The following is a 72,089-nucleotide window of genomic DNA, read 5'->3' as shown; positions in this document are numbered from 1 at the left end:
TGTTCCAAAATTGTAATATTTTCTCAGTTTTAAGTATAATATATTTAAGCGAAACAAAATCGGCAAAACATAAATAAATATAATAATTTCAATAATTTCTATCCAGTGATATCATACCGACGAGTTCGAAAAGAAAGCGATGAATTATCGTACACGGTTCGGTCACTCGTTACTGTCCGCAGTCAGTTGGTAGCGCAAGTGGTTTAACCTCTTGCGCTGGAATGACGTGTAATATTTCCTCAGTTTTAAGTATAATATATTTAAGTGGAACAAAATAGGCAAAACATAAATAAATGTAATAAAAAAAATATATATATATATAAATAAATATAATAAATTTATTACTTCTCAATAATTTCTATCCAATGATGTCATACCGACGAGTTCAAAACGTAAGAGACGAATCATTGTATACAGTGTTTGGTCACTCGTTATGGTCCGCGAACCAGTTGCCAGCGCAAGTGGTTAAATCCAGCGCCTAGATTTTGGAAAATACCGGTGCGAAAATGTACGGTAGCTAGCGCCAGAGCGTGCATTATGCAGAAAAACGCGTTACGGTCGAGTTTAGGAGTACGCGCGCTCGCAGCCGACGCGGAGGATCGTGAAAACGACCGAGAACCACGAGGCGACGACGGGAAAAAAGTGCATCCGACACGGTGGAAGGCACGGTCTCGCGCGATTGCAGGCCATTGTTCTCGTTTTTCCCCTCCAGTATTTACTAGGTCTTCTTTCTCTTTCTCTTCCCCCTCACCCCCGCTTCGTTCTTCCGTTTCTCGTTCTCGTTTCGTCTCCAATTTCTGGCGCGCGCTCGTAACGAGGCCGACTGGATGATTCCTCCGACGCGTCTGACGCGATACTCCCTTCGACCCCCTTTTTCCTTTTTCTTTTCGGTCCCTTTTCGGTTCAACGCATTTCTAACGCTGGATGGCGTTTCTATCCTCTTGTATGTACGAAAATTCCTCGCGTTTTCTTCCATGCTTTCCCCGCATCGGGGATCTATGGAACAACAAACCGATCGAGTGGCGATGCGAAATGGGTCGTGAGAATCTGGAGAATTCGGAACTGGAACTCGCTTCTAGTTGGCTAGAAGAGATCCGAGAGTGTGAATCGTTGTTCTTCTCACACATTGATGTGCCATGGTAAGCGAAACGCAAGATCACAGTACGATCCAGCGTGCAGGGACTTTTGTCAGGGAATTTTGTAAAAATTGTTACGAAAAAGATACAACACTGTTGGGGAGAAATATTAGTAGAAACGTAACTAAGAAAGTGACAACATTCTGCGTTGGGTGCAAAGGAAAGCCTAAACTGTTTTAATAAAACCCATTAAAATTATTATATTTTATATTATATAATAATTATATTGTTATATTTTTATATTTATATTATATAATAAATATCAATAAAAGCAATATTTAGCTATTTAACTACTATTCTTTCCTTAAAGGTTTTCAATTTTTAATATATGTATGTATACTAAATTTGCTTTTTTCGTCCACCGGAGACCGACACTTAACGTAAGTTAACGTCTTGGCTCTGAATGACGAGTATAATCGTCATCACGTCGTTCCGGCGACACAATAGAAAGTAGGAACACACATTTCTAAAAATGACACCACAGTTTACAATATTACTGTTATTCGTTACAACAGTGAAATATTCGTTAACCTAAATTTCATCGAGATTTCATTGGACAGAACGGAAAAACAGGGGTGACAAAGATTTATGTGTGCCAGAGTTGCCAGAAGGGATGGCTAAAGGTGACTTCGAAGTGGAGGTACTGTTCTTTGTAGTAGATGAAAGACTCCGGTTGTCAGACATCCGGCACACAGCAGCAGTCCAGAGAGTGTCTTGGAAAGTGACTTTCAGAGTCTGCTTTTCAGTTCCCTTTTAGTTCTCTCTCTCTCTCTTTCTCTCTCTCTCTCTTTCTCTCTCTCTCTCTCTCTCTCTCTCTCTCTGTCCACGCTGTTACGAGTAACTGCAAAGATAATGCAATGAAAATAAATCGTTAACGAAAGAACTAAATGAACAAAAATTTTTAATAGATTTATATATCTCGCCTTTGGTACTGTGCTGCAGTTACTTTCATCGTGTAAGTTCATCTCTTTCGAATTTCTTTCTTCGTCGTTTTTATCTATTTCTGCTGCTGTTGTACAAGGTGTCTCATAACTAGTAAAAGGTGATTCTACGCAAAAGAATGAGTCGAAAAGAAAGAGTGAAATCTTTTTTCATTGAAGCTTTCGTTTTCGATTATTATTTATTATTTTATTATTTACTTATTATTTTATTATTTATTTATTTATTATTTTATTATATACTTATTATATTATCATTTATTTATTTTTATTTTAATATTGTCCTTGTTTTTCCCACGCTTGTTCTTCTTGTCCTCTTTCCTCTCTTTCTCTTTTTTTCACGTATTCGAACAAATTAAAATTCTCTCTTCTTTCCTCTTTCTCCCGCGTATTTGAATAAATTGAAATTAAAATTAAAATTGAAATTAAAAAAATATCTCGACGCCTCGCGCACCCGTCCGAAAATTTCGCGTCATCCTCGACAGCTTTCTACACCAACGCGGTCTGTTTCGGTGTGACGAAAACCGCTTCATCCGGTGGTACAGCGGAACGTGCTGAATATGCGTATACATAACAAAATTAAACAAACCAGGGGTGTGTAACATCACTCTCGAAACGTCAATTTTGTCTCCGTGTAATTGCGTTTTAAAACCGATCAACGTGCAAACTGCCGTTAATTTAGCTCTTCAAGTACGGCTAGATTTTCATAATTTGATTAGCAGCGAGGAACGCCAAAAAAAATTTATCACTTTGTGATAATTTAACTCATTAAATTTATATAATTATCATATAATTAATATACAAATTAATATATAAATAATTTATATAATTATCATATAATTAATATATAAATAATTTATATAATTATCATATAATTAATATATAAATAATTTATATAATTATCATATAATTAATACATAAATAATTTATATAATTATCATATGATTAATATACTACTCATATAATTTAACTCAATCCTACAGCAAGTGCATTTAATGTGTTTTCGTCACACCAGTGCACGTTCTCAAAGTAAAACAAAACGCTTGAGGGGTTAAACGAAGATCGTTAACTTTCGACTTCGTCTTTGTCACTTGGTCCCGATACAGGAGATCGTCCTTGTCATATTGGTCCCAATATCGGCGTAACAAGGAGACTCGCAATCAACGATTCAGAGGTTCCGATTTTCCCACGATCGTCACGTATACGAGCTCGCCGGATCTTGGCGCGCGACGAGTAGTAGACGGGAAGCAGCCACGCATCGATCTCCACGTATCGTGGGATGTACTCTAACAAGGAGCATTGTCGACGCCTCGGCAACCACCCCGACAGCCGATACACCTATGCTCTGCTCTCGCCGTTGCGACGCTTTCATCCCAAGCGAGAGCTTCTGCATCGTTCTCGATTAATTTCCATTTATATTCGCCCCGGTCGACGGTGTTTACAAGAGCCGGTAATTGCGCGGGACCGCGTACAAATCGGCTCGTCGATCAGATCCCGACGTTTAGCCACAAGTCTCGACCACAGTGTCTTCTGTTGTTCCTTGTCTCGAGGAACGTGGCGCACATTACAGAGACACTGAATCGTGTGCTATCACACAAAATGAATAACTGCGGCTGTAACTTGAATATCTGAGATGGAACGTCTTTAGATCGACAGGACTGTGCTCGCGGAACACATTATTTTCCATCGTCGTTAGCTGTATTTTATAAATGTGTCAGTGAATGACAGAGACGAACGAGGGAAGCAAGGGAAGTTTGAATCGATGGGATTTCGTTGTGTCTCGGCGAAATTGATTACGGTTAGTCACCATTATTATTATTTTCGTTATTGAAGCTCCCTCTTGCGCTGGTAACTGGTTCGCGGACCATAACGAGTGACCAAATACCGTATACAATAATTCGTGTTCCTTTTGATTTCATCGTTATATCGTTGGATAAAAATTACTAAGAACTAGTAAATTTAATATTTGTGTTGCCTTTGGGTTATATTTCAATGTGTGTTTCATTTAAAACTGAGAAAATACTGCGATTTTGGGACAAAAAGTTTTCTACGTAAGAGGTTAAAACGGAGCAGGCTAACTGGCGGCCCTTTTCCCCCACTCTTCTGATTGCTAGCGCTACCCCCTCCACTGCATCCATCTCTCCACTACTATGGAAATACTACGTATTTGCCATTTCGTTAAGAACTCATGGGTATCACTACAGTTTCAAAACTCCTTAGATAAACATTACACCCGCTACATCATAACGTCATGTTAGATGCAAAGTATTGAAACTTCTGATTCTCGAGTTAGAGGATTTAAATGTAAAATTCGAACACGGATTTCAAATCAAAATCAAGGTAAACCATAATTCGTGACACGAGCCATTCAATATTTTTTAGGTAAAAAACTGGGTATTATGATTATTCGTAGAATGTTCTTGTAGATGGGTTTTAAGTTAAAGTTAAACCGAGATGCTTCTGAAACGGAAAATTAACAAAGGCAGCCGCGAAACGAAGAGTGTAGCGAAATTTCCGTTGATAACGTAATCCCGCATTTATATCGACGAAGTATACGCGCCACACAAAATCCAGCGTAACGAACGTGAACATTAAATTATTCGTAACGCGCGCGTTACCAACAACTAAATCGTGGCCGGAGATTTTTATCACTTTCGATGCCGGCTGCATTGCGCCGTCATCCATTACAAGACAAACGAGGAAACAAAACCGCCTAGCCGGAACCAAACGTTTCGTATTATTCTCGCGACGTGCGCTCGCAAATAATATTTTAGCGCGAAACCACGGCCGACAACAGTTCGTAGCAACGCGACGCCAATTTTACATATCACGTGTCTCGATATATTTGTCATTCGTTCGGCGGGAACGCAGCTGCTCTGTTATTTGAAAGTCTCTGTCATACGTTTTACCGTGAATATTACAGGGATAAAGCCTTCTCTATTCGTACATTTACGCAGGAGGCTGTAAATAAAATATTGTTAAAGTTAAAGGAAAATGTATAATATATTAGGTTGGTCAAAAAGTAATTGTTTTTTTTTTTTTTTGCATGTGAATTTTCCATGAGAAACAAAAATATGTTATAATATTAGATAATATTAGATAATACCATTTTATTCGATTATTTTCTATGATCTTTTAGGTGATTTCATGCTTCCTCGTTTGGCTAACAGCGACTTTACGGTTGGATTAAGTTTCACTAATATTTGATTTATCACATCATTTGTAACATCGGTGTGAGTCTAAATAATTAAATGACAAAATTAACTGTTAACATTATATTCGAAATATAAACATTACGTAATATAGACATTCACATGTCCAGATAAAGTCGCTGTTAGAACGCAGTGTTAAATTACTAAGAAACTTTTTCGCCATTTTTTGAGAAAACTATTAGGTTACGACCTATGGAAAGTTCCTTTATGAAGTTTTACTTTCGTGACGAGTAGAGTGTAATACAAGAAAAAGAAATTTTTTGACCTTGAAATTCAAGCAGATTTTTTACATGTATTTCCATCAAATCGAAAGTATAGATAATAACCACAGAGAAATTTTTCTTCCCACTTTGTACAATATGACGCGTGACTAACAGTATCATTAGGTGTACGATTTATACAACTACGTTAATAATTATCATTTTATGCAACGACGATTTTCAACAATCCTTTCTCTTTCTTTTTCTAACTGCGTTTGTGTTTCACACACCTCATGCACCCTCTTTTTACATCCTTGCATCCCCCGAGTGACGATGACGTTTGGATTTCTCTCGCTACTTGTAATTAAACTAAGGTCATGCTGTATAATTAAAAGTTCCATCACTTGTAATTAAATCACAAGCTAATCTTGTCGTCCAGCACCGAGTCGCTTCGTTAGAAGCTTTTTCGAAAGTTTCGCTACTGTAGAGAGGGCTTTTTCTTATTTCTTGTCGTCCATTTTATTAACGTTCTGAAAAGATCGCTGAACGTGAAGTTTCAGCAGCCGGAACCCGAGTCTGAGCTTTATGAATGGCCCATCGTAATCTGTTTCGATACTTTCGAATCCTACTTACCTGTAAGTAACGTACAGCATCATCTTGGAAATATTTTGAAAAAGTAAAAAAGTCTTTCTGTCGGATGAACGGAAAATTTGTTCATCAATGTTGAAAAAAGAGGTTGTCAATATTTGTGGCAAAGACTATTCAATGAATAGTATTCGAGCATGAAAATGGATTTTTCACTAAACGTTTCTAAACTAACTCATTCCCCTGTTCTGAAGTAACTTTTATTATACAGATTCCAAAATATCTATTTCGTGAGAACTAGTTTTATTCAAAGCTAATGCTTCTAATTGTAAGTGTAACGCTCTTTTCTATAAAAATTTCACAGAAATGTGATCTTCAACTCTTCAAATAAAATGTTATATATATAGCATTCTATTTGAAACATATATATTAAAATATATATTAATATACATATATATATTATAATATATATTAATAATCAATTATATTATAAAATATATATTATATATTTCATACATTTTATATTTATATTACATATGTTACATATATATATATATATACATATATATTACATATATATATACATACATTATATATATATACATATATTTTTTACATTATATTATATAAAAGCGAATATCAAAAACAAATTCAATGATTTCACATTTGCACGAGCTCAGAAACGAAAGAATTTCGTACGATTTACACGCATTACGATCACAGCGAAAAGAACGCAGTAAATCAGTAAATCGCGAACACTCAGTACATCAGACTCTGAACATGAATTTTTAAATTCGTGATCGCACGGCGCCGAGGGTTTAAGCGTTAACGACGAACGAAATTTGGAACAGTGGCGGTTCATTCCGTCTCATTAAATCGCATCTCGCACGATATGCGATCAAAAAATTCCGCGATAAATAAATTTCCCGGGCTCGCGATGCATCACTCGGCTCTGATCTGGGGATTTCTGCGCGACGTTGCACAACGGACGGGCGTTCCTCGTCGTCGTTGACGTAACCATGCCTGTCGTTCCTTTCGACGACCGCTTCCCTTTCCCTCTTTTTGTTCACGGCGTGGCGCGTGCTTTCACGCAAACGATCGATCGCCGTGGTATGGTGATCCATGCGACACCGACGCCACGCGCGTCCCGGAAAATGGATTGCATAAGCGTAGAATATAACGCGCGAAGCAGCTGAACCAAAAGTTCGAAAAAATCCGCCGACTGTTTCGAACTTGCTGCTTCGAGAAAAATTGCGACACTTCTTTGCGGAGAAGCCGCGGAAATTGTTGTTTATCGATCGATGTTAGAAATACGATTGAAATTTATTTAAATATATCGTCGACGCACACACTGATGATGTTCTGTCGTTACTTTTCACTTAATTGTTAATAAAAAACGCGCAGAGCCCAATGAACGAGTGCACTCGGCTCGAGTGGCACTATCGTTTGAAAAAAAAATCAACTTGAAGCGAGCATCATACTGCACACGTTTTAATTAAAATATCTTCTGAGCTAACGATTTTTCGGTATAGATGGTTTAATATTTTTTTTTTTTTTTTTTTTTTTTTTTTTTTTGTATTTTTGAATAACGAGTTGAATCGAGTAAGCTGTGTTAAAAAATACAATACAACTTCTCGTGTGAGGAAGCAAACTTTATTTTCAAATGCCTTCTGTATAAGATAATTAAAAGATGATAATTATATTAATTAATAGCCCCTCTCGAAACTATTCAATTTTTGCAAAAAAACATTTTCTGATGCGATTTATCTTTTCGAAAATAGATGGTTTTAGTCTTAGGCGACTCATCCGATATATTTGTGTCACTTTACAATTGAGAACAATGTTTTCAGTTCTTTAGAAAATAGTGTTGGTACACATTCGTACCATATTTAGAAAGTTAACAAATTTGTTATAAAAAAAATGGTGACACTCGTACAATTTAATATTTAAAATTTATTAAGAAAATATAATATATATAAGTTAAGATGCGATGTTGTTACAATTTTTTTCTTGGATAACGTTCGAAAATCGAAACGAAATCTCCCGTTTTTAATTTCACTCGATTATAATTGTGATATAAGCGTCGCAAATTAATAGAAAAGGAAAGAAAATTAATAAAAAGGCAACAAACTCGAAACCAAGTTGGTTTTAGCCAACTCGTATTTTTCATTGACACTTTAGAACTACGAAAGTGATAGAAATGATCAGTTTATAATTTTCCAGAGTACAACTTTACGGATTTACAACGTTGTATTTTTACAACGATTTGGATAATTTTCACGAAAGTTCGTGCCCTTGTATCGTTGTATCGTAAATTTTTTGCCGCTCATTTTTCCGCTCTAATTTCTCCTGACACGATCTTTGTGCTTTGGTCGTCGGTAGTTCCAGCGTTAAACCAATATTTCTCTATTTTATAACACCGTGACCGGTTGTGATTCGAAAGAATAACGGCACGCGATTCCCCCTCCGCGAATGGGCGGAAAATTCGCCATCAGGATGACTCCGCACGTAGCAGAAGTTGGAAAAGGAAACCACTCAGTACCAATTGCTTCGTCCCGCGTTTCTTGCTACGCTCGTTCCATTATTTCTCCCGTAACGTTTCAACGAAAATATTATTCATACAAAAAAAGAAGAAAAAAAAAAAAAAAAGAAAAGAAAATAGAACAACTTTTTCAGTTTGTCGCGGCGCTGATTCTTACTTCGTGGCATCCAAATATCTGTATAAAATATACCGGGGGAAGTTCGACGCTTCGGTTGGCGTGGAAAAGTTCCCCGGAACTGCAGAGTTTCGCAACTTCGAAATGCTGAAGTTTCCAAGCGTCCACGAGACCGTGACTTTTACAGCCGGTGGCCGAGCAGGAGTTCGACGTTTCACGTCTTGGTGACCATTCGCGACAGTTTGTGTTATTTTAAATATTCGTCGAAATAAATTTTCCTTCTCTACCTCGTTTCCATTTTTTTTCTTTTTTTCTTTTTTTCTTTTTTTCTTTTGTTTTTGTATCTATCTGTCTGAGATAATATTTCTGACTCCTTTGAAACAAATGATATTTCCGTGTTCTCACCGCTTTCAGAATGCGCAACAATGATTGACGCAGAAAATTAACTTTAATTAGTTAACTCTGAAACGTTCACACAGCTCGTCTGTCGCTCGATCATAATATTTCCACGCTGAAAACCATATTATCACTATCTATAGGAATTGAAACACGCACGATGCGCAGGATATTAGTTTAATTAATCTTTCCGATACTCTAAACGATCTATATAATAATTAATTTAAACAAGTCGCCGGTAGTTGATTTTAAACGGCGATGCATTGCACAGGCAATGCCAGTCGAACTTTCAATTGCCAGCGGGACAAACATATCCCTGCATAATTTCATTAAGTTATTCAAACACGTTCGTATACGTTTCGACAGCGAGAGAATCCCGAATTCAAAGCGCAGATTAAAGCGCACCTAGCAACACAAAAAGCTCTCGCGAACGTTCATTAAGAATCATTGAGGGTTGTAGGTTTGCAATTTCATTGTAGGTGCAATCTCATAAATTAGAGTACCGTTTTCACGAGAATTAGATGGATCGATACACGCGCCTCGGTTCTCCTTCGCGATATATTTGCGGAAACAAACGATACGTTTGTGAAAATTTGTTTTCACAAATTGTTTACCACGTGCGGGGGCAATTTTCAATAAACGAGTTATTGACGAGTTATTGATAATGATATAATTAATACGTGAAAATTGGAGAATCGAAAAGGTGCTCATACACGATAGTTTTATTTTGCAGCTTTATCGTGTATGCATTTTGAAATTTTTAACGCTTCGAAGACGATATCACGTTTGATAATGTTGCAGTACTCGTAAAATATTAATTAAATGATAAGCAAGGAAATTATAAAACGATTAAGAATTTTATACATATTTGTTATTACATGGAAGGCGCAAGAGTTAATTAATGTGAGTGACTTTTTATCAAAGACTGCCTGTGTCGTGCGAATATTTTGTTATTGAAACTATCAAGTTTAGCTATTATTTAGTTCAGAACAGATAGTTATTATTTCTAATCATTCGGACAGTAATGATCATTTTAATAATATTTTCAATAAAGTTTTTAATACTTATCAATTGTCAATAGTTACTATATTCTAATCATTATGTTACAGTGGCCATATAATAATGACTAAACTGTTCTATAATACTATAATATAATAATATTTTCAATAGTTTTTAATACTTATCAATTATCAATAGTTACTATATTTTAATCATTATGTTACAGTGATCACATAATAATGACTAAACTGTTTTATTAAAGGTTACGCTTCGGTTAGATTTCTATTGAAGGTTATGTAAGAGAAACGAGTATTTTCATAGCAGAAAATTGTTGTTAATCAAATGTAACTACTCTCCATATAATATTACTCTCGTATTCTGATATTTCATTGCAATCAATTGGCAATTGAATTTAATATTTAAATCGAGACTCGCTAAATTCTAATACACGGTGGACACGTGCAATCTGAGCCGTGAAATCTAAATCGTGATGCAAACTGAGTTTAAGCACTGAAACTATAAGTGCATCAATACTTTTCTGACTCTCGAATTTTTCTGCTTCTTGTACAATTATCATATAACTCACTATTGGAAATTGTTACTCTTGTGGCTATTGACTAAGACTTTGCTAAAATATCATTCGTTTTCAAATGTTGTCAGAAAACTTGGTGCGCCATAGAAGTCACTGCGCGCGAGAAAAAAAAAATTCGGAGAATATGAATAATTAAAGAGACGAAACAGCTTGTGAAAGTTGAATCCGTTGTAAATCCCATCGAAAACTCGCTGTTTCTATTCCGTCACGGTTGTTCGACAACGGGGGATGTGTTTGTAAAGCTCAAATATCTCTCGTTGCAACAGATGGTCGATGAATGTTTAATCTCTGCTATTTTCTCTCTCTCTTCCTCTGTTTTTTAAATAAATCTCTATTTACCCATTTTAATATATTTCGCTAAACGACTCCTCGATACGTCTGGAATCGTTTACGCCCGCACGAGAGAAAAAAGGAGGGTGGGGCGGCAAAACGCAGCAAACTGGGGGATGCAAACAGCTCCCAGGGGCGGCGTTCGGGTCTTGGCTCGGATCTTTTATCAAACAGTTCGCTTTAAGTGCACCATGTGTCTCCGGTTATTTCCTTGGACGCGTCCGACCGATGCACCGGAGAATTGTGCAACGTTGCACTTTCCTCTCTCTCGTTCGTAATAACGTTTTGTACGTCTGGATGCGCGATATCTCTGCAGGAAGAACGGTGAAATCGAAAGAACGAAAGGAAAAAATTTTTTAGCTGGAACGTTTTGTAAAACAGATTAGCTTTTGTTCTTCGACGATAGATTTGATTTAGCAGTTTTAAAAGCGATAAATTCATGACTTGCCGTGAATTTATCATCCGCGTGGAACAATGAGGCGATCTCTCTTTCTCGTTGATGTTTGAAATATTCTATGGAATTGATAAAGTCGCAATTTCTCTGACTATCCACCGAATCGGATATATATATTTATGTACATGGTATTCTGTAGGCGATTAAATAAATCAAAGGAACATAGAACGAAATTTCATCTGGCTCCATTTTCGACAAACATTGATCAAATGACTTGAGCTCGACTAAGTTTGAAACGTAGCAGAAAAGAACGATAAACAGAAAGTTATTCCACGTGCAAAGGTGGACAGAGAAAACGTAGAATAAAATGTTTCCGTTCGGAGCTTCATTCCCGAGGAAACATGTTTCGCTAAGAGTTGCCTCGATGCACGTATATACTTGATAAATTTTCAAACTCAATTTTCTCGAAAACGAGGCCTTAGACGAAGAAATTTTACTCTACGGGTCTTGCGCTCTAAATTAACCCTTTTGCAGATCATTTTCACTCTTTTCCTATAAATTAACCCTTTTTGCAGATATTCATCTTTCATGGTATTCATCTTCCTGCAAATGAAATTCACCCTTTTACCAGTATAAATTCATCTTGCGGGTGACTCGAAAGTGAAGTGACACAATGATCTTTCAGACTATAAATATTCAGTGAATGTTGTTAATCTGTTGCAAATATCATTTCTACAAATTGTCCTACAAATCACATACAATTATTCTATCTTCTACATACAATTATTATATGAATATATATTATGTATATATATATATATATATAAAGCTACTAATATATAATAATAATAATAATGCTAAATATATAATATATATAAAACTAGACTGCTATATTATATAAATATAGACTAGTAATATATAAAACTAGACTAGTATAATATATAAATACTATATTTTATATAAATATATAAAGCTACTAATGTGTAATAATAATAATGCTAAATATATAATATATATAAAACTAGACTACTATAATATATAAATATAGACTAGTAATATATAAAACTAGACTAGTATAATATATAAATACTATATTTTATATATAAATATTATATTTTATATATATATATAAAGCTACTAATATATAATAATAATAATGCTAAATATATAATATATATAAAACTAGACTACTATAATATATAAGTATTATAATATACATAAAAACACCCGCCACAGCGGTAAGCTTGTAAATACTTTTAGCGTCAAACAAGTATTTTATATTAATTTTATGTCACTTTATGTTAACGCGCGATAAAATTTTGATCTCGGAATAACAACTTTTACTTTCGGATTTTATTTTTATCGTAGAAATTATTATTTTACTATAGAAACTTGATTTGTAAAAATTTGAAAATTGCAAAGAAAGTGAGAGATTAATTTTGAGCGCAAAATCTAAACGAATCAACCCCTATTCTACTCGCCGCTTGCTACAGAACCCTGTGTGTGAAGCAAGTTCAGCTGCCTGCTGCAAATCACTTCGCACGAATTTATCTTTGTCATTCAGCCGGTGATACTGGATTGGTACGCTCAGCGTCGATATTCGAACATATGAGTGATCTGTTCGTGGAAAGAACAGGCAGGGAAAGAGAGGAGAATATTACGCACAAGAGGGTGAACACATTCCGCTCGATTAACCTTCCAGAATAATTCCGAGGAGTCTACGGTTGAACAATCGAGTTAATTAAAGCCAGACCTTCGTTAGTGTCGTCGGCGGTGGCCCGTTTCGTTCGTACGAACGCGCGGATCGAAGATTAAATGATAAAACAGAAAGAATTACTTTGAAAACGGCCGGTGTCGCGAGTCGGCGAACGAAGCTAACAATAAGGCGGATTTAATTTCGTTTGTTCTCGTTCGGATGCAGGAACGTGCCTGGCCAACGTGCTGCCACACACGCGAATGAAAAGCGAGGGAACGGAAATGAAAACGTGTGCAAGAGGTGAAAAACCAATCGTAAAAAATTTTCTCCCGAGCTCTGTCTCTCGTCGATGAGATGTCCACGAAAGAGTAATGTCAACGTTTCGGTATATAATTCATTATTGAAACCTACGTTTCTGCATCGCAGAATTCTTGCAATCTGTTGTTTAGTAAGAGCAGGATATTGCAACTGCGTGTGCCTTAAATTTGAAGTAATCTGTCTTTGGCTGAAAGATTTCGGCCTTTCGACCTTGTTCAGCTTTGTCAGTACTCATTGCAATTTATATCAGCGTAAAATGTGCGATAGAAAATAAAAGCGCAATGCAAATTAACACGATAGAAAATAAAATTGTAAAGATACGCGTCGTCGAACGTCACACGTTCAATCTGTTCAGTTGCTGAGAAAATCGATATTTGTTTCACTTCGTTTCTTCAACGTCGAGGCGCGAACAGAGACATACACGAAAAAGAAAACTTGCTTGCATCTCATTGTCAGCCACAGCGACGAATTATACCGCGTTAATTCTATGGGGGAGAATGATATCTCGTTACAAATATCCAGTGGTGATAACCAGCGGACGAGCCAGCAGGCGAATATTGAAATTTTTAATTTGAATTTAAAATATCCAGCGGCGGGAAGAACGAAACGAGGAGAATGTAAATTATAGAGGGGTGAAAGAGGGGGAGAAAGTGCTCGAGGTGAAAGAGGTGGGGACAGAAATTAGTGTCCTTGACTCGACGCGGACCTTCCAACAGGGTGGAAAATTTAGAGGAGAAACTTCGTTTCCAAAAGCACGATTTCGAGGACGTGAACGTTGAATTAAAGAAGCCGAGATCATGACGCAATTGTACATCTTTAATTACTGCTAACTCCTTTCAGAGCGCGGAACCATCTTAATTGAAACTTCGTTATCCAAAATTTCACGGTGAAATCTCGTTCTGTTTCTTTTCTTTTCTCTCATCGTTGATGTGTTTCCCCAGTTTTCTACTACTACTAATCGCCACGAGTGCAGTCGAAACGACCAGTTCGTCACCTCTCGTAGAAATTTTCTGAATTTGCAACTTCGCAAATTACAAAACATTTGCTTTTTAACTCCTCGCGTTATATTTAAGAAAGTTCGGTCGATCGGCAATTTCGTGGCAATTCGATTCGCGTTGCAAGTGGCCTCCCGAACGAGCACGATTTATCGCTCGAATTTGGAAGTTCGCACCTTGGCCAGAGTTTGGGCTTGGACCACAAGGTGGATTGCAGTTCTGGGATCCGGACGGATTCTTGTTACGTTTTCAGACAATATACGACAATTCGTGGCCTCATAAAATTGGAATAATTGTCCTCGCGGTGGTTCAGCAATGCGTCGTTAATATGCAGAATGTTTCGCAATGTGTAGCAAACTGGGTCGCGCAGGCAATAAAAGAAGACCGTTGAACTTTGGCTCAACCGATAGTACAACATTATCGCGCAGCTGTTCATCGAGTTTTCCGTCAGTCTAATCACGAGACTTGATCTCAAACGGCATTCGTTCTTTGAATCACGGAAATGCGCTTTTCCAGCGAAATGAAATTTCATCCATCGGGGAGTGAAAACATTGATCGTGTCGGAAGAAGGAATTCGTTACCTGTAACAAAAATTGTCTGATTGACAAAGGGAATCACGGTTGAAAGGCGAAATTAATTTGTCCCTTCGAGCAAGATACTGACCTGGAATTCGCAGTCATCCAGCGGAATGTGAATGTAACAAACTCAGCAAACGCTGCAAATAACACGCTCGTTGCAAATATCAGATTCGTTCATATTTGACGTCTGTACGCGCGCTAGTTATCGGCTTTGAACGCACATTCAAAACGCTCGGCGTCGAAATTTTCAAGCTGCACATTTCTCTGTTTTAATGCAGAGCAGGCTAACTAACTGGCGGTCCCTGATCGCTAGCGCTACCCCCTCCACTGCATAGTAGTGGAGAGATAGATGTAGTGGAGGGGGTAGCGCTAGCGATCAGAAAAGTGGGGGACAAGTGGCCGCCAGTTAGCCTGCTCTGTTTTAATCTCTTGCGCTGGAATGACGTGCCTCGCACGTAGAAAATTTTTTGTCCCAAAATCGCAGTATTTTCTCAGTTCTAAGTATATTGAAATATAATCCAAGCAAAACAGATATTAAATTTATTACTTCTTAGTAATTTCTATCCAGTGATGTACCGATGAAATCAAAAGGAAGACGAGTTATTGTATACGGTTTTGGTCACTCGTTATGGTCCGCAATCAGCTGCCAGCGCAAGAAGTTAATGAATACCTTTTTTTCAAATTTCGTTCATTTTGATTGTTCGGAGACACGAAACTGTCGAAGACTCGCGGCTGCAAATCGTAGAGAGAATTTATCATTTCGCGTGTGAAAACTGTGATGGAAACCAAGGGAAAATGCCACGTCGACGAGAACAAACGAGACAGGTTTCGTTTTCGAAGGATGAAACTTTCCTTGCCTCGGAGAATTGTCTCGAGTTCGCTCAGCCATCCTCTCTCTCTCTCTCTCTCTTTCTCGGAGTTTAATTGAAGCTGCCGCTGCGATGACTTTATCGTCAAAGGAAAAAAAATGAAACGTTCGTTGATCTCACTCGGACGTTGCGCTTCTGTTTAATTAATCTCATTTGACGAATCTCCGTCGCGCTCTTCAGGTTTCTCCTCTCGTTCTCGTTCGTTCGACGAACGACGTTCTCCAACAGACGCGTGCCGTTAAATTTCTAGAACAGCGCTGACTTGATTCCTCGACTCGGCTCGAGATTTAAATCGTCGTTACCTTTCGCCTCGGAGGCGAGTTTCTCGGAGAAGAAACGGAATCCCGAATGCGAACGGAGAGAAAAGAAGAGCCAGAGGTTTCCAAGTCTCTCTCTCTCTCTCTCTCTCTCTCTCTCTCTCTGTATGCCTGTCTGACATAGTTATGCAAAATCGTCAAATAATTCGGCTGATTTCTTGGAATAATTTCGTTATCGGCCACTTCAGACTTCGTTTTTTCGTGGTTTTTTTCGCGGCGATTCGGACGATTGCCCTTTAAATAAAATTGAAAACCGCCAGCTCGGCTCGATCTTCTGGCGAAGTGAAACGCGTGCGACGTGCAGAATCGACGGGTGTTCATGGAGAGCTCACTTGCCGTGTAATTTTCAATTAGATCCCACCAACGTGACGCGGCAACCCGCGCCAATAAAAGGCGCAAAGTTTTTTAATTAGAGATCTGTCGTCGGAGTTTTAACTGAGTCGGAGCCGGTGACGGGTGGTGAACCGGAAGTCGTCGTGGGAGAACCGGGCAAAAGAGAGAGGAAGGGGACCGAGAGAGGGAAACTGCGGTTGATGACGAAAGGATTAGTAAAGCTGAAGTAATCAGCAACAACTGCGAAATCGTTAACGCTGCAGCGACGACCGAAATTTTACTCGTTTCATTGTTGTTCTGTTCATTGATCGAAGGAAACGCGGGACAGGAAACAAGAGTATGGATAAACGGAACATTCGCTGATAACGTTGTTTTTATTTTTAACCCCTACGTGAGGTTAAAACTTTCATCGTTCTTAACATGAATTTTTTTTTTTTAACCTCTTAGAATGGCACTGTACAAGATATCTTCTCGAATCGTGACGAAAAATATTTTTCGTTTATCTTCTACGTTTATTCAAACATAATTACGTAGCGTAAAACATCCTTTTGAGGATGTTTTACGCTACGTAATTATGTTTGAATAAACGTAGAAGATAAACGAAACGAAGACTATAACATAGTGTCGCGAAAAATTTTGTCGTAACTAGGATAATTAATTCTGAATTTTTATCTGAAATTGAGAAACTTGAAAGAAAGACATCCAGTTTGTTCTTTTGTTCTTTTTCTTAACAGTTCGTACAAAAGCTCTTGGGGAGTTCAGTTCAGTAAATTCTTTCGAGCATCGTTTTGACATTTCGAAAATGTTGGAAATTGCACGTCGATCGTTTCGCGATAAACTCCGCGAGCGAGACAGTGTCGCGCAGAATTCAATCGGAGGTATCATCGCCGGTGCGATTGTTCTCATGAGATACGAATCGTTGCCCCGAAACTGTTCCATTCCGTGGTATTCATTCTCCCTTTGCGAATCATTCTCGCTGCTCCATTTACGCGGTTACGGGTATGTGGGTCTCGGTCGTAATCTTGCTCGATGGAAGTTGGGAATTTCTGTCTCAAAGTCGGCCATCGTTTTCTGTTTCCACGTGTCGAGGCTCGTTCTGTTCGAAGTCGCCGCTGAATCCACGACTTTTCTATTTACATCGCAATCACCGTGTGAAATTGCCGAGTTCCGGCGGTAGCTACTCGATGCAGATTCCCACGGAGAGGGCCAAAAGTTTCTTACCATTCGTTCAACGAGCGTGGAAAGACACGTGACCGATCGTCTCGAGGTTTCAAAATCCTATTTTTACATGTACTCTCGTGAACTGACATATTCTTACAAAATAAGCTCAAGATAAGACAGGCACTCGATCGATGAGAATTCTCAAATGATAGAAGAGAGTGTGGTAAGTTTTGTTATAGAGTTATAGAATGTACGTGTAAAGTTAGTTATTGCAAACTTTCTTAGTGTGTTCCTTGTTCCTTTCTCGAGCGTGGGAAGACACATGATCGATCGAGATATCAATATTCGTATTCCATAACTGTTATGAATTCCTAACCTTATAAAATAAGTTGGGACAAGCTATTGAGTTGTTCGATCGAAAAGAATTTTCAGGTGAAAAATTTGCATTTCACAGCTTTTATATATAAATTATATATATTATAATTATTAATATATATATATATAATTATAAATTCGTTACCTTACAAAATAAGTTAAGACAAGCAGTTTTTCGATCGAAAAGAATTTTCAGATGAAAAATTTGTATTCCACAGCTTTTATACATAATTATATATATTATAATTATTAATAATATATAAATTATATATATATAAAATTATAAATTCGTTACCTTACAAAATAAGTTAAGACAAGCAGTTTTTCGATCGAAAAGAATTTTCAGATGAAAAATTTGTATTCCACAGCTTTTATACATAAATTATATATATTATAATTATTAATAATATATATTATAATGTATAAATTATATATATATATATATATAATTATAAATTCGTTACCTTACAAAATAAGTTAAGACAAGCAGTTTTTCGATCGAAAAGAATTTTCAGATGAAAAATTTGTATTCCACAGCTTTTATACATAATTATATATATTATAATTATTAATAATATATAAATTATATATATATAAAATTATAAATTCGTTATCTTACAAAACAAGTTAAGACAAGCAGTTTTTCGATCGAAAAGAATTTTCAGATGAAAACTTTGTATTCCACAGCTTTTATACATAAATTATATATATTATAATTATTAATAATATATATTATAATATATAAATTTTATATATATATATATATATATATATATATATATATATATATAATTATAAATTCCTTTGCTTACAAAATAAGTTAAGACAAGCAGTTTTTCGATCGAAAAGAATTTTCAGATGCAAAATTCGTATTCCACACCATTTTATGAATTCCTAACCTTACGAAATAACTTAAAACAAGTAAACATTAATTATTCGATCGGAAAGAATTTCCAAATGAAAAGAAATGTGGGAAGTTTCACACACAGTCTTATCACACTAACTATGAAATATACAATGTACATATAGAGATAGTTGTCACAAGTAACTTATTTTTTTTGAGGTTAGGAATTGGTAACAGCTGTGGTGTCTTTTGTCGGCCATTTTGATCGTCTTGAGATCTCAAAATTCGTATTTCGTAGCCGTTACGCATTCCTAACCTCAAAAAATTAATTATTCGACAAGCAAATTAATTATTCGATCGAAAAGAGATCTCAAATGATAAAAGGGAAGCGTGGGAAGTTTCACATAGAAAATAAGTTGAGCCAAGCAAATTAATTATTCGATCGAAAAGAGTTCTCGAATGATAAAAAGGAAGCGTGGGAAGTTTCACGTAGAGTTATCGTTTCATTTAATTGTCCGGCGTTTGGTTGTCAATTAGTTCAGCGACTAGCTCGATGAAATCGAATGGAAGCTACTTTTGCAACAGCCAGTCGACGGGGTAATTTTACAGCAAATCGAATCGGTTCGTCGGCATTCGAATGGCATTCGTATACTGTTCGAATGCATGCGAAATCAAAATTTGAAGGGAAATCGAGATCGATAAACATCGTTGGGAAATGTAACTGTAAACGGATTAAACGTCGATTCTCCCCCGAAACGTGGATTCGTTCTAAAGTGCGCCGAAATCGGCATTAGCGCTTCGAATCATTTAATCTCGGTTTGCCAGTTTTCATTTGTTTCGTTCTCGTTTTGTGTTTCGATTTATCGCTGCGTTTGTACGAGCGAGTGTCATCCGCTCTGCGACAAAGTCCCACTAGTTTCCAAAATTCTCCACAAATTGCGACAAAGACTCGTATAAGAGTGTAACTTGAAAAATAAAGAAACAAAAAAAGCATTCAGCATTTAACTTTCAAATTTGTGTTTTCACTCTGTTCGATCTAATTAGCGGATACGTCGTTACACTCTTTTGATCGCAACACTTCGATCATTCTCTACGCATAAATCGATTGATTTTTCGGCTTAGTTCGAAATGTATTCTGCAGTTTCATTTTAATTTTCATTTTGGACTTCCTCTCTAATGGAAAATTTCATTTGGACACTTTCGTTCCGGATGAAATTTATTTTTAAATAAAATATTTCCAGCGATCGACTCCAGCATTCAAATTCAGCGAGAAATATTCATTTGGCTCCCCGGTGACCTTTTTTTCGCGAAAAAAGGAAAGAAAGACGTGGGAAAATGGCGAGGCTTTTCGAAGACGCAAGAACAAACAACGTCAAATCACAGGGTATGAAAGACACGACTGTCGACATTCGTTGGTAATCGGATTTAAACACACGAACGATCGTTGGAATCGCGGACACGGTGATTCAATTTCACCGCCGACAGCATTGATATTGCCGTAGCATCGTGTCGTTTCATGTATCCTATCTTATCAGGCTCGCGTCCACCATAATTTCGTTTTCGAAATTGGTAGTTCGATACACCCTGCGATATAACTTGCGGCTACACCGTTCGAAATATTAACTATACGTGTTCCAAATGTTTAAATAAATATGTAACGTTGTAAATAAATATACCTCTTTATTTTTTATATTGATACTGACGGTGTGCCAACACATCTTGATACGTATTATATATATATATTATATAACAATTTAATATTGTGTGTAATAAGGATATGTATATATTATATATATAATAATTATATATATATTATATAACAGTTATTTATATATTATATATTATATATATAATAATTATATATATATTATATAACAGTTATATATATATTATATATTATATATATAATAATTATATATATATTATATAACAATTTAATATTGTGTATAGTTTTATCTTTGCCGACGACACAGCCATTCTTAACCTCTTGCCACGCACGTCGAGAATTTTTCGTCTCAAAATTGCAGTATTTCCTCAGTGTTAAGTATATTCAAATAGGCGAAACGGGTTTAATCATAAAACAGTTTTATCCAGTGATATCATACCGACGAGTTCAGAAAGAAAGCGACGGATTATATAGACGGTTTGGTCACTCGTTATGGTCCGCGAACCAGTTTGTCAGCGCAAGGGTTAGTTAACAGAATTAGTTAATTAGTTAATTAACTATCAGTTAGGGTAGTTAACAGAACTATTGAATAAGTTGTTAGACTTCAGTCTAATTTCTGAATAGTCTAAAAATAAACACGCTAAAGTTGCAACACGTATTTTCCAGTAGCACTCGCACAGTTATCATACACCAAAATACACAAATCTTTACCATAGAATGCAGAATATAAAATATACTGTTATTCACATAGATGCTTGAATATCTCGAAAACATCTCATCAGTCTTCTTTGTAAAAGTTTACGTGCAATTAACAGACTTTGTTGATCAACCGACATTTGGTCGACGCACGTCGTTTGGATCTCTTGGAATTCTATGAATTCGATCGAAAGGTTTGCCATTGTCGGAGATTTTTGCCAGTGTCGTCAGGTTAGAAAGAAAGAGACCTCGCTCTGTTCGTAAGATTCATCCTTTGCAACGCTCGACAAAGCAGAGTAACAGAGTTTCGCCGAAGAAGACTGCAGAAATATTAGAACACCGCGGCGGAAAGCGAGATGCGAGGAATCTCGTCAGAGTTGCCGACGATCGCACGCGAATAAAAGAAAAAAAAAAAAAATTGAAACCGCGTATTCACTTTGCAGCGGCAAAAGTGATCTGATAACGTCACGAACCTCGGCGCGCGAACGTCACGCTGGCATAGGCTCGGCCTGATCCGAGCGATCGTCAGTCTTTGTTGAGAAATGTCAAAGGATCGTGGGCTCGCTACCAAGTTGTTCGCTCTATGCAGATATCTTGCGAATGCGTGTATACACATCAGTTTTTGTTTCGGGAAAAGTTCGCTTTCAATGAAATTCTCCCTCTCCCATGAAAATGAAGTGAAATGAAATTGTCAGCTGAGAATTTCCCGTTTAATAAAAAAAAAAAAAAAAAAGTAAAGTAAATCTTCAATTTTAATTTTTAAGTTTCTACGAAGTTTCTTTCATTTCTCGAAGCTGTACTTTTATTCGATTCGATTTACTTTGAGTTTATGTTCGTTTCGATTCGTACGTGAACGATAATTAATAATTTGACCGGATCAGGTAGTATCATTAGGTCATCTGTCATGTATAAAATTGATTCTTTCTTTTTCTTTTTCGTTTGTTCATGTTACGTTCATTATCTTGTTTAAAGATATGTCGATTGTGTTACACTCGGGACCACTTTAATATTTCAAAGCAAATCAAATGAAAAATCATTGAGAATATCCGTTTGAACTGTTGCAACTTTTGCACCGAGTACGATGTTTCTCCGCCCTCTTGAGAGCGATCTTCTTTTTTTCAATTCTCTCAGTATCGCGTCTGTGTCGTCACGCGTTTACATCACTTTAGGGATCTCCCAAGGAACGCTGCGGCTGAGAGAAGCAACTGAGAAAGTTCAGAACTTGATTCTAACCCAGGGAAATATTCCCTTACGAAGAAGACTTTTGAAGGCAAACGTCGTTGCATTTGTTTCCTTCGTATTTGCTTCGATTAAACGACGGAAACGGAACACGAAACGAGTGAAATTTCGAAAACATCTTATTCAGTACAAAAGTTACGATTTTTAATGGTCAAACGGATATTTTCAACGATTTTTCGTGAAGCTTGCTGAAATGAAGTGGTCCTGAGTGTCACATGATTATGTGAATATGAAAGTATTTTTACAGAAGATGATGAATGTCACAGGAATCTGAATAAACGAGAGAAAAAATAATCAATTTGACACCATTTGCTCGAAATTTTATGTAGATTTTGACGAGTATAGTAGTGACAAATTTCTTACTATAACAGAATTATAAAGAATCACAAAATTTTACAAATCGGCGTGGAAAGATATTTTTTTTTCACCCTGTATCGAAGAAATTTACCAAAAAATGAGGCTTAAGAATAATATTTTTTAAATTAGAGGCCCAAATTAGAGTATAATGTTTTTCAAATTTGAGGAGCTTTCAAATTAAAGGGTTAATTTCAATGGATGAAATTAACCGGAAGTGTTAACGTCAATTTTTAACGAAAGAGACCGACTCAAAATATTAAGTGTCCTCACATTTTTCACGCGTCATTATCTTCCCATTTTTCTACTTTCAACTGTCTACTATCTAGTCTATGGGCCATTATTTCCTCGTGTATCAACGTAAGAGTCTCGAGGCTTAATCCCAACTTCCGCTCGCGGAGATAGAGGAGAAAATAAACGGTTGAAAGAAAGCTTGAAGAGCAGGAAAGCCGAAGGAGGCTTCTTCCTGCGGAACACGGTCGAACAAGCAGATCCTCGGCTGCCAAACTCGATACTAGGACTACCAAAATGTCCGATTTGTAATTTTTTTTCTAGAAATTTTGCAGATGCAAAGCAATGTAATATTTTTTAGAGATTTATATGATTTTTCGTAAAATGTGTAAAAAAGTTTGTCCGTGGCTATCGCTTTCGATTTGATGGAAATACAGACAACGAACCTGCTGTAAAATTGTTTTTTCATTGTATTCTACTCATCACGAAGGCAAAACTTCCCCAAGGAACCTAATGGTTCTTTTGAAAAGTGGCAAAAAATATGCGTGTTAACAGCGACTTTATAGATGTAATGTTTATATTTCGAATAATGTTAACAATTAGTTTTATCGTTTGATTATTTAGACTCACACTCATGCTACAACTATAATAAATCAAATGCTGGTGAAACCTAATACGAAAATTACGTAATGTAAACATTCACGCGTTCAGAACCATAAAGTCGCTGTTAAGACGCACGCATCTACAGCGTTAAATGATTAAGAAACTTTTTTGCCCTTTCTCAAAAGAACTATTAGGTTCCTTGAAAACGTTTTACCTTCGTAATGAGTAAAATACGATGCAAAAAGATTGACCCTGAAATTCAAGCTCAAGATCCATTTTTCTTTGCACGTATTTCTATCGAAAGGCGTAGAATTCATTTATGATAGCCACAGACAAACTTTTCTTTCCACCCCATACAAATCAAAGTTTCTACACGAGATTGCATTACAAAGTTTTTCCATTCTTTTTATTTTAATGTTTCTGATGGAAATTTTATGCTTCGATCATCGGTAATTTTAGCGTTATGGTTCTCAACGTGGAGCCCATTCGAGAATGATTTATTAACAGTGAATTTTTTGCATTTCTTTGAATGAAAATGTAACTTTTTAATTTTTTTTTTCTTTTATGGATGTCGTATTTTTTGGAAGCTTGTTTAGACCTTTTAGGCTTCCTCCACGTCAAAAATTCACTTTTTGAACAATTGATGAAGACCTATGTTTCTTCAGGGGTGGAATGTCAGGATTTTAACTTTTTGCGCTGGAATGACGTGCCACGCACGTCGAGAACTTTGTGTCCTCAAAATTGCAAGTATTTTCTCAGTTTTAAGTATAACTTAAGTATAAATATATATTATATTTATGTATAAGCCAGGCAAAAACTATAATAAGTTTATTACTTTTCAATAATTATTACTATAATAATAAAGAAAAGTAATAAAATTATTACTATTATAAAGTAATAAATTTATAAGTATTATAAATAATAAATTTATAAGTATTATAAGTAATAAATTTACAAGTATTATAGTAATAAATAATTACAGTAATAAATTTGTACTTATAAATTCAATAATTTATTACCATAATAAATTTGTTACTTTTCAATAATTTCTATTCAGTGATATCATACCAACGAGTTCGAAAAGAAAGCGGTATTGTATACGGTTTTGGTCACTCGTTATGGTCCGCAATCGGTTGCCAGCGCAAGTAAGTAGTTAAGGGACGGATCACGGACGAAAGAGGGGTTGGGAACCACTGTTCCAGCGTTGACGCGTCCCGGAATTGACGAGGTGAGTTGGATCCGTGTCGTGCGGCGCGCGATTCACAGCTACCCCCATGGTTTCGCCCAGGGACTCGAGCGTCCGCTCTGCTGGATCCCGCAGGAAGCCCGTCGAAATAGGTTGAACCGATGCAATCACCGGTTGGTGCGCGAGTTAATCGTCTTCGAGGAACTTGCTTGTCCACCGGAAGTGCCTATTGCCCCCAGGCGATACGTACTTGCGCCCGATACGAGGTTGCGCCCCGGCGGAGCCGAAAGTTGCCGATACAGATTGTCGAAGACCAGATAGCCAGGCCTCATGTCCTCCCTCGTAGATCGAGTTGATCGAGGGGCATCGATCGAAGGATCTCTCCGTAATCGGGATCGGTATAGCAGTGCAATGCGCGTTCCTCTTAATCTGCGATTAATCGGCTGACGGTTTCGACGCCGCCAGATTTCCTGGATTAAGCTCGACGAGTTATCTCGAGGAAGGGTATAAGCGGCGTAAGAAGCTCAAGTTTCTGTGCTTTCGGGGTTTAGACAAGCAGTTTAAGATGTTTCGGCGAACATCGAGTATGTGTCGGTTTGCGTGTGTCGTACGATGTTCAGCAAAGAGTGTTGACAATGGAAGATTTGTCGATTTCGACTGACACAACTTTGTAAGAAGAGATCGTGTAAACATCCATTTAGCGTGAAGCTACCTAGAATCGTGATTTTGTGATTTCTCGTCGAAGATGGTTTTACATCGAGTGCAGCGAGTGGCAAGGTAAAGATATTTCTTTTCACCGAACATCTTGAGGAAAGGTATAAGCGGCGTAAGAAGATCAAGTTCTTGCGCTTTCGGGGTTTAGACACAAGCGGTTTAAAATGTTCCAGGGATTGTGCCAATGACAATGGAAGATTATCGATATAACTACAATTCACTTAGTTTTGTTATATTTTGTACCGCGAAGCTACACCTTAACAATCGTTAATTCGTTCGTTTCAAAGATGATTTTCCATCGTGCAGCGAGTGGGAATGTTGAGGCATTTTTGCAAAAATTCAAACGCGTGTGAAAACATTACAACTCCATTGTGGCCTTGAGAATTGAAACACTCCCTTACGGGCTTGCCAACTTTTTCTTCGTCATTTTATTGAGCTCGAAACTGGGCTAGAGTTTCTCGTTTAACTCTAATAAAGTGATATAAAGAGAGTGATATATAACAAGTTCCTTGAGATCGTTGTAAAAAGAAAACTTCAATAGAGTTTTGAAAGAGATGAGATCATTTTATTTTATAAAATGGATTATTAATCTTTTTTTTTTTTACGAAGTTAAAAATCCAAATTATTTTTAAGCTTTAAATATTATTATATATATTTAAAGCTTATATTATTATTAAATATTATTAATATTTAAAGTTTATATTATTATTGTATCTATATTACTAAATATTATTAATATTTAAAGTTTATATTATTATTATATCTATATTACTAAATATTATTAATATTTAAAGTTTATATTATTATTATATCTATATTATTAAATATTATTAATATTTAAAGTTTATATTATTATTATATCTATATTATTATTTTATTATATTTCATGAAATATAATATAGTATAATGCGATTCGTGTTATTGGAAACTGGCAATTCGTCGCGTCTGTATTCGTTTTATGTACAGATTTTTGTCTTGTTTTTTTTTTCACTCCTATATGTACATGAGATATACGGATAAGTTTCTAGTTTAGCGACTTTTTTCAATCTTTGTTTTCAATACTCTATGCCTTTTAATGATGCATAAGTAAAAAAGAAATGTTGGATCTCGTATCTCTCAATATGGAAGATCGGATGAAGCCGTTCGGGATAAAATTTCTTTATTCTTTGTTCTTGTTTATATATTGGGTTGTAAAAAAAAAGATTTTTGTTGGAATAACACAAATAGGTTACTAAACCGTTAATAGAAGGTTAATACACTGAGGATCATACTTTGACGAATAAATTCGTTTTAGAACAAAAGTGTGTTAAAGCTGCACATTTTCACTCTTGGAAAATGGAATAGAAATTTTTCTGGACCTAATATTTAACCCTTTACCTTCGATCGTTCCTTTGTGTTATCGATTTAAATTTAACTAACGGTTCGAATTTCCACTTTTTATAATTTGCTGACAATTATAACATATACATTTGGTGTTGTACGATGCGAATAGAGTGAAAGCTATAACAACGACGTAAAAAAGAACAAAAGAATTCCAGAAAGAGAGTCCTCAATTAATTGACACTCGACGATTCATATAATTCGGAATATGTCGCATAAACTAGACCTCTCGTCGTTTCTTACGAAAGTTGACAAAACGGTGGGGGATATTATTTCTCCAGAGATTGAAACTATTTATCTATCGTTAACTCCTCGTATACTGTACTTGTAAATCCGCAATACACATTGACGGATTGCTTTAAATTTCAACATCACATAATCAACAAAATTTCGCGTTGAAATGTTTCGAATGCTGTGTCATTCTATTCGAGGTGACGCCTCGTAAATAAATGATACAAAAAAAAAAAAGAAAAGAAGTTTGTCGAGGGCAAAAGGATTAAACGACATCCACGAACGGTGAATTACTAGAATTCGAGGCCACATTTTCGGCTACATTTTCACCAGCTGTTGTGTACATTGGCTGTTAGAAGAAACAAACGATCGGAACCGTGAATGACCGTTTCAGCTCCGAGCCGGAATTACCCGGTTGGTGTTAATAGATTCCCGAGGGCCATGCTATCGCGCTGATCTCTCTGTTAAACGGAACCGCTTATCGGAATCCGATGTCTAATTGTCGCCCCGGGCCGGAGGCTAGCGCCGAAGTTTATATTTAGATCTCGGCTGATCCTACGGGGCTGTATTCAGCCTCGGGAGAGAGATCGTTTTAGATTAGAATGATCGACGAGGCTCACGCTCGCGTTGCGCGTCGTCGCGAGTTGCAAAGCGTCTCGACGATCGTGCTGAGACACGACGACACGAGCCGCGTAATGCGACCGGCTTGGAGAGGAACACGCGACATCCCGGTTTTATAGGATTTCGCGGCGACGTGAGTCGTTGAATCGCGTGAACAGGAGGTAACCACCCTCTCTCTCTTTCTCTCTCTCTCTCGCGCGCGCGCGCCCCTCTGCTTCCTTCGATCCAAACAATTCTATCAGATCCATCTTTCCAGCTCTTTCTCTTTTTCCCCGGGTTCCCGACAAATCTAACAGTAATCGCATTCGAATTGAAGCGTTTAGGATGCAACGGGGATAGTTCGTGAGACAGAAGCCGCCTGGGTCCATTGTTGATGATTTACACTGTACAGTTTGGCGATATTTTGTGCGATCGACACTTTTTTTGAAAGTGAAATTAGTGTAGAACGAGGATGGGAATCGTACATTATTGTATTATTAATTCTAAAGATTTTTGTGCTAAAACAGTTAGCCTCTTGGCCAGTGTTGACGCCTATGGACGCTTTAACTCACTTCAGTCCACTGAGACGAAAAGTTAACCTAACCTATATCTAGCCTATAGGCGCTCACTTCGCGTTGCTTTTAAATTAAAGACACTCGGTCGGTAAATATTATCGACAATAATTGCAGCGAACCTCACTTGAATCAGACGTAAGTGAATGTCTAATTCAATAATTATTTAAACGTGATTATTTTACAGTTATTTTGTATATTATTATTTACGTTATTTCATGTAAATGTTATTGACAATAATTGCAGCAAACATCACTCGAATCAGACGTAAGTGAATTCTAATTCAACAATTATATCTTCCGTTAGCCATATGTTACTTAAACGTGACTATCTTATAGAAATTTCATTTAATGAAAACCTTGAAATGAAAAAGTGTGGTATCAAATTAATCACAAAAAGACGCAAATGTGTAACGTGTGAGAAACAACGGAAGAAGGAAGATGCATTACGAACGCAAGAAATGTGATGTAGGATTATGTTTCGAGTTGTACCATATTTTCACTAAATTATTAGATATATCGTGAAATAAAGCTTAAAGTTACTGTTAAATTTTTTGTATAATTCAATACAGAATACGAATAAATAAATAATATTCATTTAATGTAGTGCAACTCAGTGTTTTGATTATGTCAACATACTTTCTGAAAAATTTCGCCATTTTCACAATTCTTATCAAAGGGGTTAAAATAAATGAAAACAAAAATATTTTTAAACATATAAGTATATTTAATAATTTTCTTTCACACGGTAAGATTGAAAACACGAGAATATCTCAGAAAATTTCTTCCCTAGAAAAGTAAAGTAAAGTAAAGTAAAATAAAACCGTATCTGTGCGTCAGAGAAGATACTTAGGACGGTTATAAACAAATACCAAACATATTTCTTTTAAAATGTTGCGATAAACTTCCCCTTTTATGGCGCCAAACAGGTTTATGAAAGCTAAAGTTTTTGACGATGCATAGTACAAAGGGTTTTCATATCATGTATAAACTAAAATGGAAAATGTAAAAATTTTGCTATTTTTGTTTTTATGAAAAAACCTTTGTTGGAATGTGTACAGAATTTTCAATATCTGCTTCCTTGACGATACATGATGTTAATGTGTAATAATGTTTTAAACGAACTTAAAACTTAGAATTGGAATCGCGAAAGTGCGTCACTTATCGGCTGCTAACCACTATTTTACAAATGGCGCGTAGTGTTAAAACAACAAAACATCAACAGACTGTTTATATCGACTGTTTCTCAACAACTCTTTCGAGGAAATTCTCCTTTCAAAGTTTGATATTGTGGCTTTCCACGGTATCGTGTTCAACGATATATCCACGTACGAGCGCACACTAGTGAACTGTTTGTGTCACTGGAGCCTCGTGGCCCCAAGTCGCGGAATTTTCGAACGTGTAATTGCATTATGGAAACCTTAAAATCCGGCAAACTCAATTTCAACTTTTCCCCGGGTTTTGGTATCTCTATTTCTTTGTTCAATTTTCATACTTTGGTTTTGGAATTGTATTTCATCTTCGTCGGTGGGATGAACGAAATACAAATGGTTCATGGTTCGTGAGTAAAACACAAACTCATTTTTTTCATCAAGAATCTTCTCACATTCCTACAAGACGTTCCCTGTATATGTGATAAGAGTACTTTCTCGTAACTGTTTCGTAACTTATGGGATCCACTTCGGGAGCTAATTGTACGCCTAAAAATAATGGAAAAAAAGTCATACAAATATATGTCCAATCTTTCCTCGTTTATGAGATATAATGAAATTTCTGTTTTAATTACTTTTACAAAAGATGCTCGAAATGACCACCTGCATTTGAAGACAAGCCTGCACGCGTCTTGTCATTCATCTGGTTACTCTCTCTATCATTCCTGGTATTTCTCGAATTTATCGGAAGCCTTGCTCTATTCTATTTCGTAGTATTTCAGCATGTTCAATCGACGTTGCGTATACAATCGATTTTAAATGTCCCCACAAATGAAAATCTAATGGATTCAAATCCGGAGAACGAGCAGGCCATGCAATAGGACCTCCACGACCAATCCATTTATTTGCAAAGCGTTGATTTAAAAATTGCCTAGCCACTCGGCTAAAATGCGACGAAGCTCCATCATGCATAAACCGCATACGAAGTCTAATATCGACTGGAACTTCCTCTAATATTTCGTGTAAACGCGTGCTNAGTTTCCCATCAAGAAAAAAAGGTCCAATTAAAAATTTATCAATTATTCCTGCCCATACGTTTAAACTAAACTGGTGTTGATATCTTGAATGCACAATAACACGTGGGTTTTCTTCATCCCAATTATGATTGTTATGAAAATTGAATATACCATCCCTGGTAAAATTAGAGTTTGCTCTGTTTATAAAATTCATTATATCTCATAAACGAAGACAGATAGGACATATATTTATATGACTTTTTTTCATTATTTTTAGGCGTACAATCAGCTCCCGAAGTGAGTCCCATAAGTTACGAAACACCCTGTATACTAATAATAACCCATTTGATTCTTCTCTCTGTTTCAGGTACGTATGTAAAATCCAGAGCGAGAGCTAGCGAGTTTCCGTGAGTATTACTACCGTGGTTTATGAAAAACTTTGTCGAAAGATACTCGGTCGTTTCGATATGTTAGTTCCGGTCGAACGGTCGCGTTCACGTCACCTCTCTCGGGTTCTTTTATTACTCTTTCTCCTCTTATCAGCGTATTGTGTCTCATCCCTCTCGCGCAGTTCGCGATGAGATGGCAATTAAAGTGAAGTTACGTATCCGACTTCTGTGGAGGAAGGCCGCCATTGTACTTCTCCAACACGGCGAAAGGGATCCGTTCGCGTTTCTTTCGGAATAAAAGTAGAACGAACTGTGGAATTCTCATCGCTCCGGGTCTCTCCACTCTCTAATATCAAAGATTATTATTTCGCGATAGAATCGTCCGCGCTGGTATAATGGGAGTAGCTGTTACACGGAATTTTTATCGCACTTTATCGAGCTACAATTATCGTAGAATTCGGACGAGTTTTATCTTTCGTTTAATTGACGACGATATTTTATCGTCTTGAAGTTTGTATAAAATTCGTGCGAAATCTCAAGTAGTATGTTACTTCTCATAGAGTGAACAAGGAACAAAGAATAGATACATAGATATAATAATAATAAAAAATGAACACAGAGAATATAATAGTAATAAAAAAAAAATGCAATATACATTTATTATAAATACGTAATATACATATTTATATTAATGTACATAATAATATGCAAATAATATAAACGAAGAATATTTTATAAAATAAACAGAGATTAAGAGCTTCGAATAATAGGGATGGTAGTTAATAATTTGGAATTAAGAGTTTTAAATAGAGTTTTAATTTGAAGACAAGGATGTTTAAGATAACATCTATGGGAGTTTAGAACAGAGGTTTCCAAACTTATTCGGCCCTTCATACAAGATAAAACAACTTTACAAGAAACTCTTTTATACAAGATAAAAAATTATTCAGCACCCAGAAAATTCTTGAATATCTACCTCCTTCAAGTGAACAAATGGACAAATTAGCATTTGTCATTTTATATCTATATCTATATTTCTACCTACGTCCTCCAACATAGTACGCTTTAAATTACAAAATTATCTACTCGATTACAACTCCAGAAATACACAGCATTTTGTGTGTTTCCCTGGGAAATAAAAATATCTGATCAAGTACCGACTTCCTACACAACAAATGAAACACGAACGAACGAAATTTTTCGAAATTCTCTTATCTTCTCCTCTTCCTTTATTCTTTCAACGCCTTCCAATTGCACTTGAGGCTGCTATCGCCTCCCTTGAATCGTTTCAGCGTTCACCAGGGGATGGTATCTTGCGTAATCCTCCCCCGCCAGTGATGCTCGATACACTTTACGAATCGCTGGTTAGAGTAACAAAATCGATTGTTATCACGCAAACGAGATCTTTTCGTATTTCGATGGTTGGTGGATCAGCCACTGAAGATCTTCACTCCGCAAGCAAATATCGTCTTCTGTCAACTATTTTCGTTCTGAGATTCATCCACGAACTATCTCCGCAAGTATGTAGATTGCGTTCCGCGGCAGATGGCTGCGAATTCTCCGCGAGTTCCACGCAAGCGGAAATGGAAAAAAGACGCGCAATAAATTTTTCAGCGCCGTCGAGCACTCGGAACAGTCGCGGAAAATGAGATTTCTCGCGCTTTCAAAATTCAAAAGCCGCGTTGCGCGGGAGGAATCACGCGCTGGTGATAAAAAAGAGAAACTTCGTAGAAGGGGCAGTAACCGAAGAAAATCAGTTGCCGCTTAAGCGATAAGTTATTCGGCAGGGGAAAGACGGAATTTGTACGTTGTCCTTGAACATTTCGAAGTCCTTTCACACAGAACAGAATATATATATATATATATATATATATATATATATATATATATATATATTTTTTTTTAAGAAGAATCCAAGAAAAAGGATGGCGTTTGTTTTTAACCTTTTACCACGCACGTCGAGAATTTTTTGTTCCAAAATTGTAATATATATATATTACAATTTATATATATTTATATTATATATAATTATATTATATTATATTTATTATATATATTTATAAATATAATTATATTATATTATATTTATTATATATATTTATAAATATAATTATGTTATATTATATTTATAAATATAATTATATTATATTATATTTATTATGTATATTTATATTAATTTAAATATATATATATTACAATTACAAATATATATATATTTTTTTTTTTTTTTTTTAAAGAAGAATCCAAGAAAAAAGATGGCGATTTTTTTTAACCTTTTGCCACACACGTCGAGAATTTTTTGTTCCAAAATTGTAATATCTTCTCAGTTTTAAGTACATTTAAGCGAAACGAATAACAAATATATTACTTCTCGGTAATTTCTATCCAATGATATCATACCGACGAGTTGAAAAAGAAAGCGACGAATTATTGAATACGGTTCGGTCACTCGTTATGGTCCGCAATCAGTTGGGTTGAAGAAGAATATTCGATGGCGATTTTATTGTTTTTATTTTTTTTAACGAGTTTGTTGTTAACGCACGAATCAACTGAGATTCGATACGACCAAAAAAATGACATTTACTTTTCATTTCAACATTTGCGCAAAAGTCAACAAAGTTAACTTTTATACTCTTGTATTTATACTGCAAAGTGTCATAAACACAACGTACTTATAAACGAAATTAATGAAAAAGTGATGAAGGAATAAATTAATAATTCAATAGTTCTCAGGAAACGGGTTAAATGGGACAATTAATTTACGAGTAAAGTTTAATCAAACTTCGATTTCACATTAACGAAAGGAATTTGTACGAAAGAATACGTCACGTGCAGGTTTCGCGACAGAACTTTTCAAAGAAATTTTCAAAGGAAAACGTCCAGCTTTTTCCTAAGTTTGCTCCGAGGAGAACGAAGAAATCCCGTGTGGCACGTACGCGCAACGACAATGCAAAATGCGACAGGAAAAAATGGAAACTAAAGCAATCGTAGCAACGCGGGATAAAGGCAATTTTTACCTGCCCTCGCGTCCTCGGGATTCTCGTCACGTTGCCGTGAGCATGAAGGAGGTTCAATGCAACCAACTCTTTGAACCTCGTTCTTTCGTTCGAGATATTGGCCGATTATTCGAGATTTTGATAATTTTCTCATCTGGATAGATCGTACACGTGTATATCCTTGATCTCGAAGCTCTTTCGAACAAACCATTCCGCGTTTCATAATTTCTCCTTGAAGAGAAAAAAGAAGAAGAAAGAAGGGAACGATAATTTCTCTACTGTATCCACTTGTGCTCTTCGTCCAGTTTCGCTTCCATTAAACACACGACGCAACGCTAACCTGTATTCGCTGGCTGCCGTAAATCAACGATTTCGTTCACGCCATTACTTTGCGATGTATATACTTTGAGAAACATAGTCTCAATCTGAGCGAGCGAGTCGACATCGATCGGCGAAATAATTGTAGGCAGACATGGGCGATATATATTTCGACTGAAAATTAAATTTTTGTAAATTAAATGTTCTTTGGTATTTGACAAATAATGGTATTTTGATCGATAGTATGTTTTCGGTCAGTTATAGGAATTTGTTATGCGAGTGATTGGGAAAATGATAAATTGAAGAATTGATTATTGGAGAAAATAATATGTGTTTGATTGTTGAAAAATTTGTCTTTAAAATAACATTCGAGATAAGTATCAATGAGACCAAAATACTTAAATGAAAAACGAGAAATCAATAAAGATCAAAATAATTTATTAATGAGCATTAATGAACAAAATTCGAAGACATCTGTGTTAAAATTGTAAATGAGAATATGCGAATTTCTTTACTGATGACAAAAAGAAACGAAAGAAAGTATCATATTTTATAAACATAGTTGTTTGGAGCATATTTAAATTTCTTCCATCGTCATCAAAAAAATCGAGCGATATTTATCTTTATTTGTGTCTGATTGATAAGCGTAGTAACTATACCGTAGCCGCAGAATAAGAATTATATATACAAATAATATAAACATAAGAATAATATAATAATAAGAATATAAACATTGAAGCTACAAATATATACTTTTAGAAACTTGTTACCTCTCATCAAAATCAAATGACAAATAAATATTCTGGTAAGTGATAAATAATTTATTTCATGAAATAACAAATAAATCATTTAATTGGAAATAAATCAGTTTAATTTTTACGAGAAATACTTAATAGTGTAATTTCGTTATTTTGCAAACAGATTATTTCTGAAGTAGCTTTAAAAAATAATTTAAAAATAGGAATGTATTAAAAATACAACAGTAAAGTAGTAATGTATTAAAAATACAACAGTAAAGTAGTAATGTATTAAAAATACAACAGTAAAGTAGTAATGTATTAAAAATACAATAGTAAAATAGTAATGTATTAAAAATACAATACTAAAATAGTATTGTATTAAAAATACAATACTAAAATGGTATTGTATTAAAAATACAATAGTAAAATAGTAATATATTAAAAATACAATACTAAAATGGTATTGTATTGAAAATACAATAGTAAAATAGCAATGTATTAAAAATACAATATTAAAATGGTATTGTATTAAAAATACAATAGTAAAATAGTAATATATTAAAAATACAATAGTAAAGTAGTAATGTATTAAAAATACAATAGTAAAATAGTACTGTATTAAAAATACAATACTAAAATGGTATTGTATTAAAAATACAATATTAAAATGGTATTGTATTAAAAATACAATACTAAAATGGTATTGTATTAAAAATACAATATTAAAATGGTATTGTATTAAAAATACAATACTAAAATGGTATTGTATTAAAAATACAATAGTAAAATAGTAATGCATTAGTAAATACAATAGTAAAGTAGTAATGTATTAGAAAATAGAATGGTAAAATAGCAATGTATTAAAAATAAAATATATATGTATTAATAATAAAATAGTAATATATTAAAAATACTAAAATATAGTATTTGAAAGTTTTTGAAAACGTCCGGATCTGACGTAGGAACGAGTGCTCCCAAGTGCTCGGGAATTATCAGAGCTGAGGGTGCTGTAACGTGTCACGAATCGAGCGCCAGCGAATTTCGGTATTTTTCCGAAGGACGAAGCGAAGGAGACTCAACATCTCCGGGGCGACAATGGCCCCTGCCAGGCGAGTGGAAACGGATCCTCTTGTATGTCTCCGAGCAGTCGCGTCGAGACGATAAACGAGAAGCAGGAGCGAGCGCGCCCGGGTCTTCTCGCGGCAGAGCCGAGCGATGTCGGCGCCAGTTCACCCCGTAATTCATCTTATCACTTAGCTCAAGAGCTTTAAATACAGACACGCCTCGTTTCTGCTTTTTCTTCTTCGCGTTTTATCCCCGTTTTAGCCTCGATCGCCTCGGTTGCGCGATTCCCCTCGGCGAAGGAAGGACCGAGCTTGAAGTAAGAAAGTTCCTTCTTTGAAGGAATTTCACTCCGAAGGGAGAGGAGGGGGAGGGGAGGGGGGAGGGAGAGGAAGATTGATGGATTGTTTGGAAAATCTCGTGAATTCTTCGCCCGACGTTCTGTTAGATTGATCTTTACATGCCGTAAACTAGAAGAATGCAACGAAAATTGAAAACGAAGATTATTACGCACGGCAAGCATATTTTGTACAGATTACATATTTACGTTCGAACAGACAGATAAATCAAAAATTCATCGACAACGTAAAATAAATACGACTTGTATAACAACAGTTCACTCGAAAAATTCAGCTGGTACGTTCAATACCTATGAATTGTTATCGCAGATTATTATAAACACAAAATTTGTATCAGATAAGGTACACATTTACGTTCAAACGTAAACACCATAGACAGGCAAGTTAAAAGTTCGTCGACAACGTGAAATAAATACTGTTCAAATAAAAACAGGTTATCCCATCAGTTGAGCTAGTACATTCAATTCCTTCAGTACGAATTATTATCTCAGACTATTATAGATACAAAATTTGTGTAAATTACATATTTACGTTCAAGCATCTATTCGCCATAGATAAATTAAAAGTCATCCATGATCTAAAATAAATAAAATAAATACTGGTTAAACAACAACAGTTCACTCCAAAAATTCAGCTGGTACGTTCAATACCTATGAATTGTTATCGCAGATTATTATAAACACAAAATTTGTATCAGATAAGGTACACATTTACGTTCAAACGTAAACACCATAGACAGGCAAGTTAAAAGTTCGTCGACAACGTGAAATAAATACTGCTCAAATAAGAACAGGTTATCCCATCAGTTGAGCTAGTACATTCAATTCCTTCAGTACGAATTATTATCACAGACTATTATAGATACAAAATTTGTACAAATTATATACGTTCAAGCGTAGATAAATTAAAAGTCATCCATAATCTAAAATAAATACAATAAATACTGCTTAAATAACAAGTTCATTCCAAAAATTCAGCTGGTACGTTCAATACCTATGAATTATTATTATAAACATAAAATTTATAAATTATATATTACGTTCAAATTATATATAACGTATATTAAACACCGTAAACAGGTAAGTTAAAAGTCGGTGTCTGTGCAAGTGTATCGCGTTCGAAAATAGCGAATGTCGGCCGGTTCATTTCGAAATCCTTCGTTGGAATTGTTAATCGTTCCGCGGCGATAATCCCTGCGTTAATGAATTTACCGAGGGGAAAGATGGAAGCGGAAGCAGAAACAATTTGAACATAGATCATTCAACTGAGAGTCATTATGCAGAGAGTGTCGCTCCAAGGCGCTTTGCATTAAGATCCTCAACGACAATGCTATTAAGAGAATTACGCTCGTAATTAAGTACAAACACGAAGACGCAAGAACGAAACGAAAGAATATCAAGAACACTGCGCTCTTTCCTGGACTTTTGCCCTTCTGTTTTGAACAAGTCGCTCCCCTGAACAAGACGCGAGGGAAGTGAAAGAATCGTGCTTAATTTCAGCTTTAAAAACGCGGAACTCGTTTTAAATTTTCCTTTATCGTCGAGACTGTCTCTCCTTTCAATTTTCAAAGTGGTCGGATAAAATTAAATTACGTGTAAAATACACATGCTACGCTTTTCTTTCTTTTTTTTTTTTTTTTTCCCTTTTTTTTTTTTTTTTTTTTTTTTTCTCTCTCCTCCGGTATCGTCCCAAAGATTATGCGAACCTCGCAATTTTTTTTTGTCTTTCTTTTTTTAAAGTAATTTCGCGTTGTTCGCCGCGGCTCTGAAAGGAGTACGAAATTCAACGAGAGAACGCGGCTTTTCCTCCCCTCCTCTTTTCCTTCTCTCCCCTTTCTCTCTTTTCTTCTTTTTTTCGCCACGCAAACCTTACAAAGCACCGGCGAAATTTAATTTCGGCCCCAGTAATTGAGTTTGCAGCCGGTCGCCGTGTTTCACGCATGGTAACTTTTTATACTTTTTTTTCCTTCTCTCTCTCTCTATATATATCATCAGTTGCGTTGTTTATTTATTACCAGGATCCAGCGCACGGGGCTAATGTTACTGTTTTATTTCGCTTCGGTTGAAACACGTCGTAATTGAGTGCGCGTTTCACACAATACTACGCGAACTGTTTCGAGATTTTCGCATGCAACTCGAATCAGAGTTCGAACCAGAGGCCAAGAAACAACGCGGATCGCGTACCATGTGCTTTCGCGGGTCAAAGGGCGCTCTGGCATTTGTGTGCCCGACGTTCGTATTTGCGAATATATCGCGTGTATCTCGCTGGTGGTTTTGTTGCTGCTTACTGGATCTAACAATAATTACCCAGCCAAAAATGGCGGCGCACCGATACACAGAATCCACGAAAAAATGAAAATCGCAATTAACCAATTGCCTCGTAGCATCCAGTTTCGGCTCGCGGCACGAATCATGGTTTTTCCGGCTTGTAGAAGCTGAAATTTTAGTTCTCCAAATTGAAATCTGATAACAACAGTTTTTGTAACAAATCGCGATAACCAATGCTTACTCTGAGAAGATTGAAAATTATATTACGATTGAATATTATTATTGGATTGTTCGAAAAGTTTCTTTCGTTTCATTAATAATGTAGAGTATTTTATGTTTTACATTGTTTTACGAACATTATTAGATTGTTCCAAATTGTTTCGTTTTATTAACAACGCAGAATATTTTATATTTTACGTCGCATTATTGAATTATGATCCATTTTTCACTGCGCGGAAGCTTCACGATGCCATTTCCAATATTTCGAGGATTTGCTAGGGAATTTTTTGACTGAAAGGATGTTACCCTGGTCATTATCCATCCCTTTCGTTTGAAAAATGAAATCTTCTCGTTGAAAAATTAAATTTGGCTCGAAATTTTTTTGGCACAGGCTCGAATAATATTTTCAGAAGTTTTGGACATTGTGAAGTTTCCGGTGAGACCGGAGGATGGTAATTATTTGATAACATGATGTAAAAATGTTGTTCATTAACTCTTAGCTGTGAATGACGAGTACTCGTTATGCGAGAGAATTACAATTTGCAACTGAAATGAAATTTTTTGTGGAAAATAAAACGTATTTGTAAATCCTAGACATTTCAGAATATTTTTGGACTCGACTTACATCATTTCTAAATATTTTCTTGCTATTAATTAGTATTAATTAATATTAATTATAGTTTATTCATTAATCAATTATTATCTATTGTAAATTAACTAATATAGTTAATTAATATAATCGCTTATCAATTATATTATTATATTAATCAATAAAATTATCCATGAAAATAATTAAAAAGAAAGACAAATATGTTTTTCTCTTGCAGTTTAATTCAATTTTACAGCAACTGCACATACTCTGTGTTCGACGTGGTATAATCATCATAGATACACACCATTTAAAAATGGCTAAAAGCTATTAACAAAACGAAAGACAATCGAATAATGACATTCAATCGGTAATATATAATTTCAACTTATTCTTTCTCCGAGTTAGCATCGGTTACCGCCATTTTTTCACAAAACTGTCAACAGTTTTGAATTTGGAGAAACCATTGGAAATCTAAAATTCGAGTTCCAGGAGAAATTGTTCGACTTGAAACGGAAGGGGCGGCGAGTGAAGAAAAACAGGAGACAGGAGGAGAAATTCTCCCGCCAAATTAGTATCCAAATCTTTTTAGTGTCCGCGTTATTGTCCCGTTCTAAAGGACTCTCTCTAAAAGCGAGACCTCAGCGGCGAGAAGCCGGCGTGTACGCAATTACCACGCGGAATTGAGTCGCAACAGTCCGCCCGAACGCCTCGAGTTCGGTCGAAAAAAGTCTAAAAAAAAAAAAAAAAAACACCAGTTGCTTCTTCTTTCTATCTTTCCTCTCCCACCCTTTCGCCACCCTCTGTTAATTACTTAGAGAGCCTTCCGTTAAATAAATAAATTGCCGGCGAACTCTCTCTCTCTTTCTCTTTCCTCAGCGCGGAACGTCTTTAAAATTATCACAAATTGCGACTCCGAACGGAACAATTTCTCCCTTCTTCCTCTTCTTTCTGTTCAATTCCGCTCCGAGTTTCTACGATCCGTATCTGTAATTGGGATCAACGACGAGTGGGAGCGAGTTTCGCGCAGTAAATATAATAATATTTTGATCGTCCTGGAACCATCGATCCGTCACGCTTAAGCCTTGCGTCCGTTTGAGAGTTTCTCGCGAGAATTACCCTCGAGAGTACTCTCAAGCGTTGTGTCCATTTGAGAGTAAGTTTGAGAATTTTTACTCTTCGAGAGAGAGAGACCGAAATACCCTCCGAGAGCTTACTATCCGACAGAACTCTCAAAACCGTGTCCATTTGAGAGTTCAGTCTCTGGCCCTACTCACTGTGGTGTAGTTCGTGAAACATGAGTGTGAACAGTGGTATCGCTATCATGGAAGTGCAAGAAAATGTGTGCCCTCGTGGTTTCCCATAATATTTTAAGAAAGAAGAAAAATCAATATAAAAAAAAAGAGTTCAACAATTTAAATTATTATATAATATTTATATTTATATTTATATGATATTTATATTTATGTAATATTTATATTTATATAATATTTATATTTATATTTATATAATATTTATATTTATGTTTATATAATATTTATATATTTATATTTACATTTATATAATATTTACACAATATTTAAACTATTATATAATAATTTATTAATAATTTAGATATTATTTAATAATTATTTCATTATTATATAACAATTTAAATTAAAAGAAATTAGTTCAATAATTTCACTTTTTTTATTATTCACTGTTCTGCTCGCAGGATTTCAAAATCGCTTCGTATTCTGAAAGCAACTCTTCGAAAGCGGTATAATATTGTGTCCATCGGCGAACAGGTCGACTCTCAGACAATTGAGCGATTCTCTCGGACAGTAACTCTTCGAACAGTATCCATTTGCGAGAAATACTCTCGAGAGGAACTCGCGACGAGTTTTACTTTCCAGTGGACGCCACCTAGCTTTATAAACAGGAAGGATGTACACACACGTCTCTCGGGAAGATCGAACGATGACCTCTCCCTTAGCTTTTCTCGCTGAGGGCTGATTCGGATAGCGAATCAGGGTAGAAGAGGCAGAAGGGGATTCTAGAGAATGGGTGGATGGGTTCGGAGCGAGGGTACATATTCGGGAGCGAGGGAAATTTACAATCCAAGTCCAGCCGTATATTAGGGAAAGTTACTTCAAGTCGTAAACGTCGAAATATATCAATAGCAGGACGACGTTTCTGTATGGACGGTGTTCGGTCGTAATAGCGACGCTGGTGTACATACATACATATACACACACACACATACATACATACATACATACATACATATACACGTCTCACGCTATGTCTAAGCGCAGATGAGTTCGTACGTGTTAAATATCGCAGCTCCCGACTGCCAGCGAGGAGACTTCTAACTATAGTTATCGATGAAATCGTTTTAGTTAGCGGAACTGACCTCGATGGTTCCCTGACTCTCGATGAATTGGCCCAGCTTTAACGGGCGCCCGACAGCGCCCGGGAATTAACGTCGGGCTTTTTATTTAACCGCGGGCCTGTTTTTCTTGCCTGAATTCCCTCCTTGCGGTTCGATTCGTTCGATTTATCGTCATCGGTGCCCCCCTTTATTAGAAAGGCGTTTTCTGATTCTCGCCGATTTTTGTTCCGTCGCGTTTTTAATTTTCTGAGTGTCTCACCCCTCTATGTGGAAATTCGAAGCTTGGTGACCGGAAAGATTGGCTGGCCGGGTTCTTTCGGAAATGTTGGATTCAGTAATAAATAATTTACTTTTATTCATTTATTATATCAAAGCAACAATTGCATCACGATCTACGATATATATATATTCGCCATTATTTGCAGTTACTTGCTTCCTCTTTGGAAAACTGATTTTTACGAAAAACAGTCTGCACTGCACGCGCAGTGTGCGTGAACCGAGAAGAAACCTCGAGCACAAACCGAAAGACAGTTCTCGATCCAAATTCATCAGCGCCGACTGCGAAATTACTGTACACGGAGGAGAATTGGAGAGCATGCTCGATCAGATCGGTTCTCTCTGTAGTGCGCTCGAGACCACTGCAAATCTTTGCCACTTGCCCTCGACCGTGTAGTGGCTGCTGAAACTCTGTCGGTTAAACAAGAGAACGAGTTTGTTAAATTCGTTTCTGTCGTATCGATCGGGACTGAACGTTTCTTGGTTTCTCTCTCTCTCTCTCTCTCTCTCTCTCTCTCTCTCTCTCTCTCTCTCTCTCTCTCTCTCTTTTAGCTTTTCGCCGCTAAATAAAAGCTAATTTTTTTGTTAGAAAGAGGAATTTAAAAAGTTGTCTCTAGCGTACCGTAAATATATGTGTTTACTGGCTCGTTTTTAAATTTAACGCTGGAACTATGAGTTAAACGGTCAAAATGACCAGAGTCTAATTTTTTTTGTCAGAGATTTTACGAATGTGAAACAACGTATTTTGGGCGATTTAAGTGATTTTTCGTGAAATATATAAAATAAAATCATCTGAGGATCATATTCACTTTTTTGCGAATAAAATGCATTCCTTCACAGATTAAATTCATCACTTTGCAAGTCAGATCAACCCTATGGATGACTCAAAGGTAAAATAATACACTTTTTCATTTCTACCATCGTACTCACCGTTGAAAATGTTTTTTTTTTTTTTTTTCAAAGATTGAATTCTGTGCAAGGAAATATTTTCGCTGATTTTTCAAACTATGAACATTCAATGGACGTTAATCATTCTGTTCAAACCATCACTCGTACAGATTGTCATATTTGTTACACGAACTATTACAGGCGAATCTACGTATCTGTGTGAATACTTGTCAAATGTCAAACAAGCATTTTATGTCAGTTTCCCATGTTATTTCTTTCTTTCACGTGCAATAAAACTTTTACTTCGGAATAATAGTAACTTCATGTCGGATTTTATTTTTATTGTTTACAGTGGCTCCAGAAAACAAATTTGACTTGCAAAAGGGTGAATTTTATCTGCAAAAGGGTTAATTTCGAACACAAAGCGGCATCATTTCGTTTCTGTCACGTCGCTGATGGAAATTTTACGCTCTGGTCATCGACGGTTTCTGGTGTTAATAGTATTTTTTTTTCACAGGAACTTTCGACGCTTCCGATAGCTATCGTGAAGTTGTTAATGCTGATTATATGCAATTGATCATCAGAATCTTCAAAATTAAATTATTAAATTAATTTTGTTAAACTAATTAAATTAAATTAAATTAAATTTAAAAAATTAATTTAAAAGAATTAAATTGAAGAATTAAAGAGGGAAAATTCGTGACACCTCTGGCTTGGTGTTTTACCAATTTAATAAAAATTGCGCTTAGCCGCTGAAATAATTTTACATTCTATTTACGCTCTCTGTTAATGTTACGATACATACCACAATTATACTTCATCGTTTGTCGTGCGAGTTTCTCTATCCTCAAGTCCGCTAAATTCTGTTATCCTACTACTGACGGTAGATTATATCTCGTGTGAAACGTGTGTTTTTAACAGAGACAAATAATCTTTCGCACTGCGCAAATATATACACCATAGGGAAATAATTTTCGCAGAAGCGTGTGTACACACGAGCTTAACGTTCACGTAAATCTACAGCACTTCTGTTTTTCGTTGACGATAATACGTACAGAGTACACAACCGGGGGATTACTGTTACTATTTTTATCCGGATCACCCGTTTCATAGAAAATGTCGAGGGTTCGATGATACGAAGCTGGAAAATTCGAATTTCAATCACAGAAAATTCAAAGCTCTCGGAGACTCGACTCATTGTCACTGAGGTCTTGGAAAATATTCGTAAAATAAATTCTGCTTGTAGCAAACTAATTTTCTTTTTGCATTTGTCGAGATCTCAACTTAGTCGAGATTTTTCACTCGATTGATCCCTTGACAAAGTTGTCGAGCCCTCGTTAAATACGCTTCTTAGTCGGAGTGATTCGCACGCGTTATTTTTCTCCCAGCGGAGACCGCCAAGTCGATTTAAATTTCCCGCTTCCGTCGCGATCGGATATCGCGCAACACCGAGATTAATTTTCTTTTTTTCTTTCTTTTATTTTAACCGTCTTATGAAATCGAACGACAGCAGAGCGTGTCGAAGAGAAATGCGCCAGCTGGGAAACTAATTGATATTATCGATATTGCAGCGTGTGATTCGCCTTCGTTCGAATTTTTGAGAAACTTCGAGATAAAAGAAGGGTGAAAGAAATAATTGAAGACGATAATTAATAATTGTTTTAATTTTTCAAATAATATTTTTAATTTTTGAATAATATTTTAATAATTATTTTAATAATTAAAATAGCAACGTAAGTATGCCAGTGACGATGAAATGTTGTTGATAATTTCAATTGATGCAACTTTGCAAGAAAAGAATCGTATAACGATTCACGCGTAACAGTTTTTCGAAAATGATTTTTGTTCGAAAATTGTCAAAACTCAGACATATGTAAAAATGATTTTGAAGATTGAAGTCTCTCCTTTCCAACAACTTCACGAAACTTGTATCTGTTGCTCCTTTTTTCTTTTTTTTTTTACATTATTTTATTGAATGTACAATATTGGGATTAAATGACAGAGATTCAAGAAATCCTAACGTTTCGTCGTCTGATCCTAATATTTCGTGTTCAATGAAATGATTTAAGAGAAAGGAAATTTTAACCCCTTGCCTTACGATTTTCTTCTCAATCTTTTTTAGTAACTGTCACTCATTGTAACTGTCACGTTTTAAATGAAAAGCACGTAAAACGTTTTATTTACAATTTGTACTTGCTAATACTCGGCCTAGAGTCGAAGTTAAGTTGAAGATTGGAAGTGAAACTTTACGAAAATCACAATTCGCTTTTTCTTTCAAGTAAAGAAATTGTAACTTGCAATTACAGCAGAATGCTATAAAAAGAAAATATCAATCTTCAAGGCCATAGATGGATTTACTCTTGAAAAAAGATTTTTATTAACGTTTTATTAACTACATGGGTTTGAATTTTCAAAATATTCGACGAAAATTATCAGTTCGAAAGGAACAAACTCACCATTGTCAAATTATAGATAGAGGCAATCGAAATGAGACCAAGTTCCATCGACAGTTTTGGCACACAACTGATTGTGCTCCTCGGTCTATGAAAGTTAAACGTGTTGAATCGAGATTAATTAAAATTACTCGACGCTTCAGCGATTAAATTGAAATTAATTTCACTGGCGATTCAACAAGTCAAAATGCCATTACACGCTCGTGTGTGTGTGTGTCTCTGTATCAAAGTAACGTCTAACGCGCGAATTGCGAATTAAAATAATTGGCTTGCTGGCTAACAACCAAATAAAAAGATCGCAAGGCGAAGCGCAATGGGAGGATTAAGCGGAAGTAGCTAGATTGCAGAAGGCTGTCGATGAGACGGTGACCTTATCTGAGTCGAACAGCCGGCAATTATCGGCTTACCAGGAAGCACTGCTCGCGCTGCCTACCTGTAATTATCTCGAGCTTACTGTGATTCGAGCCCAAGACGGAATCCTTGCGTGTGACTAGGCACCCAAACACCTTTGTCTCGACATCGTGTGCAACACACAACGTATCCTCGACTCTGTTGTATCGTGCAACGTTGTGGCCGCGTGACTTCCTGCATCCCACGGGAGAGAATCCATTTCCAGATGAGAAGAAAACACGGAGATGAGAATTAGAAATATGTAACTGTTTATTTTCAGTTGCGTTTGTCGCGGGAGTTTGTGGTTTGAAAAAAAAAAAAAAAAAAAAAAAAAAAAAGAAGCGTAGATAAAGTATGTGATGCATGACGTAGAAAGATTTTACATAATGCAGCACGCTTTGCGAATAAAGGAGTGGAATGTGACAGAATACAAATGGAATTCCGCTAATACGATACGTGAGGATTTTTTTATTACGCGTGGATTCTCTCGTTCTCGGGCATTGTACAAGTTTGCACTCGTCGTGCATATGCCAAGTGAAATAAAACGTCGAAACGTGTGCGTTCCACATTCTCAGTTCGGCCGCGTAAAATGGAAAGCGAAAAGCCGGGAATGGAGGAACAGAAGAGCAGAGCGAAGTGGACGATAAGACGAGAGATGGAGGCGCGACCGTAAAAACCGTGAAAAGGATTGGCAACATTCTTCTCTCTTCTTCTTCGTCTTTTTGCTCGACGAATTTCGTATTTGCTCCGAGGGGGGGAAACGTCCAGAAATGTCAAATATCGTTCGAATTTCACCGGCGGAGGGAAATATGTGTAATACCTTTGATTTTAATGGAGTGGGAACTAACCCAACTAGGTCCGGCAAAGTGCTTTTTCCCCCCACTGTGCCCTACATTTTGTACACGAGAAAGCCCAAAATGAGAGTGGGATGGTCTAATACACAGGCGCTCGTTCTTCTTTTATCTAGTCCGGGAACTCTCTGTTTTATTCGTTTGAAACGATATACATATACAAGGAAAATTAATGGTGCGAGATGTAGAAACGCCGATTTAATAAATTACACTATCTGAGCTTAAAAAAAAAAAAAAAATTAAAAAGAAAAATAAAAGAAAAGGGATTAAGTTGGAAAAGAGAAGAAATTTTTGTAACATATCTGTAACTTGCAATATCTTTCAGATAGATTATTGTTTTCCTGTGGGAAATTGCGACACACGCGAAACAAAGCAATTTTTGGCGAAATATTTAAAAAAAAAATCCGCTTTCATACTTGCGCAATGCCAATTGAAAAAAATTAAAAAAAAAAAAAGAATAAATATCTGGAGAATAAATCTTAACATTAATTAACATTGAAATGTTTTCACATCGTCGTGTAGAATTATGTATTTGCAAACCGATGATTTCTTTATTCGGTGCTACGTTTAGCGCGTGTCTGACGCAACATGACATCTATTCTACTTAATTCGAAGTGATATCGAGTTGGACTGTTTCTCCTGTACAGTGTGTGTCTCTGTAGAAACGCCGATTTAATAAATTACACTGTCTGAGCTCCTTAAAGAAAAAAAATAAAAGAAAAGGAATTAAGCTGGAAGAGAGAAAAAAATTTTGTAACAACAGTATATGTAACTTGCAATATCTTTCAGATAGATTATTGTTTTCCTGTGGGAAATTGCGACACACGCGAAACAAAGCAATTTTTGGCGAAATATTTAAAAAAAAAATCCGCTTTCATATTTGCGCAATGCCAATTGAAAAAAATAAAAAAAAAAAGAATAAATATCTGGAGTATAAATCTTAACATTAATTAACATTGAAATGTTTTCACATCGTCGTGTAGAATTATGTATTTGCAAACCGATGATTTATTTATTCGGTGCTACGTTTAGCGCGTGTCTGACGCAATATGACACCTATTCTACTTAATTCGAAGTGATATCGAGTTGGACTGTTTCTCCTGTACAGTGTGTGTCTCTGTAGAAACGCCGATTTAATAAATTACACTGTCTGAGCTCCTTAAAGAAAAAAAATAAAAGAAAAGGAATTAAGCTGGAAGAGAGAAAAAAATTTTGTAACAACAGTATCTGTAACTTGCAATATCTTTCAGATAGATTATTGTTTTCCTGTGGGAAATTGCGACACACGCGAAACAAAGCAATTTTTGGCGAAATATTTAAAAAAAAAATCCGCTTTCATATTTGCGCAATGCCAATTGAAAAAAATAAAAAAAAAAAGAATAAATATCTGGAGTATAAATCTTAACATTAATTAACAAGAAATGTTTTCACATCGTCGTGTAGAATTATGTATTTGCAAACCGATGATTTCTTTATTCGGTGCTACGTTCTAGCGCGTGTCTGACTCAACAGAACACCTATTCTACTTAATTCGAAGTGATATCGAGTTGGACTGTTTCTCCTGAACCGTTCTTTCTCCTCCAGATCAAACTATTTGGCTAGAAAATAAACTCAGAATTTATTTGCCACAAATTTTATTAGTCGTTCAAATTAGTCTGGTAGAAATAAATTTATTGCAACTTTAAAATAGTGAAAATAAATTCACAACACCGTGAACGAAGTCAGAAGTTCCGCCAAGTTTTTCATTTCTTTCCCCTCTTGAAATCGGTCAATCGGTAGACGCGATTCGCCAAATGGCTTCGTTGCAAATTAAGTAATAAGTAATTGTCCCCACGTCGTGTCTGCATTGTTTCGCGTCGTCGGTGGGGGGTAGGAGAAAAAAATCTGGGGTAGGCCATTAGGATAATTGAAAACGAAAATTCAATGAAGTACGATCAAACGGTGGCTCGCTCTCCTCCGGCTTGTTCTCAATTATACCAGCTAGGGCCACTTTCGGAATTAGATTTCCGTGAGCAATGTGCAAGTGTTGGTCGTGTGACGTGGGTGCTCCTTCTGTCGTGCGTTACGGTGTTTCTTCGTTCGGGGCAAAGGTCGTCTTAATCTTTGAACGAACTTATCGAGATAGAGGAGAAACAGAGAGAAAAAGAGAAGTCTGAAAGAGAGACTTTTCTCGGTAACTGGTTAGTTCATTAAGGTGCAATTAAACTCGTGTGAAACTTGCCTGAAACTGTTTGTGCTGCCAATGCAAATCCTGTATCTTGCGAGATGTTGATCGAAGGTTATCAGAGGTCCGTTGCCAATTATCAACGCTAATTTTACTTGTCCTAGGAATATTTTCAGTGCTGTTTGAGTGCTAATATATTTTGCGTTTATAAATTGTGAGAAAAAAGAATTTGAATATTTTAATCTAGGAAAGGAAGCTTTGCCAATATATTTATTTACTGACTTCAGACAAAATGCAGTAAACGTAAATATAAAGTTCTAAAAACTTTTCAAATTGACAGCGATTCTTGAATTGACATAACATAACTTATAAGAAATTACGAAACTTCATTTAATTTCACAGAGTTCGTGTAATCTACAATATTTTGTTCGTTAAGTAAAGCAACGTTTCATTTATCATAAATTAGCTTCAGTGTTATTAATCAGCTTCACTGTACAGTTAGTTGACATCTAAATAAAACAACCAACGAAACAAATTTCTCTTAACAGAAAACCTCGTCGAATAATTCCAATCTATGTTTTCTGAAAATGCACATCAAACAACTACCAGATTCCAACTCTAGAATCAATACATGCGCGAGAAAACGAAATAATGCGATATAACGCCAAGAAGAAAAAAAAAAAAAAAAAAAGGCAAATTGAATCTTCCCTTTTCTCGATTCTCGAGCCTCGAAGGCTAACAAACATATCCACCAACGAATGATCCTCTTACCCGTACCTTCTCCACGACCACGTAAACACCGCTTAAACTTCCGCATACACTGTGCCGATATACAGTCCACCAAATCCTGTACCACTTAAAAGCCACGTCGCTTTCTCCATATTCATGATCGGGCTGCAGAGTTCTGTATCGAGTTTGCTGTCCTCGTGAAAACGCTCCCGCAAAATTCGTTTGAAAGGTCACCAATCACAGAGAAAAACCAGTATACGCGAATTATCTCTGTCACACTTGCCTCTGTCTGTGATATTGCGGGATTTGGAAGTTGCAACGATCAATGCCGATTTGTATAATATTGCTGTATGCTTAATTTATATAATATAATTAATATATAATTTATATAATAATTTGTGTAATAAAAATTATTTGTATAATAATTTATATAATATATATTTAATTAATTTTAGTGTATACTAAAACAGATTGATTCTACTTTTAGTATGTTTAGTTAAAGTAGATTAATTCTATTATACACTGTTTATTCAGTCTATTACGCGATTTCACGCAGTCTGTTCTACTTTGTTCTACTTTGTTCTACTTTGTAATTTGATGATTAAATCCACACTGTCTTCTTTGCACTTCTTCACTCAAAGATCAGATCTGCATTGTCTACTCTGCTCTTTTTCACTCAGAGATCAGATCTGCATTGTCTACTCTGCTCTTCTTCACTCAGAGATCAGTCCACTCTGCTCTTCTCTATTCAAAGAGTAGAATCAGACAGCTACTGTGCTCTTTTTCATTCGACGATCAGATCCATATTGTCTCTTCTGCGTGTTTTTCTACTCATACAGTAGATTCAGATCGTCTACTCTGCTCTTCTTCACTCACAGATCAGATCCACTCTGTCTACTCAGTTCTTCTCTAGTCGACGATCAGACCCATACTGTCTATTCTCCTTTTTCCTACTCATAGAGTAGATTCAGATCGTCTACTCTGCTCTTCTTCACTCACAGATCAGATCCATACTGTCCTTCTCTACTCAGTCCTTCTCTAGTTGACGATTAGATACTGTCTATTCTTCTCTTTCCTACTCATAGAGTAGGTTCAGATTGTCTGCTCTGCTCTTCTTCACTTACAGATCAGATCTGCATTGTCTACTCTGTTCTTCTTCGCTCATACATCAGATTCACACTGTCTACTTTATTTTTCTCTATTCATAGAGCAAATTCAGACCGTTTACTCTTTTTTCACTCGATAATCAGATCCACGCTATTCTGCTTTTCAAAGAACAAATTCAGACTAATCTACTTTGCTCTTTTTCACTCAAAGATTAGATCCATTGCTCACACTTTCGATCATGCTTTTTGTCTCACACCCATATTCATAATATTACATTATTTTACATAGTGTTGCAGAATCCTTGCATAAGCAATGCTTAAGATTATAAGCTTGACCCACACTAGGTTTTAGTATTCCCACAATATATGGAGCGGTTTTAAAATTCAATTATATTGTCAATGGAGTCCAAATTACCAAAATTGTCTTCGCATCTGGTTTCGAATTTACAAAGTATACGAGTTTTTAGACGTGGTCCGACAACGCATGGAGACCGACAACCACAATCGGTGGTTCACGTTGTTCATCCGGTTAATTTTCGTACCGCGACCGCGGAATTTTCAGCTAGTGACACGGAGTACTCGCGTTACAAAGGAAACGGATAACTACGTCGGATGTCGAGCTTGTCACGGAGAGCACGACATCCTGTTGATATTCCAAGAACTAGAATTCTCGTTCTTGGCGTAAAATTATCATACGATGAGAAGTGGGATTCTTTGGTTGCAATGCATTACATCTGAAGAAGCAACTTTGCCCCTTGTGAAATTCGCAGGTTAAACAACCAGGGTAAAATGTAACGACGAAATACCTGCATTTAACTTAGTATATACTTTGGATTAAACATAATTAAATTGAGCCAAATGAATTCTACTACACGCTGTCCTACTCGATCCTATGTGATTCGACGCTGTTCTTTTGGTCAGATTCATACTGTTCCTTCTACTCAATTACTAAATCCATATTGTTCAATTTGATTCTACGAGCAAATTACTGTCCACTCTACTCATGACCAAATCCACACTATTCAACTCCATTCTAGGAACAATCACACTGTCCATTCTACCCACACTAGGTTAGATTAGATCGATTAGATCTACACTATCTACACCATTAATGACCAAATACACACTATTTAACTCTATTCTATGAGCAGTCACATTGTCCATTCTACTCAACGATTAGATCTACACTATCTACACCATTAATGACCAAATACACACTATCTAACTCCATTCTACGAGCAAGTCTACACTGTCTACTCACTCAACGATTAGATCTATACTGTCTACTCCACTCTATGACCAAATCCAGACTGTCTGTTCCACTCTATGAGTAAATTCACATTGTCTATTACACTCAATGACCTACATTATTTATTCTAGTCAATGATCAAATTCATAATGTCTACTCTACTCAGTGACCAATCTACTGTCTATTCAATTCAATGACCAAATCTCCATTATTCATTTCATTTAATAACCAGATCTACACTGTCTATTCTACTCAATGACCAAATCCACATTATTAATTTCATTCGATGACCATATCTACACTGTGTACTCCACTCTATGAGTAATAAAATTTATAGTATCTACTGTATCTACTCTATCTACTCTACACAATGACCAAATTTATTCTATTTTACGAGCAAATTCATGTTGTTTATTTCACATGATGACCAAATCTACACTGTCTGCTCCACTCTACAGTCAAATCCACACTATCTACTCTAGTCGATGATCAAATCCACACTGTCTCTTTCTCAATGTGCACCCGTTTTCTTTCCACCGCTTGCACTCATACCCTTAATATTATACTATTTTAAAAGTATTGTACACAGCCATCTGTGTAGCCTGAGCCGCCTTAAGATCGTAAATTTGATCTGCGCATGATTCTAACACTGCTACAATACATTTTCGGCAAAGATTGAGATTTGAAGTTGAGTCCTGAGAACTTGGGAATTTTGTCTCTGTTCTTTCTCTTCGGAAGTTTCCTCTCGTAAACAGATCAACGGCGTAAACTTATCACTGCGTACGAAATTGTAAAATTTTTCTACATACTGCACCTTACATCGTATTCTACTTATCGTTACGCGAATTTCTACTTTGGCTGATACGTTATTAACACAAAGAACCGAGACACACACTCGGTACACTCATTCCCCTGAGTGAAAGAGTAAGAAGCCGAAGTGAGCGAAGATGGCGAAGTTCGCAATCTATCGGGAGGAAACAGAGAAGAAAGAGGAACGTAATTTGCGTGAACGTCACGTTGAAGTAAACGTTGAAGTCGCCAACGTTTAAAATCATACTCGCGTCGCGAATTTAAAACTTTCGCGTTTAATGTTTCGGAACTTTCCGTTCGCAGAAAATTGCGATGTGAAATGTTTCTCTTTAGACTTCGTGACTCTCTCCGCGTTTCTTAAAATATTGGATAATAATCGATTCGAAACTAGAACGTCGGATTCGTCGACTCGTAAAACACAATCTGTCAGTCAAGAATTCCAACGCAAATTCAAAGTAACTGTCACTTTTAATAATTGCCTAAAACGTGCAACGCGTTCTTTGCAAACTTCGCAGACTGCCGAGAGAAAATAAAAATCACCCGCGTTGGCGTTTGTTTCAAGTCTGAATAATTCTGTTACACCTGATGTAGCGATTTTATAGCAATTCTGCAAACTTCACAGACCGCCGAGAGAAAATAAAAATTACCTCGCGTTGGCGTTTGTTTCAATTCGGTGGAAGAGTTCTGCAACAATCCAGTCGGGATACCAGTCGGAGGGAGCACGTGGAGCCGTGCATTTTCGGAACGTGGACACTGCGGATAATCGTGGGCCGAGGGAAACCTCGGCTCTCGAAGTGGAAACTTTTTCTCCCCGCGCTGGATTTCAAAAACAATCGTAGTTGGGAGGGGGTGTCGCGTTTTCTGCGTCCTACTTCTGCGGAATCCAAAACAGTTGGACACTCTCCCGCTCGAAAATGCGAGATTTTTCCTCACCGGGATACAGCTTGAAACGTTAACTGTTCCGTGGAAAAAAAAAAAAAATTGAACGAGGATATCGATCCGATCCGATGTTGGTTGATTCGTCGTCGAATTATTACTCAATTTTATGGAAAATTCGCTTGCACGAAAGAAAGAAACAATTAGAGGATCTTTTTTTTTCCTTCCTTTTTTTCTTTTTTTTTTTTCAACGTCATATTTAAGAAAAATCATAAGCGAAATGGCCAACATTGGCAAAGGTCGCTAAACTATTATAGAAATGTCGTCAAAAGTTCTTCCACTGATTTCGAAAGCGTTTGAATTCCTACAATCTCCGACGAGAAACGTACTCGCTTGCTTTTCCATCTGCTGCAGAAACATCTCTGAAGAAGAGACGTTACAAACTCATGATTGGTAATGCAGTGGTTTCTCGCGCTTCTCCAACTGGATTCTCGTACGATTTCGTTTGATCGCCGAGCGAATAGGTTTCTTGCTGGTGGACCACGAATCCTAGGCTTATTGCAATCTCGGCTTATTTCCCAGTCATCTTGTTATTTTTATACTCGTTCTTCACTTTTTATGCTTTCGCTTTTCATTCGTTTCTTTCTTCGATTTATGACATGGACGTGCTTCGGAGTTAGCGTGTGTCAAATTAGAAGTTTGTTGCGTCCCTCAAGTACAGATCGTTTCGAGAACTCACAATGGGCCTTCGAAATCTCAGTTGGCGTTGTTTAAAATATTTTTCAATATATCACAAATAGCCATAATAATTTCTAACAGACAAAATAATTATGACTTCTTTAAAAAAATTTAATAATTTACTATATACATATATCCGAAGAATTATATATACATTTGAAGAATTATAATTCTTCAAAAGAATTTAATAATTCATTATACATATTATCATTACATTATTTGACACTTAATCGATAATTTACTACTGTATTTTTTCTAACGTTATTTTAACCAAAGTACAGTTTTCGGTTACTTTGATTATTTTACTACTGCACTGTTGTTGGTTAATTTAAAAATAACTCACTAAATTAAAAGCTCATTTCCCTATAAAACGTTGTTACATCTTTGAAACAAATGAAATCTTACAAACTTTGAAGATCAGGTCACTTAGGTATAATTATTTTTGTTAATTAAAAATGTTAATTGAAATTAATATGTCTAAAAAAGATATATTTTGATAAAATATTTATATATAATTTATTTATATTATTACTAAAGATTTAATAGATTAAATAATTAAATTAATTTAAGTATCATTAGAAATAATGTTTAATTATTATATCTCAATTTAAAAAATTAATTTTCTTATCAGACATCTAATGTATTATATAAATATAAAATAAATTTTTATAAATAATAATAATAATGATTAAAAAATTAAATTAAAATTATATATATATATTTATAAATATTATATATTATATATTTAAAATTATACATATATTTATAAATATTATATATTATATATTTAAAATTATATATATATATTTATATTGTTTAAATATTATATATTATATATTTATATATATATATTTAAAATTATATATATATATATATTTATATTGTATCGTGTTGCGAATCCAACAAACAATTAAAAAGTTACAAAGTGACGAAAACAGTAACAGGGAGGCGAACATAGGAACGCGTGAGCGAGTGGGAACGTGGCGTCGATTTTTGATAAATTGTTTCGGCGTTCTCGTTCACGGACGGGAGAGAAAGAAAGAGAGAGAAAGGCGGTTAGAAGAAAAATGGTTAAGAAGCGAAAAGAACGGAACCCGGGGACAAAGGGAAAAAGAGAGTCTAGTTGGAGGCATAAGCGTGAAAAGCAGAAGGATCTCCCGAAGAAGCATGAAGCGTTGCCCGAGCGGGACAAAGAACACAAAGAGAGAAACGAATGGCGGTGTGGACCGACCGATCGAAGCAATAGCAAATATATATATGGTTGGGTCCATTTAAGTGAGGCCATCTAAATATCGTTTCGAATCCTGAAAAAAATATTTTTCGCCTCTCTGGTGAGAATTTTTTTTTTTTTTTTTTCTTGGGGGGGGGGGGGGGGGAGTTCTCAAAGAAAAACAAATAATTCGTAAAAATTCTCAACATTTATAGTATATACTGACATTAATTATTATTCAACAGACAGTTCTCGATTATAAAAATATTTTGAAATAACTTGATCCATGGAACTTTTATTATACTGATTCTGAGACATATGTTTCATCAGAAAGCTATTCGAAGATGTTCACAGAAACTTCACAGAAATAGATATTCTTTTGTACAAAGTATGTACGAGGTGGACCAGAATTTTTTAAAAAACGAAAAATTATATGTTAATTTCGATCCTCGATTCGAGTATTATAAATCATTAATTAATAATATATTATGCATCGTATGTTATTAATCAGTAAATAAATTGTATACTATTAAATACTAACCGTAAGCAAGAAAAATTTAGAGAATACTTGACTCGATATTGTTAATTGGACCACTACATATTTTTTTATGAAACACCATGCTCGTGACTAATACTTCATTACTTCTACTACACTTTCGTATGTCGCGTTAAATATTAATTTTCTTGCCTCTTCCTCTCTCTTCGTTTTCAAGCCTGGCAGAAAATACTTTCTCGTTCCCGTAAATTGTCGTTTGATCTTCGCATTCTCGCTGTATAAAAAATTTTTTTCTACACCAGCCGCGCTCTTGCCAGCAGGATTAACAATTACAAAAGCTGCATTTTCTGCGTGGTTGATTCGTGGCTGCCTCTGATTCGCAATTCGCCCGCTCGCGAATATGTAATTCCGCATTTACAAAGTCCTTTATCCTCGAAAACCAGTTAGTGAAGGTTTTTGGCTGTCGCGTCATTCCTCGAAATCCATTCGTTCCGTGAGAAGGAAAGATAATTTTTTATTCTGTCGCGAGTGTTTCGACACAAATCTCAGATTAAAAAAAAAAAAACTTTTGTAACGATAAATTTTATTTTGTATTAAATCCCTTGTCTTTATTAACAATCGTGTTGCGTGCTGTGATTTCAATTTTCGAAAGAGAAAACAAACTGCGAATTCTGTGAAAATTTCTATTCGAAGTTTAGATATAATTTCTTTGAACGTTGTAAATAACGTTTCAATATTTTGTATTTAAAATGATGTTACAATTAGAAATGCCTATCCAAAAATACTGAGAAGAGGTTAAAGTGATAAATAAATTATCTCCTCTTTGTTTTAAAAAAGTATGTTACAACGATGTCTCTGCGAATGATACGATGAGTGAACAATGATAAATCAATCGTAATGGAGGTATATCAAATATTGCGCTTAAACAATCGTTTGTATTATCTTTCTATAGCATCCGATATTATCATTAACATAATTATCCGTATTACCAATAATTTAAATTGATGTAACTTTGTAAACAAAAATGATCCAGTTGGTCTCATTTTAAAACGTGAAGCTTCTAATTTCACATTCGTAAGTTCACTTTTCTTCTTTTTTTACAATCGTCTGGCGGTGCGAAAGTTGGGATACCTTTTCCTTGACAATTCTAAAAACCGAAACGTGTAGAAACGTTAAATAAATTTTTTTCTTGTAACTAGATTCACTATCATTTTAAAGATCGAAGTCTCTCCTTTACAACAACCCCTTAACACATGCTGTACGATTTTCTCCCATCATGCTGTATCAGTTTATTGAACATTGAATTAGAAAAATTCAAGAAATTTAATCCTAATGTTCCAAGTTCAATAAAATGATTGAAAGAAAATACAGCGAGTTTTAAATACTCATTATATAGAGAAAATATCACGATCATAGTGGTTTCGAAAAGTTCCTCGAACGTCACGTGAAAACGACGATAATGAAGTTTCGAGGGAACCGGTAATGAAACGTGCGTAGTAGAGGATGAAACGCGCAGCGTCGACAAGATTACTGTCAGTTGTCAGCAGGCATAGTTGGAAAGAATGTAGCGAGATTCTAGCGGAACGTGTACAGTTATTAATCAAGAATGCATTCAATCAACAAGAATGCAGTTAGTCGCGGATGAATAGGAGGGGGGATTGGTCGCCCACTAGAAAGTAGTGTCTTGAATGCTGAATACCGATGAAATTGGTGTGAGATCGAGTGTATCTGAATTGCGAAGAGAGAGAGAGAGAGAGAGAAAGAGAGAAAGAAAAAAGTCACAAATATCGCGAAAGTAACATGTCGCGTAATGATATTATATCGTATCGGTGGAAAGAAACTCACATCATATGTGAGAACAGTAGAGAAGCAGTCACGAGGTATATTTTCTGTCAAATAGCGTAGTCAATACCAGCGTCAGCAAGATCGCGTTCAGTCGTCAGGGATCGCGGTGAATGTAAAAAGTGTATAGTGTGCGTCAGCAGGAACAGTTGAACGCCGCATCGAGATCGTGATCAATCATGCGCAAGCACGTATACAAAACACGCTCCACGGTATTTCATATTTCGTGGGAAAACAGACTGTCCCCGGAACACTTTTATTCCTCGATCTATATCGAGCGTCGGCTTGCGATCGTTCCGTCTCGTTACGTATTCACTCGGATCTACGGATTTCAATGGTTGTTTTTTTATACTATAATCAAACAGGCTGTATTATAGTTTATTAGGTTTGTTATTATTGTAGTTTATAGGTTCTGTTATGAAAGTTACAGAGTGCCAGAATTAGGCTCAGTTATAAATCCTTATTTCAATGGTTGTTTTTTTTAAATAATATAATCAAACAGGCTATTTTATAGTTTATTAGGTTTGTTATTATTGTAGTTTATAGGTTATGTTATGAAAGCTACAGAGTGCCAGAATTAGGCTCAGTTATAAGTCCTTATTAGATTATTAGGTTTTCAATGGTTTCTTTTTTTTAATAATATAACCAAGCAAGTTATATTATGGTTTATTAGGTTTGTTATTATTGTAGTTTATGGGTTCTGTTATGAAAGTTACAGAGTGCCAGAATTGGGCTCAGTTATAAATCCTTATTTCAATGGTTGTTTTTTTTAAATAATATAATCAAACAGGCTATTTTATACTTTATTAGGTTTGTTATTATTGTAGTTTATAGGTTATGTTATGAAAGTTACAGAGTGCCAGAATTAGGCTCAGTTATAAGTCCTTATTAGATTATTAGGTTTTCAATGGTTTCTTTTTTTTAATAATATAACCAAGCAAGTTATATTATGGTTTATTAGGTTTGTTATTATTGTAGTTTATAGGTTCTGTTATGAAAGCTACAGAGTGCCAGAATTGGGCTCAGTTGTAAATCTTTATTTCAATGGTTGTTTTTTTTAAATAATATAATCAAACAGGCTATTTTATAGTTTATTAGGTTTGTTATTATTGTAGTTTATAGGTTATGTCATGAAAGTTACAGAATGCCAAAATTAGGCTCGGTTATAAGTCCTTATTAGGTTATTAGGTTTTCAATGGTTTCTTCTTTTTTACAATATAATCAAGCAGGTTATATTATGGTTTATTAGGTTTGTTATTATTGTAGTTTATAGGTTATGTTATAAAAGTTACAGAGTGCCAGAATTGGGCTCAGTTATAAGTACTTATTAGGTTATTAGGTTTTCAATGGTTGTTTTTTTTTTTTTAATAATATAATCAAACAGTCTATTTTATAGTTCATTAGGTTCGTTATTATTGTAGTTTACAGGTTATGTTGTGAAAGTTACAGAGTGCCAGAATTGGGCTCAGTTATAAATCCTTATTAGGTTATTAGGTTTTCAATGGTTGACTTTTATAATATAATTGAACAGGTTGTATTATAGTTTATTAGGTTTGTTATTATTATAGTTTATAGATTATAAGAGTTACAGAGTGCCAGAATTGGGCCAAGTTCAATCACATACGATACTAAAAATCGTTGCGAACGCAGATCACTTCCGTGGATCTAATTATTCTTTCTCGAAGGGTTCAGGTTCAATATGATGCATCTCGATAACAATTCTGTCGCGGGAGCATCGTTCCGAGAGTTCGGTTACGCAATCGCGTAGCCAAACATCATTACGTGGCAGCCTTCAACGTCGCGTCGACCCGACGATATTAATTCCCCTCCGCGAGAGCATCGAACGTCTCGCCGTAGTAGATCGAGCGTGGCATCCATCCGCGAGCGTGCACCCCTTGCGGAATGGCAAAACGGGGGACGAGAAGAGAAGAGAAGAGAAGAGAAGAGAAGAGAAGAGAAGAGAAGAGAAGAGAGAAGAGGAGAAGAGAAGACGAAGAAGAAGAATAAGACCGGTATGCTACCGTCGCTGCTTCCAGTCACGGTGCTCCGAGGGGAGAGACAGAGAGAAAACGGGAGAGATGGACGTACGAGGGGAGGGTGTGGAGAGTGGGACAGGTGGAAATTCAAGAGAGAGGGACGAAGAAGAAAGTAGTGGAGGGAGGGAAGGATAGATAGATAGATAGATAGGGAGGGTCGGTGGATTTTGCGAGCACACAGAGGGGGCGGGGGTGGCGCCGCGGGCCGCGCCGTCGCCCAGCATCCCTCGTTCCCACCCGCCCACCCTCGCAAAGGCGCACCCTCACGCCGAGAGTATCTGCTAGTCATACGCTGGCCCGTTGCGAGCCCGCCGATATACCGTGGGGTTCTCTCGTTCGTTCGTTCGCTCGCTCGCTCGCTCGCTCGCTCGCTTTCTTCGCTTCGTTCGCCCAGTGCACACGCTCGCCGCGTCGTTGCGTCGTTGCACAACACTGCGTGCGAGTCGCGCTGACCCAGTTCAGCCGCGCTGCGCCCTCGTCGGCATATTTTCATCGTCGACTTCGCGTGTCGAAAGAATCAGGGAAACAACGAGCCCGTACGCTCGTGCTCGCCTGCTCGCTGGGCGGTGCGAAGGGAACGGTGGTCGAGGGTCGACTGTGCGCGGAGGCGTCCAGCCGAGGCTGGCGCGGACGGCCGGCGGTAGTCCGGCAGGGTCGGCCGTGCTGGATCCGCGTATCCGCGGGTATAGAGAGACGCGAGTGGCTGGGAGCACTCGAGCACCAACGGAGGGAAGCGAGGACGACGAGGGAGGCGAGTGCCATCGGCGCAGCGGCACACCAAAGAATCATCCTCGAGCCGCACTCGCCCACATGGTCCGTGTTTTGCTCCTGCACCCTCCTCGCCGCCCCTACCTGCCTCCCTCTCGACTGTTCACACGGGCGAGACGAGCTCGCGCGTGACGTGGAGAACACGCGAACGTCACCTGGTCACCCTCGTCCCTCGTCGTTGTCGTCGTCGTCGTCGTCGTCGGCCGACGCTGAGGAGAGAGATCCCTGCAGTTGCTCCTGCGGCCTGTCCTCGATTTTCCGAGTGCACGCGCCCGAGTTGAGAGAGTCGAGGGTGCACGAAGAGTGCTGCTGACACCTCGTTCAACCCCCGTTCCACGTTCAGCTACCACTGTGCGACACATGCGAGACGTTGCTGCCTCTGACGATAGTCTGACCGTGTTTCCAACAGTTTCGTGATTATTAACGCGATTATTATACACCAAAAGGGGGGACTCGTATCGATTACGTTTTTTACGACGAGGACGTACTGAAGCAAGTGTTGTCACACTGTGCGGCAAGGAAAGGTCGCGAGTGCACGGTTCGGTGTTGCGTCGGTGTCACGGCTCATAAATCGATTGATAATAGGGGTGAGAGAGTGTGTGTGTGCGTGTGTGCGTGCGTGCGTGTGTGAGTGTGTGTTGAACAGGAACAGGTAACCGAAGGGTGTTGAACAGAACAGGCGTAGGCGGATAGAACGTTGAAGCGGATGAGACAACGGCGTTGTCTCCATTCCCCGGTGGACTAATCTGTTCCGCGTCTCGGAGGGAACGGTAATCGATACGATGGAAACGTTCATGATAATAGGTATCTGCTTCCTGTGCTATGAGATGTGCGATCTGATCAGACGTTACGCTACACCGCAAACAGCCGAGCCGCGCCGCTCGTTTCAAACCTCCGCAGCACCGCCCCCGCAACGTGTCTTCTCCATCTCCCACAGGATGCAGAATCGCCCGGCTTGTTGCCCGCAGTAAGTTGCCCGGGATTAATCCGCTCTCCCTTTCGATTGAGCTTCTCGTTCTCGCGCGCGACTCTTGGAGGGAGCAGCAGGGCTTTGGGACGAACGAATGGAAATCGTCGGAGTGATATCCAAGAAACGCCAACGACGTTGCCGATCCCGGAGTCTAACTTGGAGTTAGAGAGTTATTTCGAAAGGCTTTGGATAAAGAGAAGAGGCAAGCTCGAAGATTCTGACGAACATGTTTGGTCACGACGGAACGCATTCCATGGCCAATCGATAGAAGAAGGATCGTGAACGGACGAGGATCGAGAGATTCGATCGACGGGGACAACCACTTTTCACTTTTGCCGCTGCTCGAAGGAATCGGGACTTGGTGCGAGTTCGGTGGTGGCAGGAAGATGCGTGCTCGCGCGGAGTCGAGTGTAACGTCGAAGCCTCGTGGACAACGCGAATCCTCTCTGTGCGAGTGCACCTCGAACTGACAAAAATTGGCACGTACCACGGGAAGTCCCGGTTTCCTCGTGGTGAAAGGCGAAAGAACCTCGATCGTAACTTCAGGAGGGATCGGCTCTCGAAGAGGCAACTCGCTTCAGTGTCTCACTGCTGGGACAGACACGAAGATTTCCAGGAAGATGCAGCGCGAACGTCGACGACTCGCGAAAGTCCAATCGGCCAGAATTTCGCGTGGAAATGACACAGTGTTCTACGTTTGCTGGATCTCGTCCCGCGTGTAGCTTGAAAAACTTCGAACGTTGATCGAAAGAGTTTTTCACCGTAGATAATTGTGTTTGTTAACGGATGGATCCGTTGATCCTGCACTCGGAAAATAACCGAAGATTAGCCCCGTGTACTGGTCTGAGTGCGGAATAATCGAGTCGAAAGATAGATAGTCCGTTGATTAGAGTTTGAAGAGAGGAAGGAGATTGGCAAGAGAAGGGTGCTCGTTAACCAGCACCGGTTGAAGAAGGCAGAAGAAGACACGAGAGACAGGATTTACGAAGATCGAGGAGAGATGGACTCGTTGGAGCGACTGATAAGCTCCGGATCGCACCAGCCAGCCCTCACGGCAGCCACGAGGTCGCAGAACGCCTTCGTGCAGGCGAACCTCTGTTCTGTGATCGGTCGTAAGGGTCGTCACCTGACCGGCACGTTTTGCTTAACCGGAGACACGATGGAGGGCATAATACAGTGTTTGGTGTTCCTGAAAGCGTTTTCGGTAAGAGGACCCCATTGTTTCTCTAGTTTCTCCGTTCTAACCGTGGTTTCAGGCTTCCGTGCGCCAGTAACGTTAGTGTTCAACACGTTGAATGCCATGATGGTCACCGGTAAATATTCGTAGAAACACACAATTCGAGTTGATTGTTAATACTTAAAAATTTTTCAGTATTAGCTTCGTTGCTACTACGGTGTGAAGGAATTAATGCAGTATAAAATATTAGTAAGAAAACACATAATTCGAGTGAATGTTAATGCTTCTAAATTTTTCAATATTTGCTTCGTTGCTACTACGGTGTGAAGGAATTAATGTAGTATAAAATATTAGTAAAAATACTTAATTCGAGTGAATGTTAATGCTTCTAAATTTTTCTAGTATTAGCTTCGTTGTTGCAATGACGATGAAGGAATTAATGCAGCATAAAAATATATGATTCGAGTGAATGTTAATACTTCTAAATTTTTCAGTATTAGCTTCTAGTTATTAGAATGATGTGAAGAAATTAATGCAGTGTATAGGACATACAAAAATAGTTTTATTCATATATATAATATGTATGTGCTCGTGTTGTGATGCATCGTATTACAGCATTGCAAACAAAGTGACGACTTTCTTGCCACAATTTGTTGCTTTCGTTCTATCTAATTATTTCGAATTCTTTTCATAACACCTTCTACGTATAAAATCGTCGCTGGAAATTTCCCTGTCATTTTATAACATAGTTTTCGTTGTGAAGATCGCTCGTGTCGCTCGCAGTTTCGCTATATCGTAAAAAATAAATGAAAGTCGAAGAAACGCGTTAACTTTACCGCCAGTAAGATGTATCCATTAAATTTGCAGATAATATTTCAATATAGTATCTATCGCCTCATAACAAATTCATATTGGCGTCTTGGACAAATCGTACAATATTGTGGCATTCAACGTGTCTTAAGAATCAATCGTGATTTTCGTCGAGAGGCAGATCGAAATGGATCTCGATAAAGGGCAACGTGATACTTTCGACTTGTAAAAGAAACCGCATTTCACCTCTGTTCCAAGGCGATATTTCGGCTCGATCTGCGTACTGACAAAAGTCTCCGTATAAAATGCGGCGGAGAATGTAAAGAGTCGAAGAGCTCTTGGGAACAGTTTCTGGCAACGCGAGAGGCTCGAGGTTTGCTCGAGGAAAAAGGACATCGAGGCAACGTTTCCAGAATATTGAATGCCGGATACCCCAGAAACCTGTCCGTTTAACGATTGTGCAAGTGGACGTGGAAGTATGTCGAAATTGTTTAACCGAATATTCGTGGAACTACGTTGTCGCAGAACGCGATAATGACAGCCTGCTAGAGCAAATGTACAGAGTGGAAAGAAAAGTTTGTTCGTGGCTATCATAAATGAATTCTACACGTTCGATTTGATGGAAATACGTATAAATCTGTCATAAAATTGATCTTGACGTTGAATTTTGAAAAATGGTAAAAAAATTTCTGGGTTCTAACAGCGACTTTATGATTCTGGACCGTTACAGGTATATTATATCCATTGTATATTCAAAGACTGTCAACAGTTGTTTTTATTATCTCATTATTTAGAGTCACACTGGTGCCACAGCTATGATAAATCGAATGTTAGTGAAATCTAATCCCGTAAAGTCGCTGTTAGAACTCACAGTGTGACTTTTTCCGTCAATTTTCAAGAGAACTATTAGATTCCTTGGAAAGGAATGGTTTCACCTTCGCGATAAGTAGAATACAATGCAAAATTTCAAAAAATTTTTTGAAATTCAAGGTGAAGGCTCTTTACATGTATTTCCATTAAATTAAAGATGTAGAATTCATCTACGATAATTACGGAGAAACTTTACTTTCCATCCTGTACACTACGCTACTCGAATGTATGCTTACTTCCAATGTGGTTCGAAATTATCGGAAGTCGTTCGAAATTGGCACGTCGTTGTGGTATTTACGTACCGAATTACGCAAACTAATTAGAGTACAAGCAAGTGTGTAATGATTCGCGGAAGTCGACCGCGAGTCGCGAACATCAACAGTATGTAATTATATGCGCGCTTTAATCGAGAGTTCCCGATATTCCGCCATTTTGGCAAACAGGATTAAGTTTCAGGCTCGGGTTGAAAGAGGCTTTTGGCTTCTATCTTTGTTTTAACAGAACTCGTATCCGTTTATACGACGGAGTGTTATTACGTTCCTCCGCGTTCCTGTTTTATCTACCCGTTTGCATTACGTTTTCATAGCGTTTTGGCTCACGAAATTTCGTTAAGCCTGACAAATTCTCTGTCGTGGGTTGCGACAGTAGATCACTATATTGAAATATCCAGAATCCATTGTATTGAAATTCTTTCTCTCAGAGAAGTCACTTTGGAATTTCTTATTTTCAAACAAACCTGACAATACAAGGCAACAGGATGCAGACAAACGTCACACTCGGCCAATTCAGTTCGATGGAACGAGATTGCACCCGGTTTTTTGGGGGGGGCGAACCTCCCCCCTCCCCCAAAAAAGTCCTCGGTGTAATACACTCTCAAAGGACACTTCGATGCAGAGTTTCGCGCGAAACGTGTTCACACGATCGTCGACAACAAAAGCGACAATCCTGCTTCTCGCGTTGCACAAAGATCGACCGGATCTTCCGTTTGCGAGACACTTCAATCTCCTGCCCTTTGAGCACCTCCTTTCTAACGTTCGGTGCCTCACGAACGGTTCGCTTCTTGCTTCGCGAGGACAACGGGCCAACGAGCTTCTTCTCACCCGACGACACATCCGGAATTGTCCCCGAAATGGAGACAAATCGAACCTCGAGATCATGCGACTGATACCTACCGCTACGGAAAAAACGTTAGTAGCGTGTTCTTGTCGTTCAGGGGCAAAACATCATCGACGTTTGATCCGTTATGTTAAATCGGGCCGACGTTAATGAGAATTCGATGGTGAATTATTCCGACGGAATTATTCTGATTGTGAAAGTGGTAAGTCTCACCGAGATAAGAGATCTACGATGAAAACGAAAGGTTCCAGGAACTAGCGATGAAACTGAACTACTCGCGAGTTTATGGGTAGGACGAGTATAGTGATTGTATTTTTTTGTTTCTGATAGATTTCTTTTTGTTTTTTTTTTTTTTCTAACTTTATTTTGTAACCGCCAAATTCATCGTGCAAACTGGTAGCTAACTGTTTAGAACTTGTTTCGGAAAAGGAAAACGCACTCGTTGACGATTGTTTGCTCCACGTCGATTTTGAATTAGGGAAATTATAAAGGAACGTTTTCGTTGTGTTTCGCAAAAAATTATCTGACGATTAATATTGGTGAATTAACTTTCAAACGACGGCTAAGAGTTAGAATTGACTTGCCAAATCTCTACTGATGGAGGATGTCAAATCGTTCTTTTGTTGAAAAAGATAGAAACATTTTTGAACGCGATAAAATTGCCTGAAAGATGGCAAAAGGCGATAAAAGAAAATGGACGATATACTGTCTAATGAAAAAATATTTTCATCTACTTTTAGCTTTTTTTTTTTTTTTTTTTGTTTCCAAGAAAATTACGTAGATCTAAATCCAGAAAATTTTATGACTTTTTAAACTATCATTCTGCAATTTTTTCGTCAAGATCCGCATTTTTTTCGTCGTCAGAATCTACATAAAATTTCGAGAAAATGGAATGATTTCAGTAGTTTTTGTGATAAAAGCAGCCGAATTCGGTGAAATCTACGTCACACCGTAAGCTTCCAATTTTCCGAAAACCTGACTTTTTTCCAAATTTGACATTTCTCAGATATTTCCTTCAAATTTCACGATTACAATGATTTACAAAATACATCGAAACACATCGAAACATTCAGACATGCGAGATTGATTCTTTCGTCAATCCAAGTTACGTACCTTTGAGAAATTATCCTTTTTTAAAAACACCTTTGCATTCACGCGAACTCAGAACCACTTTATTTCAGCTTTAACATTTTATTTACGAAAAATCGTCGAGAACACTGTGTACAATAAATTTTATTCGTACCAAGTAAGACATTTTTAAAATTCCTTTCGCCTTTATATTTCATTTCTTTCGTTCAACCAAAAAAAAAAAAAAAAAAAAAAAAATGAGGAAAGTTTCGCCATTTCGTGTGTCGAATAACTGGAGAGATATTCGAGTTTTGCGTAACAAAATATTTTTACATTTACACGGTTAAAAATACAGACAGATAACGCGAACTTTTGTACAAAATTTTACCGTGCAAATATTAGTCAAAATTTTTCTAGATATTGCTATAAATTACGAGCGACATGTTTAAACGACATTACGGAAGAAAAATGTTCAAAATTTCGTACAGTCGACTCGGTGTTAATATTTAACATATATCTCGTAATTCGCATTCGTACGTAAATATTATAACATGTATAAAGAGAGTAGCTTTAACGTGTCTGACTACTTTCGGTTCATATCACTTCGCTCGATTCGTCTCGAGAACAAAGACAAATCGGTCCACGATGCATTCACGTTCAGATTTCCTCGCGAAATGCTCTAGGTGCAACAAACGTGCAACATGTAATGTTACGCTCTTTGAATGATGGAACAAATTTTCATACATACTCTGATATCAATAAAAATAACTTCAATTTTTAAATGTACGTTCTTTACGTATCTAAACTCTCACAGTTGTGTGAAAGAAAATAACTTTGAAAGCTCTAAAAAAGAAGTGACCTTGAAAGAACGGACATTCTTACCAATCATTAGCCTCTCGATGGCATATATTAGTTAGGCGAAAAATATTCCTCGCGTTATTACAATTCGAAAAGACATTTAGGTAGCTATCACTTAATTAAATGGACCATCCTATATATAGAAAAAGAGAGTTTTGTAGGTTTGTCGAATCAATAAAGTACAAATTGATATAAAATCGTACGCCAAAAGGGGAAGGGGATGATTGTGCCGGAAATGAAATCGTTTCTTAGAAGAGGTTCGAGCCATTCGAGAGAGAGAGAGAGAGAGAGAGAGAGAGAGAGAGAGAGAGAGAGAGAGAGCCGTGTAAACAAGCTCAATTTGTTGCCCGAATGTACGAGCGTTTCAGCAAACGGCGACATAATGCGCCGTAAGTCTTGGCGATAGTATCGGAATATGTCGATAACAATCGCGAGGACGTGTAATGGAAAGTAGCTGTTGCGCGCCGCGAGACAGCGCAATCGTATGCAAATAATCACGATGCATCCGAGTATACTCGCGCGAATTTCCCGCCAGGCTGCTCTACAGAGCGCTTCAAAATTAGCCGAGCCAATCGAAACCTAACCTAAATTCAAATCTAAACCTAAACCTAAAGCAATTCATTAGTTTGACAGTAGTTTGAAAATTTCTCGAAAGTAGTAGCAGCAAAGTACACGACAAAAACGTTTCTCTTTGATCTTCCACTTTGTAAAAAACGAACTTTAAATTGTTAACGTGACGAGATCGTTGATATTTCCTTTTTCTGATACAAGCTTGAACGATCAAGTATCAGATTGCACGCTGAGTTTGCAATTACACTTTCAGATGTACATACCGTACAAACGTCCACGCGATACACCAGAAACATTTCTGACCAATTCAATAATTTCTTTGTCACTGTCTAGAAACAAGCACGAACGAACGATTGATTTATCCTCGACTCGTACTACTGCGAAATCACAGATAGTGGCACGAGCAGAGAAAATACCTTTCCTTGAAACACGCTGTACACACGTCGCCGTCGGATTATTGCATTTTCTAAGAATGCATTCTACATCCTGGCCGTCGCCGTAGTTGTCGTCGTGACGGAAGTCAATCCGACAGGGAACAACGCGAAAGGTAATATATTCTCTTCCTGCGCGAGTTTCTTTGAATCGGCCACCGTTCGGAAATATGCTGTCGTCTACGCTTCTTTCATGCTCAATAAAGACGGCCACGCGAATCGAAATCGAGGAGGGGATCCTCGAGATACAGTTTCCGTATTTTCACTGCCAGTCGTTCAGCGCTCACCGTCTGACGCCGTCAGATCTTTGATCGCTCGTTCTTTTTACGAGTAACAATTGGCTCGAGATTTTCACGTGACCTCGATGACAGATCCATTCCTCTCTATCTCTTTCTCTTTCTCCGATAGTGCACGACCATGAATTCGTTTCTCTCGCGCTTCTCTCGAACGATAAATAATTCCTCCGTTTGATCTCTAGTACCACGCTGCTGCGAGAGATCGCTTCCTCCAATTCTCCGGTAGAGAAAAACGGCCAGGTCTGGAACCGAAAGCTAGAAACGCGTCGATTTGAATAAATTACTCGTTGTAATTGCTTTAGGTGTGCCATTAGGACGAGAGCACGGCAGATAACCGAAAGTGGAAACGCGTCCCGTTCTGTTATCTTATCAAGCGGTGAAGATCGGATGGCATTCTATCAGAACTCTGCTTTAACTCTAAATTAAACCAGCTGCGCTATCGTCCGGCAGAAATTACCGTCACGTACGTTGCCGAGCGATTTCGTATCGTCAACGGTTTGCGGCGTTGAAACCGATATCAAATTGTCGTTGCGCGAAATTAACGCGAAAGATATACCCGAAAAAGTGAGTTGGACGAATTTCGAACGGGCGATTTTTCCGATGGCGGTTTTTTAGAAAACATCTAGAAAGTTCTCTCCTCGTTTGTGGGAATTTGCAACTGTGACGGAGTGATAACGCGTAACGTGTGTAAGTCTCGAGTTACGTCATTGTTACAGCCGACGAGATTCCAATTTTCAAGTCCATCAAACGCGACACCGAGCCGAGTGCGGTCTCGTTCCCTCTCGCGTGTCTCTCGCGTTCGCTTCGTAAGTTTCGACGCCGCAACGTTCTATCGCAGGGGAGGAACGACATTCCTCCGGGAACCAGACGGTTCTCTCTCTCTCTCTCTCTCTCTCTCGATTGTGCCGGGAGACCGCGGGCGTCCTCGGTGAGTGCGTAAATCAACACTGCTATAACTGGAGAACGCGGCAGTCGAAAGTGCGCGACAGGAGCTTTCGGTGCACGCGGAATTCTCGCGCTTCCTCGTAATTTCCTTCGCCTTCCCTCTCCCCTCGTTCACAGGGTGTCCTATCGTGAACCGTCGTCATCGCCACTTCTATTCTATACACAAACCCGACAACGAATATTTTCGCGAAAGATTTTTACGTTCGAATAACGAACATACCTCATACCGCTGTACGCAAGATTTGTAGATGTAGCAATTATGACGATAAATAAATTAATATCACAATCACTACAAATAAATAATAACTCTGTAATTAATTTTAGTAGTTTATACAAAAATATCATTAATGTAACGAAATATATAATTACTAATGATGAATATCAAATAACTAAGATCAAATAATGAAAGATTAAATAACGAATGAATAATTAACATGATGATTGCAGTATATGTAAGTTTCTGTAAATATTTCCATGGTGATAATAAAATTACTAACAATTTTTAAATATTCTACTACTGTGTATATTAAATACACATCTCGACGAAACGATTTAATGAACATGGATGTCGTTAATCTAAATTCTTCGAAGTAGAGGTCGCTACATAGAATTATATTTTACTGCCATCTATGAACAGTTAACGAACAATTCGGGTAGCGAGTTACGTTCGTTAATCGATCACCCATTGCATAATATATTTACATTCTACTACATATTATGTAAATATATTTATATTTTATATATTATATTATATTATATTATATTTATATTTATAATATTGTATTATATTATATTTGTATTCTAAATACACTTATATTTCATTATATACTTGCATAATATATTTGTATTCTAAATACACTTATATTTCATTATATACTTGCATAATATATTTATATTCTAGATACACTTATATTTCATTGTAAACTTGCATAATATATTTATATTCTGCAACGTATTATGTAAATATATTTGTATTTTATATATTACATTTATATTATATTTTTATTTATATTCTATAGCATATTATGTAAATATATTTTTATTTTATATATTATATTTATATTACACTATATTATATTATATTATATTTATATTCTAAATACACTTATATTTCATTATATACTTACATAATATATTTGTATTCTAAATACACTTATATTTCATTATATACTTGCATAATATATTTATATTCTAGATACACTTATATTTCATTGTAAACTTGCATAATATATTTATATTCTGCAACGTATTATGTAAATATATTTGTATTTTATATATTACATTTATATTATATTTTTATTTATATTCTATAGCATATTATGTAAATATATTTTTATTTTATATATTATATTTATATTATATTTATATTCTAAATACACTGATATTTCATTGTATAAACTATCTCTGTTCGCAACATTTCGCCACGTTTCTCCCTAGTTGCAACCAATCTCTCAGCCGTGTACATCTTCGACACGTTACACGGTACACCCGGTACACACACGAGCAAGCACGAGCGCGCAGCCCTCCCCTGAGCGCGAATGTACACCCTCTGTCTTGCGGAATGTCGCGTGTCTGTGCGTATCAGCGGGAACGAGAGAGTTCCGGCGTCTTCGCGGAGCAGCTTGCGCGGATTCTCGTCGACGTGCGAAACGACGTATGTACGTAAGGGAACGTGTTCGCGAGTAGACCGCGGCAGCAACTTTACGGCCTCTTCCTCTTCTATTCTCTTCCCTTCCCTTCCCGATCCTCGAGACAGGGGACTTTACAATTGAATCCCTCCCACCCGAAGAGCCTCCCAACGGATCCGATTTTCACTTTTCCTGGATATCTGACTCCTCGCACACTAAGTTTCGCCGATGGCTTACGAGGCCTCCGTGAAAATTCCACACTGATGGACTCCTTTCTTTCTTTTCAGCCCCCCGGGACCAACGCGTCTTCCACCGGTCTGATATCTCACCGGTATTTATGTATGCAACCCCGCAGCTCTCTCTCCTGTTCACGAAGAATTTCACGAGGTGCTGAGAATAGTTGGAATAATCACGTAGCGAGATTTCTATGGGTCATTCTGGAGACTGAGAACAGGTGATTCAACGATTTTCTTGGCCTGGTAACTTTAAATACGTTTCTGTTTTTTTTTATTTTTTTTTTTTTATTTTTTAATAAGAGTCAAGCGCGTAAGTCGAATGTCAACAGCGCTTTGGCCTGATATACACCGGCATT

At 37.0% G+C, this 72,089-nt stretch overlaps 2 long non-coding RNA genes across 2 annotated transcripts; both read left to right on the top strand.

The window, feature by feature from the left end:
- Positions 1 to 34,234: 34,234 nt before the first annotated feature.
- Positions 34,235 to 48,051, top strand: LOC122537133. Its single transcript, XR_006308554.1, has 4 exons — positions 34,235 to 34,247; positions 36,220 to 36,223; positions 36,702 to 36,704; positions 46,687 to 48,051. It is a non-coding gene; the product is annotated as an uncharacterized LOC122537133 (long non-coding RNA).
- Positions 48,052 to 59,376: 11,325 nt separating this feature from the next.
- LOC122537132 lies at positions 59,377 to 64,343 on the top strand. The gene is made up of 3 exons (XR_006308553.1): positions 59,377 to 59,387; positions 62,648 to 62,653; positions 64,280 to 64,343. It is a non-coding gene; the product is annotated as an uncharacterized LOC122537132 (long non-coding RNA).
- The last annotated feature ends 7,746 nt before the right edge of the window (positions 64,344 to 72,089 follow it).

Source organism: Frieseomelitta varia, unplaced genomic scaffold (assembly GCF_011392965.1).
Source record: "Frieseomelitta varia isolate USP_RPSP 00005682 unplaced genomic scaffold, Fvar_1.2 scaffold_889, whole genome shotgun sequence".
NCBI classification, from domain to species: domain Eukaryota; kingdom Metazoa; phylum Arthropoda; class Insecta; order Hymenoptera; family Apidae; genus Frieseomelitta; species Frieseomelitta varia.
Note: the sequence above shows the minus strand (reverse complement) of the source record. Positions and strands in the feature narration are given on the sequence as shown.